At 43.1% G+C, this 72,089-nt stretch overlaps 1 long non-coding RNA gene and 3 other non-coding genes across 4 annotated transcripts; all 4 read left to right on the top strand.

The window, feature by feature from the left end:
• The first annotated feature begins 4,612 nt into the window (after nt 1–4,612).
• On the top strand, nt 4,613–4,777 carry LOC124260044. Its single transcript, XR_006893988.1, has one exon. It is a non-coding gene; the product is annotated as a U1 spliceosomal RNA (small nuclear RNA).
• Nucleotides 4,778–9,129: 4,352 nt separating this feature from the next.
• Nucleotides 9,130–9,294, top strand: LOC124260046. The gene has a single exon (XR_006893990.1). It is a non-coding gene; the product is annotated as a U1 spliceosomal RNA (small nuclear RNA).
• A 4,247-nt stretch (nt 9,295–13,541) lies between these two features.
• Nucleotides 13,542–13,706, top strand: LOC124260045. Its single transcript, XR_006893989.1, has one exon. It is a non-coding gene; the product is annotated as a U1 spliceosomal RNA (small nuclear RNA).
• Nucleotides 13,707–56,792: 43,086 nt separating this feature from the next.
• On the top strand, nt 56,793–58,869 carry LOC124260040. Its single transcript, XR_006893986.1, has 2 exons — nt 56,793–56,857; nt 58,657–58,869. It is a non-coding gene; the product is annotated as an uncharacterized LOC124260040 (long non-coding RNA).
• Nucleotides 58,870–72,089: the final 13,220 nt, after the last annotated feature.

Raw genomic sequence — 72,089 nt, forward strand, 5'->3', positions numbered from 1 at the left:
AGTAAATCTTGCATTTATGACACTATGGTAGTCTCTTTTTGCTCTATCTGTATCGTATTTTGGATCCAACTCTTCTTTTTTTACCAAAGTATTCCCTCTCTTTTAGAAGGTCTCTTTCAAAATTATACCAGAAGCTCTCTACTGATTATTAATACTCTTTCTTATAAATAGAGTGCAGTGGTAAGGCGTCTGCCTATCACGCTGAAGGCCCAGGTTCGATCCCTGGTGGCAGCATCTAGGTTTGGTCCTGACGTAGGCACATTTGCGTAGTATTCTTGGACAAGGTACTTAAATCCTCATTGTCTCAATTCACCCAGCTGTGAAATGGTACCCGTGAGGATGTGCTGGCAATGTGAGTGTTTAGTTCATTGCGCCTAACAGGCAGAATGGCTGTATTGTCCTCAGGGAGTTGAAAAAAGTGACGAAAAGTACGATAAGTGTCCTATGACCGGGGATAGTAATGTACGTAGCGCTGTGAGCAGGCAATGTACCTGGATATGAGGGCCATATAAACAGACCATTACTATTACTACATGTATTACTAAATTGAATATTTTTATGATCAAATTAACAATGTCATCCTCTTCTTTTATATATATTTTATTATAACTTCCAGATAAAAATTTGGTAAATTTAACTTCAGTTTTTTAAGTTCAAACTCATATTGTAATAATGAGTGAGTGAGTTTAGTTTTACACCGCACTCAGCGATATTCCAGCTATATGGCGGCAGTGTGTAAATAATCGAGTCTGGACCAGACAATCCAGTGATCAACAGCATGAGCATCGATTCGCGCAATTGGGAACCGATGACATGTGTCAACCAAGTTAGCGAGCCTGACCACCCGATCCGTTAGTCACCTCTTACAACAAGCATGGGCTACTGAAGGTTCATTCTAGCCCAGACCTTCACGGGTCCATATTGTAATAGAAAAGCTACCGTAACTTGTTTGTAAAACTCAGAAACAATGGCTTCCCAAAACTGACCTGTTTAATGAAATCTGATATCCAAACAAGTTTAAGAACTTCACTTATGTCCACCACCGTGAAATTATATAAAAATTGCTAAAAACAGTGTTAAACCATACTCACTCACACTAACTCTTTTTCCTTGACCTCTTCTCAGTTTGACTCTTCTACATATACTTATTGATTGTTCTGCCGATCTGTTTCAGATTTACAATGGCTACTGGAAAACATCTATGAGGAAGAACTAATCATGAAATTGCTGCAGAATTTGTAAGCAAATATCTACCATAAATAGTAACATTTGATAAGCTATCTAATCATTTCACCAAAATGTCTACTATAATGTTTGCTTAAAAGCCATACTAAATATTTGTATTTGTCAACCTTCTTTAAATGACATAGAAGTCTGTGTTGCACTATTGTGATTCAAATTCAAGATTTAATGACATTTATATTCAGACCTGTATATTTGTTGATTTTTGTCATATGCAATTGTGTTTAAAGCAGATTTTTCTGTTTTAAGAATTGGTGCAGAATCATCAGCAACATATACCTTTGAGTTTTTTCTTATTTATGATTACACCTTCTATTTTACCTAGCAATGGAACTTAATGTTTATTATCTCAACATATCATAAATATATGTGTGTACTGTTAAGGGAACCCTCATTTCGCTTCCCTGCACTAATGATAATAATTGGTGACTTGCTCATCGATTATTACACATGAATCCACGTCTTTGAGGCATAAAAGTATGAGATCAATAAACTAATCGGGAAACCCAAACTTATTCAAAGCCAAATGGATAAACTGCCGTTCTACTGATACAAATGTCTTTTCATAATCCCAAAACATTACATATGCTTTTTCATCATAAATTTCAATTAGATCCATAAAAAATCTGAATCAGTTCATAAATGACTCTTTTCTTTAAAAACCCCCAAACATTGAGTGTTTCATCAATTAGATAATCTATAATGAACCTTATGACAATCTGAAAAATGCTACAGCCAAATTTGTAATCAAGATTGTATAAAGTGAATCTACAGTAGTTCTCGTGTGGGATCATGCGAGCAAATCTTCCTTTGTAGAGAAGGTTAGTGTTCATGTGTAATGGTGTTTTATTTGTTCCCACAATAGTTTTTGTGGTTCCCATGGCCAACCATCTCTCCCTGGTGATGTATTACTCACCATGCTTCCCAGAGCTAATCTCAACTCTTTCTCAGTTACATCCTTCCTAACAAGATCTTTATCATGATCACTCACTTGGGGCACTGCTTGATTGAAATATTCAGTTGTGTCCTTTCCAGAGTGTGATGTGTTTATTGTGTATTTGTTCATATTTTCAAAATGGAAAAATATTCAAGAATTCTTATCAAAACACACAGACAGACAGACAGACACAGACAGTTTTTATTCAGTAATGGGGCCTTTGGCCCATAATACAGGCAAATGACATAAATATTGTATTTAATGAGAGTGCGCAGTTTGACTCTGCAGCTCTACATCCTGGAAATAATCAATTTCTTCACATGATACAAGTATAAGTGAACATTGTATATGACATCATGCTTATCGTGTCCTCTGTAAGTACATCATCTGGCCTTTTCAGTGAGGTTATAGCACTCTTTACCTGTCTCATTCCAGATTATAGAACATATGCATCCCAACCTTTTCCTGTATAGTCCTTCCAATTTGTCAACCAACTCATTTTGTATACTTATATTTTCTTCAGTTGGATTTTCTATATTATTTGCAATGGATAGAGAAAAAAAATCTGTTTAGACTGAGTTTAAATATATTTCTTCTCCATGTATATTCAATTTTATTTCAATTTAAAATTCTCCAAGCATCACAAATAAGGACAAAACTTTATGGATGTACAACTTGTTTATTCAGTGACATGTACAGAGCAGGAGAGGTGGGACATGTTTATACAAGACACACAGCAGTTAGGGTTGGTTGATGAGTTCGTCGTATGCTGAGGGGATGAAATAACCTTGATCTCTGTTGATCAGGGGTCGTTTAATGTGGATGGCTTCGGTTAATTTCCGTTTGGTGAAGTCAGGTTGGTTGGTTGCCAGTATTGTGTATTCATTCCAGTTGATTTGGTGATTGGTATGGATATGTTTTCTTGCTGTGGTTAATGTTGTTAACATATTGATACAATGAAAAATATTGAGGTTGCAATATTTCACTCCATGTGTATGTAGCAGGGCATGGAGTCATCCCACAGATGACATTCTTTACCTCTTTGGTCATGTGGACAAGGCGTCTGACTTCGGATCAGAAGGTCCGTGGTTCGAAACCAGCACGGACTCGGAAATTGTGTACATGTCGACCGTGGTGAGAAAAGATATTATTTCAAAACATTGAAGAGTAACAGTAAGATGGTAGGAGTAACTAACTGTATACACAATTCAGGAACACATCATGCATCCATAATCATGCATGGTCTATGTAATACAACTTAATTTCCAATTTGATGAAAACCGTTGACATTATAAATAGAATCTATATATAAAATGAAATATGGTATGAAGGCTAAGCCCTCCAGAAACAAAATGGGTTTAAAGTTATTTAAAGATGATTTTTATGTCATTTGGGGTTAGTGTATAAGCCAAAGGCCAAACATTTAAGTTTAAATATAACAAAATATTTCATAATTTTCTTATAATCCGGACAATTCGGTTTTATAACAATGTTCTCTCATTATAATAGCTGTTACATTGTTAAAAAGTATGTTTTTTAATTTTCAATAATGAGTGAGTTTAGAGAGGTAATGCGTGACACTGAGGTAAAATGCGCGAGTCTCGCGCAGGATGAGTGAGAGTTGACAGGTATGTATATACTACTGTAAGGTAAGTTCAACACACAGAAACAAAGACTGCGTGGTTATCACTCAAGCTCCTACACATCGCGTGCCACCTTCGCCAGCCTCTGGTATCATCACAACCTCACTGTGCAAGCGGCCATTACAAAATCTTGAAATTTGCCCGCTAACTGAATCAGAATGTAGTTACGTTTATATTTTTGTGTATAACATTTGGAATACCATTATAGTCAATCTGAAACGTTCTACGACTGACTTTCTATTTCCCAGATTGATACACAGAGTTTGCAGACTAACGAGGGGAAAACACTCAACTCGCCCTTGCATTCAGATTTTCAAAGGGCGAAGGGTATTCGGCGTCACGACAATCACAAAACGTGTTTGTTAACACGCTGACAGAGACCATAAAATAACGATATACTGCTCTAACAACACTTCGTTAGCCACCCGCACCCTTGCATTGGTTGCTGGTGCCTATTGGTGACTGGAAGGAGCCGAACGGGCTGTTGCTCTGAGGAGTTTTGTTATCGCGCTGTGAAGTGCCGCCTACTGGACCCAGTATGGAGCTTTACAAAGGGAACAACGCGGCTATTGCCTGTACCACGTTTTTATCATAAATATCACGATGTTACAGAGTTTTTGAAAATGTCATGTAGTATCACAATTAACATGAAATATCACTGAATTGTGCATATCAAGAAACCAGTTTTATGCTATTGTGTGAGTATTTCCGCGAAGCCTTCTTGATCGAGGACACCAGAGTGAAAGCTATGGACTGGTTGTGTAAAAGGTGATTGGACCTTGAAACAAGCATACTTACCTGGTACGGGAGGTCACCATGATCCGCAAGGCGGTCCTCCCAGGGCGAGGCCTTTCCATTGCACCTCGGTTTGGCTGACCCCTGCGATCACCCCAAATGCGGGTGACTCGAGTACGTAATTTATAAGTGTGGGGGTCTGCGTCCGCGCTAACCCCTGATAAACAATCAAAAGTTAGAACTCTTCAGCCCTTCTTTCATGTACCCCCAAAGATGGACACGTCTTGCTGTGTATATAGCCCTTGTTCTGACGCACTCTTGCTGTGCATATCAGCAAGTCAATTATCAGGTAAATAAAACTCGAATACGTCGGTCACTTTGAAGTGTGAACTTACTTTTATAAATGTTTGTGTTAAACAACAAATATGTTACACGTGTGCTATGGTGTCTAGTGGGAACGGATGGATGTGGCCCCGCCTGATTTTCTTGTAATAGTGTAGCTACTAGAATGACAAATACACTGTGTGATCCAGTGTTAGAGAATTCAGAACAGTGTCTGGTTTTACTAGATGCTACTGTATATTCCTATACTATATGTGAAAGCATGTTGTTTTATGCCATGGATTGTCTGATTCCAACTATCACTGTTGGCAGTGGATGAGAAGCAGAGGATCAGAAAAAACCCCAGTGACTTAACCAATGTACCAGGACCCACGCCAAACGTTAAGCCATCCGTTGCTTATCTTTGTAAATTACACAGACGGGAATGGAGGAAGGAAAGTTAACTTTTTTTGTGTATCAACACCAACTTTGGACACCTTGCTATTGTCCTTTATTTTCTTGCCCAATTTTGCCAACCGTATATTACCAGTGGAATGCTTCATGGATTAAATTCCAACGCCTGACTCACTCACTTTTAGAGTTGAGAATTTATGGACATAAGTACATACAAGTCAGCATGACATTTGCTGTACCAAATCATATGCAGGTTGAGGTGGTAAGTTGTTAATGAGAGTATGTAAATGGGACATTCCTGAGTTGGGCATATCAGTGCAAAATACCTGTATTTACAAGTTACTTTGTTCAATGGCTTTTAATTGATTTGATTGTTGCACAGCATACTTTGCCAACATCGCCCTTTGTTCCAATGTCAGTAGTTGTGTGTGAAACGCACCTGTCATATACTTTTGACGGGAAACATGTGTACCTCTCTATAACATGCTACTTATTCTTCCCTGGCCAGGACATACGAAACAGTACGTTACCTGGTTATGTAAATATCTAGTGACCGTCAGCTTCATCCCCTCATAGTCAGGTATCACTCATTCGGGAAATGTACAATGCTACACACATACTACTCAACTGCACATATACTGCTCAGTCTGGTCACGTGGTTTCTTTACTTCGAGTGACTGAAGTATGCAGCTTGCAACTTGACGATGTGATGTGGTAAATACAAAAGTTATGTATGCTGTGTTTCTCAGTGTTATCTTCCGGCACATTGTGTGCACTCTATTCGAAGACCCCGGATGTATGCAGGAGCCTTTTCATCTGTCGACGATGCATCAGCTATGCCAAACATATGCAGCAAGGTTTATAGGAACAGAAGCATGTGGGGCAAGCTTGGACCACTGAATGGTCTATCTTCGCCCACAAAACAAGTCCTTGGATGCAGTTATCTCCCTTAGACCGTAACATGGCCTCTGGTCGCGGTAACACTCACTGGTCTTATTGGCATCATCTGATATTAAAGCCGAAATTGAGATCGTTAAGAGGAAAAAGTTCGGATTTTCACGAACAGGGAAACTTACCGCCACAAAAACCATATTGTTCTGAAATGTTTTGGTTTGTTAAGTATATCTTTCAGCTCGTAGTTTTAATCAGAAACTATCTGGGTTTTCCTGCAGATGTAGATGGTTCAGTGCGAGTTACGTGAACATGAATACAAGACGACCGATCTGTCAAAATGCAGTAGCCGGATACTGACAATACCATGCAGTAACGGATGGATGTGGTACATAGTATGATAAGTTATTTCCACCTGATCTTCTTGTAATAGTGTACTTACTAGACTGACAAATACACTGTGGGATCTAGTTTGATACACGGAAGAACAGTGTTGGGTTTTACTAGATGTTATTCAAAGGTTAGTGTATGTCTACTATACGTGAAATCATGTTGTTTTACGCCGTGGGTTGTCTGATTCCATCTGTATCACGGGTGACTGTGGACGAGGGAGTCCGGAACAGGAACACCGTGACTCTCAGCATGGACCAGGACCCACGCCAAACAATCCATGGCTTATCTTTGTAAATTACGCAGACAGGAACGGAGGAAGGAAAGTTTTTTCTACATCAATTTTGATCAGTGTGCTAACCGTTACGACATTATACAAAATGGAATATCGTATGACCTTATTCCTAAGAATAATGATAATGTAGAATAATGCGGAAAATAATGTCCCGATGGAGCAATCTTGAAGGAGCGTCCGTTTCAGAGTTCTTCAGGGTGACGGAAAGTTTCATTTCCAACCTTAACAATTATGTTTGTTTGTTTGTGTGTTTGAACATATTTTATTCAATGTTGAAATGGATTGGGCACAAGTTATGTAACTTATTACCGCCCGCTCCCATCAGAAACATGAACAATAATGAATGGACGTAATGAATGGACATAATAATATTAAGACATTTTATTTATTAATCGAAGCGCTTACTTCGCACAATGTATTTATGCGCATGTCTAAAGATATTTTCATTAATAGTATTTGGCAGAGCAAGGTTGCCGTAAAGAATGGTATCAATGTCTAAGTGAACTTTTGATAGTTCAAAGTCTTGCTTCAGATCAAAACGGCAGCTGACAAATTTTGGACATTTTAAAAAGAAATGGTTAGCTTCTTCCACCGGAGCACCACAATTGCAAGCTCTACTCTCTGATAGATTAACACGAAACAGATCTGCATCTAATGAACTACACGAATGTCTTAACTTCGTGTGTAGTATATTTGTCTTTCTTTCACCAAATAGAAACTATTTTGGAACTTTTTCTTTTTTCCCAGATAACTTTGATTTAAACGTTGATAATGAATTTGTACATTTTGTTGTAGAGGAGAGAGCATTCCATAAACTTGCAGAATCATAAATAAATGACTTTTGTAGAATTGAGGTGCGAAATGTAGGAACCTCCAAATCTGATTTGTTACGCAAGTTGTATCCGCAAATGGTTTCAGTAAAAGGTGGAAGTAAATCTATCAGGTAATCAGGAGCTTGCATATTAACAATTTTGTAGAATGTACCGAGTTTTCTTTGTGTTCGTCTAACTTTCAATGGTAACCAACCAGTTTCACTGTATAAACTATATCTTGAAGCGAATTTGGGCAAACGGTTACAATTCTTGCTGCTTCAGTTGTAACTTTTCCAGTTTATCACAAATAAAGCTAGGGCAATTATCCCAGACCTCAGATTCATATTTTAAAATAAGCCGAATATATATTTCATACATACTAGAAAGGATATGTCTTGGTAGTATGTACTTTAGCGTCCGTAATGAGGAAACAATTTTTGAGGCCTTTTCTATTTCAGCAGACACATGATGAGACCATTTTGTATTATCTGAAAAGATGACACCGAGGTGTTTTTGTTGATGTACACGTTCCAAATGTTCATTATTGAAAATCAAGTCAGGAACTTGTGGACAAGTTCCAAGTTTAAACACCATGAATTTTGTCTTATTCGGGTTAACCTTAAGTAACCATTTGAATTAATGACTTTCCTTAAAGTCATTTCTGGGCTCAGGTTGACATGGAGATACGATTTCAAATTGAAAATAGTCATATTATTAAGTGCACATCATCGCGTTGTTTGTTCCTACTGCAGTAACGTCGGTTTAACGATCGCAGAAACAAAGAGTGGTTATCGCACAGCTCCTACACAGCGCATGACACCTTCCTTATCGTTCTGGTCTCTCGCATTGGTTGTGGATGCGTATTAAACAGTTGCAAGCAGTGATTACTGGAAGCAGCCGAACGGGCTGTCGCTGTGAGGAGTTTTGTTAGAGGCTGTGAATTGCCGACGAGTTTTGAGTTTGCAGACAAACGAGGGTAAAACACCCACCAACCCCTTACATTCAGATTTACAAAGGAAAGAAATAATTTCGCTGGTTGAAGGGTATTCGGCGTCACAACAATCACAAAACGTGTTTGTAAACATGCTGACAGAGACCATATACCGATACTGTTCTCGTAACACGTAGTCCCGTGAAGCGAGATGTCGCTGTGAGGAGTTTTGTTATCGCTGTGAAGTGCCGCCTACTGGACCCAGTATGGAGCTTTACAAAGGGAACAACGCGGCTATTGTCTGTACCACGTTTTGATCATAAATATCACGATGTTACAGAGTTTTTGAAAATGTCATGTAGTATCACAAATAATGTGAAATATCACTGAATTGTGCATATCAACAAACCAGTTTTATGCTATTGTGTGAGTATTTCCGCGAAGCCTTCTTGATCGAGGACACCAGAGTGAAAGCTATGGACTGGTTGTGTAAAAGGTGATTGGACCTTGAAACAAGCATACTTACCTGGTACGGGAGGTCACCATGATCCGCAAGGCGGTCCTCCCAGGGCGAGGCCTTTCCATTGCACCTCGGTTTGGCTGACCCCTGCGATCACCCCAAATGCGGGTGACTCGAGTACGCAATTTATAAGTGTGGGGGTCTGCGTCCGCGCTAACCCCTGATAAACAATCAAAAGTTAGAACCCTTCATCCTTCTTTCATGTACCCCCCCCAAAGATGGACACGTCTTGCTGTGTATATAGCCCTTGTTCTGACGCACTCTTGCTGTGCATATCAGCAAGTCAAGTATCAGGTAAATAAAACTCGAATACGTCGGTCACTTTGAAGTGTGAACTTACTTTTATAAATGTTTGTGTTAAACAACAAATATGTTACACGTGTGCTATGGTGTCTAGTGGGAACGGATGGATGTGGCCCCGCCTGATTTTCTTGTAATAGTGTAGCTACTAGAATGACAAATACACTGTGTGATCCAGTGTTAGAGAATTCAGAACAGTGTCTGGTTTTACTAGATGCTATTGTATATTCCTATACTATATGTGAAAGCATGTTGTTTTATGCCATAGATTGTCTGATTCCAACTATCACTGTTGGCAGTGGGTGAGAAGCAGAGGATCAGAAAAAACCCCAGTGACTTAACCAATGTACCAGGACCCACGCCAAACGTTAAGCCATCCGTTGCTTATCTTTGTAAATTACACAGACGGGAATGGAGGAAGGAAAGTTAACTTTTTTGTGTATCAACACCAACTTTGGACACCTTGCTATTGTCCTTTATTTTCTTGCCCAATTTGACAAACGTATATTATCAGTGGAATGCTTCATGGATTAAATTCCAACGCCTGACTCACTCACTTTTAGAGTTGAGAATTTATGGACATAAGTACATACAAGTCAGCATGACATTTGCTGTACCAGATCATATGCAGGTTGAGGTGGTAAGTTGTTAATGAGAGTATGTAAATGGGACATTCCTGAGTTGGGCATATCAGTGCAAAATACCTGTATTTACAAGTTACTTTGTTCAATGGCTTTTAATTGATTTGATTTTTGCAGAGCATACTTTGCCAACTTCGCCCTTTGTTCCAATGTCAGTAGTTGTGTGTGAAACGCACCTGTCATATACTTTTGACGGGAAACATGTGTACCTCTCTATAACATGCTACTTATTCTTCCCTGGCCAGGACATACGAAACAGTACGTTACCTGGTTATGTAAATATCTAGTGACCGTCAGCTTCATCCCCTCATAGTCAGGTATCACTCATTAGGGAAATGTACAATGCTACACACATACTACTCAACTGCACATATATTGCTCAGTCTGGTCACGTGGTTTCTTTACTTCGAGTGACTGAAGTATGCAGCTTGCAACTTGACGATGTGATGTGGTAAATACAAAAGTTATGTATGTTGTGTTTCTCAGTGTTATCTTCCGGCACATTGTGTGCACTGTATTCGAAGACCCCGGATGTATGCAGGAGCCTTTTCATCTGTCGACGATGCATCAGCTATGCCAAACATATGCAGCAAGGTTCATAGGAACAGAAGCATGTGGGGCAAGCTTGGACCACTGAATGGTCTATCTTCGCCCACAAAACAAGTCCTTGGATGCAGTTATCTCCCTTAGACCGTAACATGGCCTCTGGTCGCGGTAACACTCACTGGTCTTATTGGCATCATCTGATATTAAAGCCGAAATTGAGATTGTTAAGAGGAAAAAGTTCGGATTTTCACGAACAGGGAAACTTACCGCCACAAAAAATTATTGTTCTGAAATGTTTTGGTTTGTTAAGTATATCTTTCAGCTCGTAGTTTTAATCAGAAACTATCTGGGTTTTCCTGCAGATGTAGATGGTTCAGTGCGAGTTACTGCTGTGAACATGAATACAAGACGACCGATCTGTCAAAATGCAGTAGCCGGATACTGACAATACCATGCAGTAACGGATGGATGTGGTACATAGTATGATAAGTTATTTCCACCTGATCTTCTTGTAATAGTGTACTTACTAGACTGACAAATACACTGTGGGATCTAGTTTGGTACACGGAAGAACAGGGTTTTACTAGATGTTATTCAAAGGTTAGTGTATGTCTACTATACGTGAAATCATGTTGTTTTACGCCGTGGGTTGTCTGATTCCATCTGTATCACGGGTGACTGTGGACGAGGGAGTCCGGAACAGGAACACCGTGACTCTCAGCATGGACCAGGACCCACGCCAAACAATCCATGGCTTATCTTTGTAAATTACGCAGACAGGAACGGAGGAAGGAAAGTTTTTTCTACATCAACTTTGATCAGTGTGTCAACCGTTAAGACATTATACAAAATGGAATATAGTATGACCTTATTCCTAAAAAAAAAGATAATGTAGAATAATGCGGAAATAATGTCCCGATGGAGCAATCTTGAAGGAGCGTCCGTTTCAGAGTTCTTCAGGGTGATGGAAAGTTTCATTTCCAACCTTAACAATTATGTTTGTTTGTTTGTTTGTTTGTTTGAACATATTTTATTCAATGTTGAAATGGATTGGGCACAAGTTATGTAACTTATTACCGCCCGCTCCCATCAGAAACATGAACAATAATGAATGGACGTAATGAATGGACATAATAACATTAAGACATTTTATTTATTAATCGAAGCGCTTACTTCGCACAATGTATTTATGCGCATGTCTAAAGATATTTTCATTAATAGTATTTGGCAGAGCAAGGTTGCCGTAAAGAATGGTATCAATGTCTAAGTGAACTTTTGATAGTTCAAAGTCTGGCTTCAGATCAAAACGGCAGCTGACAAATTTTGGACATTTTGAAAGAAATGGTTAGCATCTTCCACCGGAGCACCACAATTGCAAGCTCTACTCTCTGATAGATTAACACGAAACAGATCTGCATGTAATGAACTACAAGAATGTCTTAACTTCGTGTGTAGTATATTTGTCTTTCTTTCACCAAATACAAAATATTTTGGAAATTTGTCTTTTTTCCAGATAACTTTGATTTAAACGTTGATAATGAATATGTACATTTTGTTGTAGAGGAGAGAGCATTCCATAAACTTGCAGAATCATAAATAAATGACTTTTGTAGAATTGAGGTACGAAATTTAGGAACTGCCAAATCTGATTTGTTACGCAAGTTGTACCCGCAAATGGTTTCAGTAAAAGGTGGAAGTAAATCTATCAGGTAAGCAGGAGCTTGCATATTAACAATTTTGTAGAATGTACCGAGTTTTCTTTGTGTTCGTCTAACTTTCAGTGGTAACCAACCAGTTTCACTGTATAAACTATATCTTGAAGCGAATTTGGGCAATCCGGTTACAATTCTTGCTGCTTCAGTTGTAACTTTTCAAGTTTATCACAAATAAAGCTAGGGCAATTATCCCAGACCTCAGATGCATATTTTAAAATAGGCCGAATATACATTTCATACATACTAGAAAGGATATGTCTAGGTAGTACGTACTTTAGCGTCCGTAATGAGGAAACAATTTTTGAGGCCTTTTCTATTTCAGCAGATACATGGTGAGACCATTTTGTATTATCTGAAAAGATGACACCGAGGTGTTTTTGTTGATGTACACGTTCCAAATGTTCATTGTTGAAAATCAAGTCAGGAACTTGTGGACAATTTCCATTTTTAAAAACCATGAATTTTGTCTTATTCGGGTTAATCTTAAGTAACCATTTGAAATTATGTCTTTCCTAAAGTCATTTCTGGGCTCAGGTTGACATGGAGATATTATTTCAAATTGAAAATAGTCATATTATTAAATGCACATCATCGCGTTGTTTGTTCCTACTGCAGTGACGTCGGTTTAACGATCGCAGAAACAAAGAGTGGTTATCGCACAGCTCCTACACAGCGCATGACACCTTCCTTAGTTAACCAGTTGCTAGCTGTGATGACTAACGGGCTGTCGCTGTGAGGAGTTCGACGAGTTTTGTGTTTGCAGACTAACGAGGGTAAAACACCCACCAACCCCTTACATTCAGATTTACAAAGGAAAGAAATAATTTCGCTGGTTGAAGGGTATTCGGCGTCACAACAATCACATATACTGTTCTCATAAACCATAGTCCCTTGACGCGAGATGTCGCTGCGAGGAGTTTTGTTATCGCGCTGTGAAGTGCCGCCTACTGGACCGAGTATGGAGCTATAAAGGGAACAACGCGGCTATTGTCTGTACCACGTTTTTATCATAAATATCACGATGTTACAGAGTTTTTGAAAATGTCATGTAGTATCACAATTAACATGAAATATCACTGAATTGTGCATATCAACAAACCAGTTTTATGCTATTGTGTGAGTATTTCCGCGAAGCCTTCTTGATCGAGGACACCAGAGTGAAAGCTATGGACTGGTTGTGTAAAAGGTGATTGGACCTTGAAACAAGCATACTTACCTGGTACGGGAGGTCACCATGATCCGCAAGGCGGTCCTCCCAGGGCGAGGCCTTTCCATTGCACCTCGGTTTGGCTGACCCCTGCGATCACCCCAAATGCGGGTGACTCGAGTACGTAATTTATAAGTGTGGGGGTCTGCGTCCGCGCTAACCCCTGATAAACAATCAAAAGTTAGAACCCTTCAGCCTTCTCTCATGTATCCCCCAAAGTTGGACACGTCTTGCTGTGTATATAGCCCTTGTTCTGACGCACTCTTGCTGTGCATATCAGCAAGTCAAGTATCAGGTAAATAAAACTCGAATACGTGGGTCACTTTGAAGTGTGAACTTACTTTTATAAATGTTTGTGTTAAACAACAAATATGTTACACGTGTGCTATGGTGTCTAGTAGGAACGGATGGATGTGGCACCGCCTGATGTTCTTGTAATAGTGTAGCTACTAGAATGACAAATACACTGTGTGATCTAGTGTGATACAATGAACACGGTGTGGTTTGGTAGATGTCATAATGTATTCCTACTAAACGTGGAAGCATGTTTTATGCCATGGGTTGTCGGATTCCAACTGTATCATAGATGGCAGTGGATCAGAAACCCCAGTGACCTAAACAATGGGCCAGGACCCACGCCAAACGTTAAGCCATCCATGACGTATCTTTGTAAATTACGCAGACAAGAATGGAGCCAGGAAAATTGTTGTTTTATATCTACACCAACTGTGCTTAGTGTGCAAACCCTAAAGACATTATATGAAATGAAATATAGGAAGTATGACTTTATTCCTCAGAATGATGACACTGTAGGATAATGTGCTCGATAATGTCACAGTGGAACAATCTTCGTAGAAGTCCCCGTTTGTCAATACTTCAGGGTTATGAACAGTTTTAGTTCTTCTTTAACAATTACGTCTTTACTTGAACTCAAATATAATATTAGACCTCAAATGATCCAGTAACATCAGAAAACATTTTCCTTTTGCTATTTCTTGCTCTGTCTCTTAAGAAAATATTGTTTCACCCAAGGTGAAAATCTGGACCCCATACTATTGGTCTTGCCCATTTTCTTCTTCAATACAAGTCGTGGCAGTGGAATACCTGATGGATTAAACCTCCAACAGGGGACTCACTTACTTTTAGAAGTGACAGTGGTACTTACAGGTCGGCATGAGATATGCTGTCAACTTTCTCTGGTGGTAAGTTATCGATGCGAGTATGGAAATGGGGCATCCCTGAGTTGGGCATTTCAGTACAAAATACATTTGCAAAAGTAACTATGTCCACTGGTTTTAATTGGTTGGATCTTCGCCCTTTGTCCTACATTAGCTGATGTGTTGGTCTACTCCCATTTGTGAGAACTCCCAGTTGTGAGACTCCCAGTTGTGAGACAGTGGAGTAGGTAATTAGCAAGGAAAACACACCTTACTCCCCTATCTGATAGAATGGATTAACCCCTGCTAATTATGGATAAGCTATTTAACTGAATCTTGTGGAGGTAACTTAATGAAACTCTAAAAGATAAAGTAATTAACCTACTCAGATAAACGGCTTTAAAAAATAAACACTTTGTGTAGGTAACTTCGTGATCATTTGAAAGAGAAATTAATTTACCTACTCAGATTTACGTGTTTGAAAAATCTAGTAATAACTGTTGTAACTATAATTAATCCAAATGTATTAATTAACCTTTGACTGCTCTTTCCGATCACTATTATGGCAGGCCTTCAACAAGTAGAATATATCACCAGTTCACGATAATCTTTTTCAGTATTTCAGTATCTATTGAAAACAATAAATGCTCTTCAACGAACAATGTCTTCTGTGTTGATTAACTCATTAATGAACTATGCCTCCTGCGGGTACTCTTCAGCAACAGGGCTGTTCCCACTTTCATCGTAGGGATGGGGAAGCACCACCTGTGTGCACTGAACCATTAATTAATGTGTCTCACAACCGGGAGTTCTCACAAATGGGAGGACACCGATGTGTTTGGTGTTTGACGCTCCTGTGTATAATGTGCTTTGTCGTCTTACTATTGAGTATTGACAGGTAACATGTGCAACTCTCTGTAACATGCTACTCAGTACTCTTTGGGGAGGATAGTACTTAATTTACCTGGTATCTAAATATTTAGTTACCGTCAGCTTCATCCCCTCATAGCCAAGTATCACTCATTCGGAAAATATACAACGTTACACATATCATAAAAATGGAAGTGTTTTTATTAATGTCCCAACTACTCAACGTATCAATGTTCTGATAAATATTTCTTTCAGTAAATCATTCTCGTCCTACGCGTGTGTCGAGGTCGTAATTAAAGTTTTGTGGTTTCTAATAAGAAACAGCCTTGCTCATTTAGTCCGGTCTTTTATCTTGTGTACAACACTGAAGCGGAAGACAAATCATCTATCCCTACCCGTCCTCACGTGACCTCCACGTATCTGTAGGTTGTCTCCCAAAACCACTACATATAAGCTGGAGGGGTTATGGGCTGGAGGGGTTTTGGGAGGTTACCTATCTGTAGCACACAGCTGCGCCGGCCGGTGGCAACATTGATACAAAGTTGTATACAAAAACATCACAACATGTTTGTTTCATTGTCAGCATTTTTGCCTCATAATTTCTGAAGATTCAAATCACCCTCGAGTTATATTTTCAAATATCCCAGTCAAATTCAAGTTAGTTAGGACCTTTATTACACAAAAATAACTAAAGTATGTTGTTTCACTTCAGCTTACGCAGCGACGTCTGGTATCTATACCAGGAATACAGCCTCTGATTGAAGACAAAACGTGAGGTTTCTTAGACTGGGGAAAAAAGCAACAGAGACTAATCTTATAAAAACACTCTTGTCCTAGTAACATACAGCCGCTGTAACCAAACACTTAACATTATGTTTGAAAGATTCCACTTAACCATCATCATGGGAGATACTGCCCCAGAGAACAAAGAACAGCTTGTATGTCAATGAAACCTGAACAAATTAGAAACAGGACCAGCACATTCTGACATGGGGCATACATGAGTTTCTCCGCAAACGCATAACTGGGCATGCAGAGCAGAGCTTGGTTTGTTTCCCCTATTATTCAGAGTAATTAAATCCATTGTTCAATTCTAGTCATATTTTACAATCTCCAAAAACCATTTTAAAACATGCTTTTAATGAATCAATAAAGATTGCCAAACACAAAATTGGATGGTACTATAAACTCAGTTGCCTCTTGGATACGTTTAACATCAAGGAAAGTAATTTTACTTCCTCTTCTGTACTGAAGGACCTCCAATTGAAATTTACAGACATGTTCCACTCATCTGTTCAAGATAATCCAAACACATTAAATTCAAGGAACAAACTTAGAACATATAGAAAATTTAAATCTGAAATCAACTTTGAACCATACCTGTAACACTGCAAGATAAAAAAAACCACCGTATCCACTTCACAAAACTAAGACTGAGTGATCACGGGCTAAAAATTGAACTGGGTAGACGAACAAGACCACCTACACCTTTGGAGGACCGTCTCTGTGATAAATGCTCTGTCCTTGAGGATGAAGAACACCATTTCATGTGTTGTACGAAATATTCAGATGCAAGAAAGGCCTTATTTAATTCCCTTTCCTCTAAAATTAATAACTTTCTCAGCCTTACTACCACTGAAAAATTTAACCTCCTTTTTAGAAATAATGATCCAAATAGTATAGAAATTATTTGCTACCACATATACAACTTTAAACAAATATAGAAGATCTGATTGTCCTAGGCCATTATTATTATTATTATACACACTTGTATTATTATATGTGTTGTTACTCATTATATATATATATGATTCATTATATATCTTTTTTATATAGTTTATAGAATATTGTCACTGTTTCTGTATGGAACGTTTGCACAATAAATATTTTCTCTCTTGATCTTTATCATGGGCCGTTAAGTGGAGTTGTCCCCCCTTGACCACAAGTCGTGCGCATGCCTACCACGTCTGACCAACAATTTACATTAACATCAGTTGTCTCAAAGTTCTAATTAGTACAGTTGCGATGTATCTGTTCAGTATGCTCAAATACCGCTCTTTTCTTTGTCATAGAAAGCGAAATACGTAATGTTTATAACCGACGTATTGTAAGCGAAAACATGGGCCTCGGTTACATTGGAACAGGCCACGTAAAGCGGCAGTATTGATGCTTTGGCTCCCCGTGTCACAGTTTGCAGAAATATATCGGAGTGGGTTTGTCTTGCCAGCCAGGACCATACTATGAAGTATCATTTTTGCAACGCCAAGTGTCCCCCAACACCACCTCACCCCATTACAATGTAACAAGCAAACAGTGGAAACGTCAGTGCAGCTTCCCGTGGACATCAGACGCTTTCTCTGCGACTCGTTCACGACCAGAGCATGTAATTTGCAGTTTTATCAAAACATAACAGATCTCGTAACACGCTGTTACAATAACCATTTTTTATTAAATTTTCAGAACAAATGGACACGACGAACAATCTAATTTATTTGTTTTAAAAGACATAAATAAACGTTACGACGGGTTTCAAATTCTAAACCGCCTCTCTGCCAGTGTAATGAGGCTAGGGGTTCCACGAAGGCTGTTTTTTATGGCCACAGTGAGAGACGAGTCAACATTCGACTATCATTATACACCATTAAAAACACTGTCCGCGCAGATTCCTTCGGCTAATTGGGCAGTTTGTTTACTTTTCCAAGTTTTACAATTTAACGAAGCGTTTAAAGTGGCAGATTTGAACTTCACTGGTCTCTGCGTGAGGTTATCAAAACTACAAGCTCCTAATTCCGCGTGCATCACGTGCTGGGCGAGATAACAGGACAGAGATACAACAGCTTGGGCTGCTATTGACATTATCAGTTCGCGTTCGTGACGTGATGACAATGTATTGTAAATACACAGTTGTTTACCAGTTTGAGACAGATCAGACACTTCGAGAGACACCATCGGCCATTCAAACGATTTAGGTTCATCAAAAAGGATTTAAAGTGCAAATGCCACCTTCATCGCAAACATCATTTCTGCTAAGCTGTCAACTCCATAACAATATATGTCTTAAAGCCTGAAGTTATGGCTTGTCTTCGTAAGCTCTGAATACACAAGTGTGTAATGTATGAGAATCTCAATCAGTGTTTGAATGCTCGGTGTTATAACTGGTTAATCTGTATATCTTCGTGTATTGTGCATATACAACGAACTTTGAACAGTTAAAAATGTTTTGTGACGATGCACTTGATTATTAGGTGTACATGGAAAAGAAAGCTTAAAGTGATGCAGGTTTTCGGATCCTGGTACGACTAAGCGACATAACTGTATAAGCATTTGATCAATACTTATCAATATTAATTTTTCAGGGATACATCATCTCGACGGGCGAGGATACTGCTGAAAGTATTCATACATGTCTCGTATGTATGTGACAGTCTCATGATTTCATGTAATCGGAGCTTTTTTCTTTCATATTAATATGTTTAAAGTTTTTCTTTTAAAATTTAGGAAAAGTTGCAGATTTGCCCCATTCGCCCAGCATCAATAAGTGAGGAAACGTGTGATATGTATATGTTCTATACATCAGCTTCTACACATTGGATCTCAGGGATGTGACAGAACATATGATCCATATATATGGGTCTTTCAGCTATATCTTATGTGTAACTCACATTTTGTCTTCGATCCGATAAATGCATGATCTATATTTCAGCCATACCTTACGTCTTGTGTTGGCTGTGATAGACCGCACGATGCACGCCGTCATCACGTCTTACTTGGCTGTGATAGACCGCACGATGCACGCCGTCATCACGTCTTGTGTTGACTGTGATAGACCGCATGATGCACGCCGCCATCACGTCTTACTTGGCTGTGATAGACCGCACGATGCACGCCGTCATGACGTCTTGTGTTGGCTGTGATAGACCGCATGATGCACGCCGTCATCACGTCTTGTGTTGGCTGTGATAGACCGCACGATGCACGCCGTCATGACGTCTTGTGTTGGCTGTGATAGACCGCACGATGCACGCCGTCATCACGTCTTGTGTTGACTGTGATAGACCGCATGATGCACGCCGTCATGACGTCTTGTGTTGACTGTGATAGACCGCACGATGCACGCCGTCATGACGTCTTGTGTTGGCTGTGATAGACCGCACGATGCACGCCGTCATCACGTCTTGTGTTGACTGTGATAGACCGCACGATGCACGCCGTCATCACGTCTTGTGTTGGCTGTGATAGACCGCACGATGCACGCCGTCATCACGTCTTGTGTTGGCTGTGATCAGAGACCATAGACCGCATGATGCACGCCGTCATCACGTCTTGTGTTGGCTGTGATAGACCGCACGATGCACGCCGTCATCACGTCTTGTGTTGACTGTGATAGACCGCATGATGCACGCCGTCATCACGACTTGTGTTGGCTGTGATAGACCGCATGATGCACGCCGTCATCACGTCTTGTGTTGTCTGTGATAGACCGCACGATGCACGCCGTCATCACGTCTTGTGTTGTCTGTGATAGACCGCATGATGCACGCCGTCATCACGTCTTGTGTTGGCTGTGATAGACCGCACGATGCAAGCCGCCATCACGTCTTGTGTTGACTGTGATAGACCGCATGATGCACGCCGTCATCACGTCTTGTGTTGTCTGTGATAGACCGCATGATGCATGCCGTCATGACGTCTTGTGTTGTCTGTGATAGACCGCATGATGCACGCCGTCATCACGTCTTGTGTTGGCTGTGATAGACCGCACGATACACGCCGTCATCACGTCTTGTGTTGGCTGTGATCAGAGACCATAGACCGCATGATGCACGCCGTCATCACGTCTTGTGTTGGCTGTGATAGACCGCACGATGCACGCCGTCATCACGTCTTGTGTTGACTGTGATAGACCGCACGATGCACGCCGTCATCACGTCTTGTGTTGGCTGTGATAGACCGCATGATGCACGCCGTCATCACGTCTTGTGTTGACTGTGATAGACCGCATGATGCACGCCGTCATCACGTCTTGTGTTGACTGTGATAGACCGCATGATGCACGCCGTCATCACGACTTGTGTTGGCTGTGATAGACCGCATGATGCACGCCGTCATCACGTCTTGTGTTGTCTGTGATAGCCCGCACGATGCACGCCGTCATCACGTCTTGTGTTGGCTGTGATAGACCGCATGATGCACGCCGTCATCACGTCTTGTGTTGGCTGTGATAGACCGCACGATGCACGCCGCCATCACGTCTTGTGTTGGCTGTGATAGACCGCACGATGCACGCCGCCATCACGTCTTGTGTTGACTGTGATAGACCGCACGATGCACGCCGTCATCGCGTGTACTGTATCCTGACATCGCGTGTTTGTTGCCCATATAGCATTATAGCATTTTAAGCGTTTGTTGTGATACCAGTAATCCGCCATGTACTGGCCCTGTAATACGGTGTACTGCTGCATGTGTTGGACGTTGGAATCGCCTCCTGTATGCGTACCACTGCGTCACGCCAGTCATCGCTGCAAGTGATTGTAATAGTTATCTACGGTAAGGTCTTACTTTCGGTTACTACATACGAGTTGTACTGTCTCACACGGAATCATTCTCAGCACGTTCTTATTTTATGTATTTCAATTATTGTTTATTATACAGAACCATTACTAAACTGTGTAATCTTAACCGTATCAGTTGTAGCATGCTTGTGTTTTGAATGCGATCGGCACGGGTGTTCACGTTGTGCAGAGTTGCGTCCCTTTGGTGGATGTGTTACTTGTGGGCTTGACATTATTAAGTGTGTGAGTGAGGGAGTTTAGTTTTACGCCGCACAAGTGAGTTTAGTTTTTCCAGCTATAAGGCCGCGGTCAGTAAATAATCAAGTCTGGACTAGACAATCCAGTGATGAATATCATGAGCATCAATTCTCGCAACTAGGGTACGATGACGTGTGTCAAGCAAGTCAGCGAGCCTGACCACCCGATCCCGTTGGTCGCCTCTTACGACAAGCATGGGTTACTGAAGATCAACTCTAACCCGGATCTTCACGGGTACATTATTAAGTTGGGAAGATACTCAACATATTGTTGTTCACTTCCGCTTTCGGGCGAGATGTAATCGGTGGCATAAAATATCTGGAACGTTGTCCCCATTAAGGTTATTATTAATTGATTGATGTGAATTGTAAGATCGATCTATGGTTCGAGACCGAGTCTAACATTTAGTCCACGGAATCTTGATTCCCTCTGAACTGCTCTGTATATTTCTTTTTCTTATGGAATAAAAACATCATTCCATTTCAACCAACAATAGCCTTATCCAAAACACTGCATTACCAGACTTGCTTGACTGGAATACTCACTGCAGATATTCACAATAGTGGTGTTCCAATTAATTGAAATAATCGAAGATTGGTTGCAGTGACCAAACGACCAAGCAATGGATCACATTTTCTCATAATCGAACATAAAGTATTTTGGAACTACTGTTCTTGTCTTTGCAACACTTGACAATGGAACACATCTTAGAAGTTGTCAGGGCCTGAAAACGTGTTTAATTCTTAGAAAACTCACTTTACTAACTGAAAAGTCATGACTGAATATTTCTCTAAGACTCCAGGAAATTTATGTTTATGATATATTAGTCATCACTTTAAAGTAGCAAGTTGCACCATGTGATACATATCAGCAATAACAACCTGGAGAGGAAAATCTGAAAATGACACTAACCAAATTTTTTCGATGATTGTTCGTTGGTAATGAAGCAAGCTTCAATTGTGAGATTTCAGCTAATTCACAATCGTGGTGACGTTCTACGACCTCAGTCTGTCTTGGGTGCCGTTGTACAATGTGATCTCAGCACCAAGGCGACTTTACGCCGACGCTTTAACATATACTCACCGCAGTCTTAACGTTCAGCTGATCGTAACTACCACACTTTAACATATACTTACGACAGTCTTAGCGTAAAGGTAATCGTAACTCCCACACTTTAACATATACTTACGACAGTCTTGGCGTTCAGGTGATCGTAACTCCCACACTTTAACATATACTAACGGCAGTCTTAGCGTTCAGCTGATCGTAAGTCTCACACTCCACACTTTAACATATACTTACGACAGTCTTAGCGTTCAGGTGATCGTAACTCCCACACTTTAACATATACTTACGGCAGTCTTAGCGTTCAGCTGATCGTAACTCTCACACTTAAACATACACTTACGGCAGTCTTAGCGTTCAGGTGATCGTAACTCTCACACTTTAACATATACTTACGGCAGTCTTAGCGTTCAGGTGATCGTAACTCCCACACTTTAACATATACTTACGGCAGTCTTAGCGTTCAGGTGATCGTAACTCCCACACTTTAACATATACTTACGGCAGTCTTAGCGTAAAGGTAATCGTAACTCCCACACTTTAACATATACTTACGACAGTCTTGACGTTCAGCTGATCGTAACTCCCACACTTTAATATATACTTACGGCAGTCTTAGCGTTCAGCTGATCGTAAGTCTCACACTTGAGCATACACTTACGGCAGTCTTAGCGTTCAGGTGATCGTAACTCCCACACTTTAACATATACTTACAGTCTAAAGGTAATAGCGTACAGGTCTTAGCGTAAAGACGTTCAGCTGATCGTAACTCCCACACTTTAACATATACTTACGGCAGTCTTAGCGTTCAGCTGATCGTAAGTCTCACACTTAAGCATACACTTACGGCAGTCTTAGCGTTCAGGTGATCGTAACTCCCACACTTTAACATACACTTACGACAGTCTTAGCGTTCAGGTAATCGTAACTCCCACACTTTAGCATATACTTACGGCAGTCTTAGCGTTAATGTTGTTTTGTACAACGGCACCATCGAGTGTATTCCGTCTTTACATGATTTAGAACTCCAAGGATCTATCACAACGCAACTTTGGACTGAAATGTATATAACTACATATACACATCAACAGATTAAGCGACCTTTCTAAAGGCCAGGTAGCATGCCCACTTTATTTGGAATCCTGCAGTCGCCAGTTTAGAGAGCTACGAGCAAGAGGCGCACATGAATCAGTGTCATGGCCCCCGTATTGCCAGGTGTTCCCTAACCTCTCCTGGCCCCTCGGCTACCCGCCACGTGCACAGCGGAGGGGGTGGCAGCGGCAATACCAGACATTCTACACACACGTGACCTTTAACACCCGAATCACCGTCAGTTGGAGTATGCTAAACACAAGGAAAGTTACAGAGCTCGACTGGGAAGTACAGCATGTAAGGGTTCAGGTGAGGTCTTGCACATCTCGCGGTCTCCAGATTCGACCAATATCATCATGAAGTAAGGTTAGAATCGGCAGAATATTACGATGCTGGGCTCCGTTTCACAAAGCTCTACGATTATCTTAAAGTCAATGTTACAGTATAGGAGGTAGGAATGCTACGAGGAAAGTTACCAGATATTAGGCTTTCGAGAGCTTTGTGAAACATGTAGACGTGGTGACGTCATGCTCATTCCAACGCAGGATTTGGAGACAGGATTAACCTCACGGGGCAGTTATTGCAGACTACGTCTCATAGTCTGTCTCACAGTCCCTGAACCATATTATTTTCCCTACAGCCTAGCCCTCTCTGCAATGTTAAAGCTCTAAATGAAGCAAGTCTAGTTCTGAATTTCTGCTCTCCTTGGGCCTCTTCAATTTAAATGGGTTTATTTGTTCCTATCAGAGACTAAGCGTTAGTCTATACGTCTCCGTGTGTGACGACTTCGGGGATCTAGATGTAGCTGAAGCAGTGAGTCGGTAATATTACAGCTTGAACGTATCGGTTTGCAGATATATACCTGGCACAAAGGCAGCGATCCCACAAAACCACGCAAGCATAAACTACCGATCAAATAATGTAAACACCTGGAAACAGGGTTATGCCAAAATATTACTTCTGTTAGTGAAGGTTAACAGGCTGAAAACAATCGCCGAAACGCTGAAAACTTACGTTCCAAAACACAACCATGCATGTCCCAGACACAACCATGCATGTCCCAGACACAACCATGCATGTCCCAGACACAACCACGCATGTCCCAGACACAACCACGCATGTCCCAGACACAACCACGCATGTCCCAGACACAACCACGCATGTCCCAGACACAACCACGCATGTCCCAAACACAACCACGCATGTCCCAAACACAACCACGCATGTCCCAAACACAACCACGCATGTCCCAGACACAACCACGCATGTCCCAGACACAACCACGCATGTCCCAGACACAACCACGCATGTCCCAGACACAACCACGCATGTCCCAGACACAACCACGCATGTCCCAGACACAACCACGCATGTCCCAGACACAACCATGCATGTCCCAAATACACCAGCATGGACTAACGTCTTCCTTGTTTATGTTCACATACCTTTCTTTGTGTGGCCATCAGCTGAGGGGAAAAAAGGTTACTGATAAAGCAATATTCCGTTGCTCTACATTCATCTTCGTCAGCGCGCTCACGAACTGTGACATCCGGTCAGTCCGGGCGGTGGTGTCGCTGAACACAGTATTAACTGTTACTTCGTGGACATGATTCGATAATCCGTTCATGTAATATTACGGATGAAATAACCTTGTACCATGTTGACCGGATGAAGAGGTTTCCGTGCACCGTGAACTCGATTTGACGTATGTAACTAAAAGCGGTAGAATCAATTTCATCAACCCTGCAAATACGACCGATTACGCGGGGAAAAAGAATAGGGACTTAACTGTATGGAACGTGATTAGTTAATGTGTCACTAGAGTGAATCTTGTGCAGAGTTACCGAATATGTTTTAATCCGTTCGTTTAAGTCCGAAGGTGCCGTCCTTAGGCTGTCATGTATTTCAGAAAAGTGGTATAAACACCTGGTTGTTTGAGGCTGAAACGCAGAGATTCTATGGGATATTATTCAAAGCGGAGTGAAGTCACTCACACATAATGTATCTGTTTATTCATTCACGCCATCGTAGCATCGACAACCACCAATGGAAACCAGATGGGGAGCTCCGAACACTGAGACTGCCCGTTTTATATACCTGTGCGATGGCCGCACGCTCACGTTAATCTGTTTTACAGAGCCGTGTGGGTTGTGCGCTCGCTAACACACGTCGCTGACTGTGATACGATCGCCAGAATACCGCAGCACACGTGCGCGTTGCTTTGAATTACGCATACACGTGCTTGCCCAAGCAGACTTTCGCTTTTGAAAGATTAAAAATGAAATTTTGAACAATCAGTAATGAAAGGGATACCTACCGATTGTGACACACTGTCACGCGAGAAGCATCGTCGACATATGTTTTACTGGTGAAAGAAAACTACTGGTACAGCAACTAATTACAAAAACGTCAAAACGTCGGGAGACGTGCTGTGACATTGGTAATTCCACTCCTAATTATGACGTATCGGTGTTGTATTATTATTATGTGACGTGTGCACAATGTGAGTTGCTGATGAGTTCCGATTATGTTTGGGCAAGCTTAAATCAAGTTAGTCAGTTTCTTCCATTGTTGTGGGATTTCAGACTGGTCGCGTTCTAGATTATCTAACACTTATAGAGCTACTATATCACTTATAGCTACTATTGCACATATGAGTCTTATAGCTACTATAGCAAGATTATAGCACTTATAGCTACTATAACAAGATTATAGCACTTATAGCTACTATAACAAGATTATAGCACTTATAGCTACTATAACAAGATTACAGCACTTATAGCTACTATAACAAGATTATAGCACTTATAGCTACTATAACAAGATTATAGCACTTATAGCTACTATAACAAGATTATAGCACTTATAGCTACTATAACAAGATTATAGCACTTATAGCTACTATAACAAGATTATAGCACTTATAGCTACTATAACAAGATTATAGCACTTATAGCTACTATAACAAGATTATAGCTACTTATAGCTACTATAGCACTTATAGCTACTATAACAAGATTATAGCACTTATAGCTACTATAACAAGATTATAGCACTTATAGCTACTATAACAAGATTATAGCACTTATAGCTACTATAACAAGATTACAGCACTTACAGCTACTATATAGCACTACTATAACAAGATTATAGCACTTATAGCTACTATAACAAGATTATAGCACTTATAGCTACTATAACAAGATTATAGCAAGATTTAGCACTTATAGCTACTATAACAAGATTATAGCACTTACAGCTACTATAACAAGATTATAGCACTTATAGCTACTATAACAAGATTATAGCACTTATAGCTACTATAACAAGATTATAGCACTTATAGCTACTATAACAAGATTATAGCACTTATAGCTACTATAACAAGATTATAGCACTTATAGCTACTATAACAAGATTATAGCACTTATAGCTACTATAACAAGATTATAGCACTTATAGCTACTATAACAAGATTATAGCACTTATAGCTACTATAACAAGATTATAGCACTTATAGCTACTATAACAAGATTATAGCACTTATAGCTACTATAACAAGATTATAGCACTTATAGCTACTATAACAAGATTATAGCACTTATAGCTACTATAACAAGATTATAGCACTTATAGCTACTATAACAAGATTATAGCACTTATAGCTACTATAACAAGATTAAGACTTATAGCTACTATAACAAGATTATAGCACTTATAGCTACTATAACAAGATTATAGCACTTACAAGCTACTATAACAAGATTATAGCACTTATAGCTACTATAACAAGATTATAGCACTTATAGCTACTATAACAAGATTATAGCACTTATAGCTACTATAACAAGATTATAGCACTTATAGCTACTATAGCACCAATAGCTACTATAACAAGATTATAGCACTTATAGCTACTATAACAAGATTATAGCACTTATAGCTACTATAACAAGATTATAGCACTTATAGCTACTATAACAAGATTATAGCTACTATAACAAGATTATAGCACTATAACAATAGCTACTATAACAAGATTATAGCACTTATAGCTACTATAACAAGCTACTATAACAAGATTATAGCACTTATAGCTACTATAACAAGATTATAGCACTTATAGCTACTATAACAAGATTATAGCACTTATAGCTACTATAACAAGATTATAGCACTTATAGCTACTATAACAAGATTATAGCACTTATAGCTACTATAACAAGATTATAGCACTTATAGCTACTATAACAAGATTATAGCACTTATAGCTACTATAACAAACTTATTATAGCACTAATAGCTACTATAACAAGATTATAGCACTTATAGCTACTATAACAAGATTATAGCACTTATAGCTACTATAACAAGATTATAGCACTTATAGCTACTATAACAAGATTATTATAGCACAAGATTATAGCACTTATAGCTACTATAACAAGATTATAGCACTTATAGCTACTATAACAAGCACTTATAGCTATTAGATTAGCACTTATAGCTACTATAACAAGATTATAGCACTTATAGCTACTATAACAAGCTACTATAACAATAGCACTTATAGCTACTATAACAAGATTATAGCACTTATAGCTACTATAACAAGATTATAGCACTATAGCTATAGCTAGCACTTATAAGCTAAGATTATAGCACTTATAGCTACTATAAAGCAAGATTATAGCACTTATAGCTACTATACAAAGATTATAGCACTATAGCTACTATAAGAAGATTATAGCACTTATGGCTACTATAGCACATATGGCTACTATAAGAAGATTATAGTCCTTATAGCTATTATAACATTTATAAACTCTTGTGTAATATATTAAATACAAATAATGAGGATAATTTACGAGCACTCGCCATTTTCCTTAAAAATGTATTTCTATTGAGATGTAAATGGAAATAGAAATATTGCTGCATTGTTCACCACGTGACATGTGTTCTATCAAATACAATTGTATTCTAGGCTTTGAGGCCGAAATACTGAATAAATATATATCATGTCATATAACACTTATAGCTACTATAGCACCAATAGCTACTATAACAAGATTATAGCACTTATAGCTACTATAACAAGATTATAGCACTATAGCTACTATAACAAGATTATAGCACTATAGTTATTATAGCACTTATAGCTACTATAGCTTCTATAACAAGATTATAGCACTATAGCTACTATAACAAGATTATAGCACTTATAGCTACTATAACAAGATTATAGCACTATAGTTACTATAACAAGATTATAGCACTATAGCTACTATAACAAGATTATAGCACTATAGCTACTATAACAAGATTATAGCACTATAGCTATACTATAGCTACTATAACAAGATTATGGCACTATAGCTATAGCTATAACAAGTGTAATATATTAAATTATAGGCAGCACTATAGCTCCTTAAAAATGTATTTCTATTGAGATGTAAATGGAAATAGAAATATTGCTGCATACGTGACATGTGTTCTATCAAATATATGAGGCACTATAGTTACTATAACAAGATTATAGCACTATAGTTACTATAACAAGATTATAGCACTATAGTTAATATAACACTTATAGCTACTATAGCTTCTATAACAAGATTATAGCACTATAGCTTCTATAACAAGATTATAGCACTTATAGCTACTATAACAAGCTTATAGCACTATAGTTACTATAACAAGATTATAGCACTTATAGCTACTATATGACAATATATGCTCAATGCGTATTGTAACTATGTTATGTTCTGTGTGATATTACAGATAGCAGCTGAGCATCCAATAGACACCCAACCCAGTGTTTGGTCGAACGCTCCACTCAGCAATATTTCATTTATTCGACGAAGATCAGTAATAGTTGAGTCTGTACCAGACAATCAAGTGATTGACATCACGAGCGATCAGTATACACAGATTACGACGACATGCATCAACTGTCAGCGACTCTGATCACTCTAGTCTGTTTCCCAGACCCAAGTAAATAGGAGTCCTAACCAAGTGTAGAATGATATGGCAAGTCTAGTTTGTACTCTAGGAAAAGTAATGAAGGGCAGTTCTGAGCTCCATTTGAATTTGGTTTGTATATAAATATATTATTATGATATATTTTTAAATATGAAAACTGTATTTCTGGGACTAAATGGCAGTCTAGATAAGCTGATACCTCCTTCTAACGGAAGCATGGGTAGATGCCTGGGTTCACACCTGGATGTTCACGGGGACCATTCACGTACGTTACTTATTGTTTTCATTGGATATTATTGTCAAAAATGTTGGCATTAATCTGTATGTAATACCAATAACATATATGGTATGCTATGACGGAGTGACCTGGGTCAGATGACCTCCAGGTCGTGTGGGCGGCACCCATGACGGTCGGGATATGGTGTCCCAACTCCAACATCGCAGCCCACGTGTTGACGAGGGTGAGGAGAGGTGAGCTGGGGTTCCGGGAAGGAGGTTGGTGAAATGGGGATCACCTCATTATCTGCCGGAGGAAAAACACAAAGGAGATCAAGTTATTAACAGGCTGCGACTATCTAAATAAAATGGTAGAGGTAGAATTTACAAAAAATCCAAATTAGGCGTCAGAGAAACGTAACCGAAACCGCCATGACTCAGTCAAGAAAAAACAACAATAGAAGCGCGGTGAGGCCCCAGGGAGATAGGGGTAGTTTTACGGGATAAAAACTGTTTGAATTGCATGGCCTCTAGGGGCATTCCGGCCCCTATGATGTGGATGGGACATTGATTACCAGGAAACGAGAAACACGTTGCAATCGTGATGCCAGCGAAAATACTTCGCTCGTTAAGTACAAGCGACAAGCATGTGGGAATCTCCACTGAGTAATGACCATAGTGTAAAATAATGAATTGTGACCTCCACCCTGGCTCTTAAAGACAAAAAGGCGATTTTCGTAACATGTTTTGTTCTAATTTTGTAACTGATATTGACGACTCGATCACGGCGTTAATGGTAAGAGGTTTGCTCCTTCTAGCAGGTCCCGCGACGGTGCGTCTTGGGGTTTCTTCTAGCGGTTCACTACAGTGTGTACACCATTCACACGCCAATCATCCCAGTTCCTGCTTCGCCATCACCAATTTGCAGGTCAGGTCAGGGACTGGGGACACGGGGAGGGCTCACTCATGACCTCTGGTTGTGGTGGGAAAACCTCCCGTTATGGATGGGATAATAGAGATAGATATTAAAATCTGTTAACCTGATACTTGGTAAAGTAATACATTCATCTTGAGGCAACTATCAGTAAGATGTAATCTTGGTCCGGTTAACAAACGTGTGGAGCGGCAGATCCGAGGGAAGTATTCGCCTTCTATTCCCCTTCACTTTTACAAATAAATCAAAATAATGGATGACCCAATGGAAACAAATACTCGCTTTATGAAGTACCCAAGACGCCCTTCAAAACACACTCAGTCACAATTTCACCACCCCATTCACAAACCATGCCCACTCTGATGTTCCTTTAAGCAAATATCCATAGGCTCAGTCGAGGCTTGTTAGGAATGTAGGGTAGTCTAGTGGTTGGTGCGCTCGTTCGTTACGCGAAATGCCCTGGTTCGTTTCTTCACACGGATACAATAAGTAAAGCCTATTCTCGCAGTCACATTCACGTGAATGCACTAACAGAGCTATACTCCATTTACTTTATTCAAAGCTAATACAAAAAATACGACATCAACATTTTCCCGACCTGTTTGGCTCTGTCACACATGCCTGATATATTCAAGTTCTTTCCGTCGGGCGAAACACAGAGTCGTCACCGTGCGCAGATTGTGGGACGATTCAGCCCATATGTGTTATAAACATGTCACTTCAAAGATAACAAAACAATCACGGAGCATGCAAAACGGCCCTGAAGTCCTACTTGTCACGTGATACACATTACGTGCACGACATCCACATGCATGACGGGTAATTTGCGCAGATAATGTGTTGATGGGTGGTAGCTGAGAGTCGGCATGTTTTCGACCATATTGTTGACACGATGCTGGTTCACGAATCTGTAGCGTTCTGTCACGAACGAGGCATGTTTGTCAAGTGTTGTGATTCTATCATGAATCGTAGAGAATACAGGTACGGTGATCAAAGAAGCGTCTATGAATCCACAACTTTCTGATCCTCCATTTCCAGTAGGCCAGTACTTGGCTGGCCACCCCGCTAGATAAGCTTTCCTTTTCATTCCAGAAAAAGGCATATTTAACTGCATCAAGAGAATGGTATTCCCTCCTTTACAAATAGTTTATTGTCATTGCCCGTGTTTTGTATCAATACATGTTTCTGTCTATTAATTTTCATGTCGAAAATGGAACAAAGCTGTTTTTTAGTTTTCTTCTCAGTCCCAAAACATGTAATTTGTAGGACAGGGTCCGAGGAAGATAAACATGTTACACACCGACTCACCTGTCCTAGTTACGCTGCGGCACCGAACATTGTCAGAAGGTTTTTGATTGGTTACAATATTGAACAAGAGTCTCTTTGACACATCCATAGAAGCAATTAAGACAATGGGTGATTGAGTATGGTTTTACGCCGCTTTTAGCAATATTCCAGCAATATCACGGCGGGGGACACCAGAAATTGGCTTCACGCATTGTACCCATGTGGGGAATCGAACCCGGGTCTCCGGCGTGACGAGCGGACGCTTCAACCACAAGGCTACCCCACCGCCCCTGAGACAATGATATATGAGCAATATATATATGAGCGATGCAATGTATGTATTGCAGTATGAGCAATGGGGAAGTGCGCTGGAATATTAGTTGTAATAGCCACAATGGATGGTTTCAAACACGAGCCTAGTTTTACATACTTGATGTTAAGTTCTCTCTCCTTTGTTGAACCCCATAGCTTTAAGTGATACTGCGGTAAGTCTTCAGTCATTATCCGTCGCGTGACTATAGGCATGAACGCAGAACGGGGAATAATCATTGGCTGTCAAATGCTGACAAAGTGTCTGCTGAAGTTATTCAAGTGTTTGAAAAGGTACAAATTACATACCGAGATATGTACACATCTAATGGTGACCCACCCAGGTGATATCGTAACACTGCCATGATGCATGATCAGTTTCCTGTACCCGTCCCCTTGTCAGTGTTTATCAACTACAATCTATCTTATATATCTAAGACTATGTGAACTCACATTTCAGGAAAGGTTTTCAAACACGATTATCTCACATCCGTGCAGCTTCCAAAACATGTTCGGCATTTCCCAGGAGACATGAGTAGGGTACAGCAGCTAGCACGTGCATTTTAGATGCATCTAGTGCCGTTCTCTGCAACAGCTTCAACATTGGTGATACTGCCTAAACAGCCTTAGCAAAATCTACTTTGAATACTATAAATAACGTTTGTTGAAAAGGTGTACCAACCCCAAGGTCACGATATATATTTGGTATCCTTTAAGCTGTAATTGTTTGATTTGATTAGGAACGGAACAGATTAAATTATTCAGCCCAAAGAATATTATTTACTAATTGTCACTTGTTCAGAAACAGAACTAAAAAAATACACTTCACTATAAACACAGTAACACACTGACATGATGAACAAATGTGAAATGTTCCAAGTTTCTCTTCACGTTTGAACCATTTAATGTTTTAGGCAGCACCACAGGGCGTGTCACGCTTAGAAACAGAGTTAGAAAGACATATATGTATATAGACCCTACCCTAGTACTACATAAAAGGAAAGGGATGTAACGACGGAACCAACCCTCCACAATCAAAGTTAGATTTCACCACGTACACTATTTTTAAGACCCCGTCGAGGCCTACGGATCGAAAGCGAGATGATTTCCCTACAAAATGAGCTATAAATGGTCACAATCGGATCATTACTTCAATCATGCTCACTTGTCGGTCATAGATGGCCTTGACATTCAAGTGATCTGAGCAGATCCGCAGAAACTGAATTGGGCCATCCGATTGGTGGAAAATATAATATACTGTAAGATTTTGACTCACTCTCCTACCCAGAGTTCCATGCGGCCAGCCAGCATAGTATTTGCTAAGTCATCACTGCGCCGGAGTGTGATTTTGACTGTTTAATGGGCTCGAAATATGCACTTTGCAATATTCCTTCTATTTTGGATGATGTACGGAACAGTAAATTGTTGAGAATAATTTTAGAGGTTGTAAAAATGCATTCGATATTGATTCATTTTAGGAAATTATATTTATAAATATTTAACCTCTAAAATTATTCTTACCAATTTACTGCTCAGGTCACTTAAATGTCAAGGCCATCTTTGGCCGACAGGTGAGTATGATTGCCGATGGTTTTGGAGAAAATGCCTGCTTACTGTCGAGGAAATGATTTGTAGATGTTGCAATGTTTTTAGACCCGTGGTATGCCGCTGCCGATCAAATCTAGCCCTACATAGGTTCTGTCAACGTGGCTGGAATTAATAAACGAATTTGAAAGGTGAGTTTTCGCTGTCTTGGGTGATCCATGATTTTGGCTTGGAATTGCGGAGGAAGCTGTTTTCGGTGAGTCGTGGCGTACAACTTTTGAAGTAATGATCCGATTGTGACCATTTATAGCTCATTTTTGTAGGGAAATCATCTGGCTTTCTATCCGTAGGCCTCGACGGGTCTTAAAAATAGTGTACATGGTGAAATCTAACTTTGATTGTGGAGGGGTTGGTTCCGTCGTTACATCCCTTTCCTTTTATATAGTACTAGGGTAGGGTCTATATACATATATGTCTTTCTAACGCTGATTCTAAGCGTGACACGTCCCTGTGGGCAGCACAAGGTCTCAAGTACGTATGTTATATTTCTCACGTAACTTTGTTTTACTCGCTGTTTCTGTGATACAACGAAATATAAGAGCTGTTAAATGATATTCATGACATAATACGTGAAGGTGTAAAATGTCATTACAATTTTGTGAACAATCGACCTACTCCTATGTACACGTTCCGCGCATACTAGTGTCACGTGACTGTGCCCCACCCTGCGCGGACGTGACAGAAGACAACACTGTGCTCCACAGAAGGCCTGATGCACGTCTTAGCCGTCCCTGTTTGACAGGGGAATTATAACACTCGTGGTTTAATGCGAACTTTGACGGATGATGGGCTTATTGTTGGCTAGATATGTACCGCGAGTGCCATTCAGTCTGTGAAATATTAAACATATGTTATGGATACTTCACTAAACAGTCTTATTTATCGTTAAGAGAAACACATACATTTCCTGATGAATCTGTTTGCGGTCAGTAAATAGCTTGGGCATCACGACATATCATCTTCTGATCGTTACCAGCCACTTAGATTCTGTGCGTGTGCGCTATTACTGCTGACATTACTGATTACATTATTAATCCAGGCAAGTGTGTGGATCTTGAACTACACTGACTGACAAAAGAAAATTCCAAACTTTACCAAAAAATGATTTTTTTTTAAAATGTCAACATATGATGTATTTTTTAATCACCTAAGCAGCCAACACGAGTGTTTCTCTGGTCACAGGATCTCGCGCAAAATTAGTTTAACCGTGCAGGCGTAATGGACCAGCTACCCGATATTACATTGAGTGATTGTTTGTTTAACGCCGCACTCAGCAGTATTCCAGCTATATGGCGGCGGTCTGTAAATAATCGAGTCTGGACCAGACAATCCAGTGATCAACATCATGAGTATCGAGCTACGCAATTGGGATACGATATTACATGAGTCAACCAAGTCAGCGAGTCTGACCACCCGATCCCGTTCGTCCCTTTTTACGAAAAGCATGGGTTACTGAAGACCAATTCTTACCCGGACCTTCATGGGTCACACGATATTACATGATATTAAAGCAGTGTAATGTAACTCTGTGGCACAACATCAACGTACAAACACAACGACCATACCACGGCTATCGACAGAAGGGACAGGTCTTCTACAGGAGCTACACATGACTGGCCAAGTTTCGTTGTACCCGCACTTCAACCACTCGGAAGTTGCACTTTGGCCATACAGGACAGGCCCAGCAGTGGCTGACCATCCATCGAGATACTGGTACCTATCCCTCATACCCCCTGGTGCCTTCAGACCCTGCCGCGGACAACACTTGACGCCTCATCGCATACGTCAAAACTTGACGTACTCACGGACCGTCAGTCAATGGCGAGTAAGACAGTGAGTATGGTTTTGACGCCGTTTTAAGCAATTTTCCAGAAATACCACGGCGGGGGCATCAGAATTTGGACCCATTGGGGAATCGGCTAGACGAGCGAACGCTTTAACCACTTGGCCACCCACCGAACCTTCGTCAGTGGCGGAAAAGAAGAAAAAAAAGGGCACTCTTTTTCTTACGAAACTCAATTCTATAGTTTTTCAGGCAGAGTGTGCATTCACCGTGAGATGGACCAGCACGTTGCTGCCTTCAGAAGGCCGAGATATTACGGGTCTCGTAGTTCTGAACGTCACTATGACGTCACAATGCCAGCTGGATGAGGTAATTCCACCTGTTGTGTAATAATAATGTTCAGCATCATAATCATAAGTATTTTATTGATGTAATTAATAATTGATAATAACTTATCACCTTTACTTTGAATAATTTTCTATGTTTATGCAAAACGACATATTTGGCAATTAAAACTGCATATATAATTTCTCAACGGCCTTAAATTGTCTCATCTTTCCATGATCGTATATCTTGCTTAGTACATATAGTTCTATGCATGTGTTGGTTAAAGGCGCTTTAAACACAACATGTGCACGTGGCTTTTTCCTGCAGTTCGTGCTGGCAATGAACGTACACTATACCTGCGGCTAAATACTGCCGTTAGGAGTCACATGACTGCCGACTCAAACCCGGTACTCGGATTGTGACACGTGATCTAAACGCAAGGAAGTTTATTCCTGACAAACTGTATGTTTCTTGAAAATCGCAATTTGCATTTTGTTGTAATGATTGTAAAGAATACTATTATCTGCGGAATGATTTATTTTCAATTTCAAAGTTTTAGAGCCCATGCTCGTTGATTAAAATATTCGTGATTCTGTTTCAACGGGCGAGGGCCAAAGGTGTTACACAGTCCATGCATCTGTGCCAAACTCTGACAGGATTAAAGCAAGACAAATTAGGAACATTTCTTCAACTATGACAGCACTCGAAAAGTCTGTCCATGTATATAAACTGCTCCGTCCATACCTACTTAGGCTGTCCTGAGAGCTGATGATATATTGACAAATCTTTTCCCGTAATCCCCTTGTTCGCGACACCTACCACCTGATGGAGACACAAAGGTGACCGCGAAACCCCTGTGAGTGACAACCCTGATTTCTTGTGTCATAAAAACTAATTGTAGCCTTAGCAATTATTACCATATACAAAACATACGGGGACATGGAGACAGAAATATCCCTCTGCCCAACATTTGAGTTTTTAAGGTGCTCAACATTAAATGTTTGTTGACACATCAGGAAAGGTTTTTATGTAAAAAGTTACAGTTACGTTGTGCCACCTATAATGTATTGTTTTTGTAATTCTATTTCATTGTTTCTGTTAATATTTAGAAAAGTTTTTTAACTTTGTGTGTACCCATTATAAGATAGAATGAATGCATTACGATCTATTTTAACGGTGGTGTGGACGTTGCTATATTTAGATGCTTTGGGAGTCAAGTGAAATGTTGAATCTTCCAGAACAACCAAAGACTCTCTCTCATTGTATGGAACTTTCTACAAAGTATACTATTGACGAAAAGAAAGGCATATTCAACAAGAAGACAAAGTCATCAATATCCCCCGCAATGGCAAAATACTCTTCATGATTATGTCTACGAGTTATGATTATGTCAAATATTTAGGTGTGTATATAGAAATGTGGAAGGAGAGTATTGAAAGGTTTTTAAAGTTCTGCTCCAGAAAGGAGCACTATCACCAATTTCAGTCTATGTCAAACTTGTTGCCACGGAAATGCCAAAAATATTTTATTCAGAAATCCAAAACTACCAAAAGGCACCAGTACACCACCAGATCTATCTATGTGCCAAATTTGATAAAAAAATAGTGAACGGTTTTAGAGTTCTGCTCCGGAAAAGAGCACAACCATCAATTTCAGGCTAAGTCAAACTTGTTGCCATGGAAACGCCAAAAATATTTTATTCAGAATTCCAAAACTACCAAAAGGCACCAGTACACCACCAGACCAATCTATGTGCCAAGTTTGGTGAAGAAATAGTAAACGGTTTTAGAGTTCTGCTCTGGAAAAGAGCACAACCATCAATTTCAGGCTAAGTCAAACTTGTTGCCATGGAAATGCCAAAACTATTTTATTCAGAATTCCAAAACTACCAAAAGGCACCAGTACACCACCAGACCAATCTATGTGCCAAGTTTGGTGAAGAAATAGTAAACGGTTTTAGAAATCTGCTCTGGAAAAGAGCACAACCATCAATTTCAGGCTAAGTCAAACTTGTTGCCATGGAAATGCCAAAACTATTTTATTCAGAATTCCAAAACTACCAAAAGGCACCAGTACACCACCAGACCAATCTATGTGCCAAGTTTGGTGAAGAAATAGTAAACGGTTTTAGAGTTCAGCTCTGGAAAAGAGCACAACCATCAATTTCAGGCTAAGTCAAACTTGTTGCCATGGAAATGCCAAAACTATTTTATTCAGAATTCCAAAACTACCAAAAGGCACCAGTACACCACCAGATCTATCTATGTGCCAAGTTTAGTGAAGAAATAGTAAACGGTTTTAGAGTTCTGCTCTGGAAAAGAGCACAACCATCAATTTCAGGCAAAGTCAAACTTGTTGCCATGGAAATGCCGAAACTATTTTATTCAGAATTCCAAAACTACCAAAAGGCACCAGTACACCACCAGATCTATCTATGTGCCAAGTTTAGTGAAGAAATAGTGAACGGGTTTAGAGTTCTGCTCCGGAAAAGACAAATGTGCACGGACAGACGGACGCACGGACGGAGTCCATTTTCATACCCCCCGCAAAACGCGTTGCGGGGGATAATAAACAGGTGTCCCAACTATTGATATTTTATTTCTTTAATGAAATAAATAGTTTAATAGTGTAACAGGAACATCTAACTGAGATTTGCATTAGTCGTTGAACGTCAGAAGACCGTAGATTTAGTTAGATGATTGGCCAATGCGTATCATGTTGAAACTCATTAATATCGGCCCTTGGTCGAAAGGTTTCTATGGTCTAAATTTGTGAATATATGGCTGAAATATTGCCGATGTGACGTTAAATATTAACTCATTCATTAATATCAATCCGCCTCTATTCCCAATACAATCCCGGAATCGACGGGGGTATACTTGTAATTGTGACAGCTTGTTTCATTCCATCCCATTCTCCCCGCAGGGAGCGCCAAGGTCGTTGAGAGTGGTTGACAGTGACGTACTCTGTCCAAGGCTATCCTTGAGTGACACGTCTGTACTGAGTGTTAGTCATGGTAATGAGGTTGTGTTTTTCCTGTTAGTAGTCAGTAACAATACGCTCTCGTGCTCTTGTCTTGCCATCCTGAAACACTAAACGACGGCCATGTCCAGGATGTTGTGACTGCAGTACTGCCCAGTGCCACGTCTGTAATACCCTGTTAAGATGTCCTGCCAGTCACGGCGATTCCTTGTCACACCAGGACTGAGCTACCCACAAAGCGTCAACGGCATGGATACGCTCATTCTGTCTACGTCACTCTGTTTTGCGCCTGTGAAGGAAGTTCAAAGTGAAAATTGTTTCATCCGAAAACAACGTGTGCCCAGTGACGACTGGCATAGTGCTGCTGCTCTGGACTCCAAGGATGTCCTGTAGCAATGCGACGGTCCGTCACACGTGGGATAACATGTGGACATCGGACATGCAGTGTCCACCTGTATAGCCGATTACTAATCTTCTGTCCACTCACTCTAACACCTGTTGCTGTGTATAACGCATCTCAATATCTGAGAGGCCCTTTGAACTCAGTATCGAAACACACACGTTCTGATGAAACGATCTTGTGCGCCAGTTGTCGCCCTTGACAAACATGATCATGTCACCAACGTCATATTTCTGCCAATATCGTGATTGTAACCTGCTAATTGTTCCAACTTCCCACTTGCCAATTGCACGACGGCGTCCCTGAAGGCGTCCGTGACGTGACAGACGCTGCATGTCAGCCTGGTGTTTATCACCGACATGTTCAACAACACACTGACACGTTTCGCTGTAAATTTCGAATTTTACCCCGACCATGTTCGCGTGCATGTCATGAAAACCGCTTCCACGAAACTGGCGTGTTTGCCCGGAATACGTAACACGTCTTGAATGGAATTATCATTTTTAATATACACAATCATACAATTTGGTTCCCAAATAATATCAGCACCAAATATCCCCTACATTTTTAAACAGTATATTATGACCCATATATGTGTTCAAGCGATTCCAGCCTGTCATCTCAGATTACACCAAAACCACATGATCAAGTTTTCATCTGGCTATCCAGTTCCGGCCTGTTCTGAGAGTTTTGACCGGTGTTGCTGTCAGGAGCAAATTATTACCACTGTCTTTGCTATTGCCACCGCTCCTGTATTGCAAACTGCAACTGTAATTGTTCTGCCACTCATGCGTCTGCTGCCATAGTAAATAGCTTGCAGTATTTTGTATCGATTTCCAAACCAAGTTCTTTCTTAATTGTTGATTTAACTTATTGTTCCAATTTGAAAGTCGACTCGTAGCACACTCCACTGTAGTGATTATGTTACCCCACCCCCATTCAATTTTGTTATATTTTGTTGGCTATGTCACCTTCGTCTTGTTGGCTATGTCACCTCCGTCTTGTTGGCTATGTCACCTCCGTCTTGTTGGCTATGTCACCTCCGTTTTGTTGGCTATACGACCTTCGTCTTGTTGGCTATGTCACCTCCGTTTTGTTGGCTATGTCACCTCCGTCTTGTTGGCTATACGACCTCCGTCTTGTTGGCTATGTCACCTCCGTCTTGTTGGCTATACGTCACCTCCGTCTTGTTGGCTACGACCTGTCACCTCCGTCTTGTTGGCTATGTCACCTCCGTCTTGTTGGCTATGTCACCTCCGTCTTGTTGGCTGCGTCACCTGTCTGATTGGCTATACGACCTCCGTCTTGTTGGCTATGTCACCTCCGTCTCCGTCTTGTTGGCTATGTCACGACCTCCGTCTTGTTGGCTATGTCACCCGTCTTGTTGGCTATGTCACCCGTCTTGTTGGCTATGTCACCTCCGTCTTGTTGGCTATGTCACCTCCGTCTTGTTGGCTAAACGACTTGTTGGATGTCACTCTCGTCTTGTTGGCTATGTTGGCTATCACCTCGGGTCTTGTTGGCTGGTGTGTCTTTGGCGTCACCTGTTTTGTTGGCTATACGACTCGTCTTGTTGGCTATTGGCTATACGACTCCGTCTTGCTGGCTGCGTCACCTGTCTTGTTGGCTATGTCACCTCCGTCTTGTTGGCTATGTCACAAATGACACTTCCCGTTCTTGTCTTGTTGGCTATGTCACCTCCGTCTTGTTGGCTATGTCACCTCCGTCTTGTTGGCTATGTCACCTCCGTCTTGTTGGCTATGTGACCTCCGTCTTGTTGGCTATACGACACCTCCGTCTTGTTGGCTATACGACCTCCGTCTTGTTGGCTATGTCACCCGTCTTGTTGCCTCTATGTCACCCGTCTTGTTGGCTATGTCACCTCCGTCTTGTTGGCTATGTCACCTCCGTCTTGTTGGCTATGTCACCTCCGTCTTGTTGGTCTTGTTGGCATATGACACCTCCGTCTTGTTGGCTATACGACCTCCGTCTTGTTGGCTATGTCACTTGTTGGACTCCGTCTTGTTGGCTATACGACCTCCGTCTTGTTGGCTATACGACCTCCGTCTTGTTGGCTATGTCACCCGTCTTGTTGGCTATGTCACCCGTCGTGTTTGTTGGCTATGTCACCTCCGTCTTGTTGGCTATACGACCTCCGTCTTGTTGGCTACATGTCACCTGTCTTGTTGGCTGTGTCACCTCCGTCTTGTTGGCTATGTCACCTCCGTCTTGTTGGCTATGCTTTCTGGTACCTCCGTCGCTATACACCTCCGTCACTGTTGGCTATGTCACCTCCGTCTTGTTGGCTTGTCACTCCGTCTTGCTGGCTATGTCACCTCCAAGGTCTTGTTGGCTATGTCACCTGTCTTGGCTATACGACCTCCGTCTTGCTTGTTGGCTCTACGATGTTCATGTCACCTCCGTTTTGTTGGCTATACGACTCCTCCGTCCTCTGTCTCGTTCTATTGTTGGCTATGTCACCTCCGTCTTGTTGGTACACCTGTCACCTGTTTTGTTGGCTGGGTGTCACCTGTTTTGTTGGCTGTTACCTCCGTCTTGTTGGCTATGACACTCCTCTTGCTGGCAATGACACCCGTCTTGTTGGCTATGTACGACTCGTCTTGTTTGCTCACCTCCGCTATTATGTCACCTCCGTCTTGTTGGCTATGTCACCTCCGTCTTGTTGGCTATGTCACCTGTCCTGTGTCGTCTTGTTGGCTATGCCACTCCTGTCTTGTTGGCTATACGACGTCCGTCTTGTTGGCTATACGACCTCCGTCCTGCTGGGCGTCACTCTGTCTTGCTGGCTGTCACCCGTCATGTCACTTCCTGTCTTGTTGGCTAATGTCACCTCCGTCTTGTTGGCTGGTGTCACCTCCGTCTTGTTGGCTATGTCACTCCGTCTTGTTGGCTATACGACTCTCGTCTTCCGTCTCTGCTGGCTATACGACCTCCGTCTTGTTGGCTATGTCACCTCCGTCTTGTTGGCTATGTCACTCCGTCTTGTTGGCTATGTCACCTCCGTTTTGTTGGCTATGTCACCTCGTCTTGTTGGCTATGTCACCTCGTCTTGTTGGCTATGTCACCTCCGTCTTGCTGGCTATACGACCTCCGTCTTGTTGGCTATGTGACCTCCCTCTGGCTATGTCACCTGTCTTGTTGGCTAATGCCACCTCCGTCTTGTTGGCTATGATCACCTCCTTTGTTTGTTACCTCCGTCTTGCTGGCTATGTCACCTCCGTCTTGTTGGCAATGACACCTCCGTCTTGTTGGCTAAACGACCTCCGTCTTGTTGGCTATACACCTCCGTCTTGTTGGCTATGTCACCTCCGTCTTGTTGGCTATGTCACCTCCGTCTTGTTGGCTATGTCACCTCCGTCTTGTTGGCTATAAGACCTCGTCTGTCTTGTTGGCTAAGTGTCACCTCCGTCTTGTTGGCTAAGTACGATCTCCCTGTCTTGTTGGCTAATACGACCTCCGTCTTGTTGGCTATGTCACCTCCGTCTTGTTGGCTATGTCACCTCCGTCTTGTTGGCTATACGACCTCCGTCTCTGGCTATGTCACCTGGCTGTTGGTCACCTCCGTCTTGTTGGCTTGTGACTTCCGTCTTGTTGGCTGTCACCTCCGTCTTGTTGGCTATGTCACCTCCGTCTTGTTGGCTATACGACCTCCGTCTTGTTGGCTATGTCACCTCCGTTTTGTTGGCTATGTCACCTCCGTCTTGTTGGCTATGTCACCTCCGTCTGATTGGCTATACGACCTCCGTCTTGTTGGCTATACGACCTCCGTCTTGTTGGCTATGTCACCTCCGTCTTGTTGGCTATGTCACCTCCGTCTTGTTGGCTATGTCACCTCCGTCTTGTTGGCTATGTCACCTCCGTCTTGTTGGCTATACGACCTCCGTCTTGTTGGCTATGTCACCCGTCTTGTTGGCTATGTCACCTCCGTCTTGTTGGCTATGTCACCTCCGTCTTGTTGGCTATGTGACCTCCGTCTTGTTGGCTATGTCACCTCCGTCTTGTTGGCTATGACACCTCCGTCTTGTTGGCTATACGACCTCCGTCTTGTTGGCTATACACCTCCGTCTTGTTGGCTATGTCACCTCCGTCTTGTTGGCTATGTCACCTCCGTCTTGTTGGCTATATGTCACCTCCGTCTTGTTGGCTATGTCACCTCCGTCTTGTTGGCTATGTCACCTCCGTCTTGTTGGCTATGTCACCTCCGTCTTGTTGGCTATGCCACTCCGTCTTGTTGGCTATGTCACCTGTCTTGTTGGCTATGACACCTCCGTCTTGTTGGCTATGTCACCCGTCTTGCTGGCTATGTCACCTCCGTCTTGTTGGCTATGTCACCTCCGTCTTGTTGGCAATGTCACCTCCGTCTTGTTGGCTATGCCACCTCCGTCTTGTTGGCTATACGACCTCCGTCTTGTTGGCTATGTCACCTCCGTCTTGTTGGCTATGTCACCGCCGTCTTGTTGGCTATGTCACCTGTCTTGTTGGCTGGGTGTCACCTCCGTCTTGTTGGCTATACGACCTTCGTCTTGTTGGCTATGTCACCTCCGTCTTGTTGCTCTATGTCCACCTGTCTGGGTCTTGTTGGCTATGTCACCTCCGTCTTGTTGGCTGTGTCTTGATTGGCATACGACCTCCGTCTTGTTGGCTATGTCACCTCCGTCTTGTTGGCTATGACACCTCCGTCTTGTTGGCTATGTTACCCGTCTTGTTGGCTATGTCACCTGTCTTGTTGGCTATACGACATCCGTCTTGTTGGCTATGTCACCCGTCTTGTTGGCTATGTCACCTCCGTCTTGTTGGCTATGACACCTCCGTCTTGTTGGCTATGTCACCTCCGTCTTGTTGGCTATGTCACCTCCGTCTTGTTGGCTATGTCACCTCCGTCTTGTTGGCTGGTGTCACCTGTCTTGTTGGCTATGACCTCCGTCTTGTTGGCTATGCCCACCTCCTACGTCTTGTTGGCTATACGACCTCCGTCTTGTTGGCTATGTCACCTCCGTTTTGTTGGCTATGTCACCTCCGTCTTGTTGGCTTTGTCACCTCCGTCTTGTTGGCTATGTCACCTCCGTCTTGTTGGCTATGTCACCTCCGTCTTGTTGGCTGTGTCACCTCCGTCTTGTTGGCTATACGACCTCCGTCTTGTTGGCTATACGACCTCCGTCTTGTTGGCTATACACCTCCGTCTTGTTGGCTATGTCTTGTCTGTCACCTGTCTTGTCTTGCTGGCATGACACTCCGTCTTGTTGGCTATACGACCTCCGTCTTGTTGGCTATGTCACCTCCGTCTTGTTGGCTATACGACCTCCGTCTTGTTGGCTATGTCACCTCCGTCTTGTTGGCTATGTCACCTCCGTCTTGTTGGCTATGTCACCTCCGTCTTGTTGGCTATGTCACCTCCGTCTTGTTGGCTATACGACCTCCGTCTTGTTGGCTATACGACCTCCGTCTTGTTGGCTATGTCACCTCCGTCTTGTTGTCTATGTCACCTCCGTCTTGTTGGCTATGTCACCTCCGTCTTGTTGGCTATACACCTCCGTCTTGTTGGCTATGTCACCTCCGTCTTGTTGGCTATGTCACCTCCGTCTTGTTGGCTATGTCACCTCCGTCTTGTTGGCTATGTCACCTCCGTCTTGTTGGCTATGTCACCTCCGTCTTGTTGGCTATGTCACCTCCGTCTTGTTGGCTATGTCACCTCCGTCTTGTTGGCTATGACACCTCCGTCTTGTTGGCTATACGACCTCCGTCTTGTTGGCTATGTCACCTCCGTCTTGTTGGCTATGTCACCTCCGTCTTGTTGGCTATGTCACCTCCGTCTTGTTGGCTATTACACCTCCGTCTTGTTGGCTGGTGTTACCTCCGTCTTGTTGGCTAATGTCACCTCCGTCTTGTTGGCTATGTCACCTCCGTCTTGTTGGCTATGTCACCTCCGTCTTGTTGGCTATGTCACCTCCGTCTTGTTGGCTATGTCACCTCCGTCTTGTTGGCTATACGACCTCCGTCTTGTTGGCTATACGACTTCCGTCTTGTTGGCTATGTTGACCTCCGTCTTGTTGGCTATGGCTACGACCTCCGTCTTGTTGGCTATGTCACCTCCGTCTTGTTGGCTATGTCACCGTCCGTTCTTGTTGGCTATGTCACCTCCGTCTTGTTGGCTATACGACCTCCGTCTTGTTGCTGGCTATCGTCTTGTTGGCTCCGTCTTGTTGGCTAAGTGTCACCTCCGTCTTGTTGGCTATGTCACCTCCGTCTTGTTGCTTGTCACCTCCGTCTTGTTGGCTATGTCACCTCCGTCTTGTTGGCTATGTCATCTCCATCTTGTCTTGCCTTGTGCTGGCTATGTCACCTCCGTCTTGTTGGCTATGTCACCTCCGTCTTGTTGGCTATACGACGTCCGTCTTGTTGGCTATCGACCTCCGTCTTGTTGGCTATGTCATCTCCGTCTTGTTGGCTATGTCACCTCCTGTCTTGTCTTGTTCCGTCTTGTTGGCAATGTCACCTGTCTTGTTGGCTGTGTCACCTCCGTCTTGTTGGCTATGTCACCTCCGTCTTGTTGGCTATTACCTCCGTCTTGTGTATACCTGTCTGTTGTCTATGTCACCTCCGTCTTGTTGGCTATGTCACCTCTCCCATCTTGTGCTTGTTGGCTCACCTCCGTCTTGTTGGCTATGTCACCTCCGTCTTGTTGCTATGTCACCTGGCCTTGTTGCTATATCACCTCCGTCTTGTTGGCTATGTCACCTCCTTGTGCTATATTCTTGCCTTGTGGTTATGTCACCTCCGTCTTGTTGGCTATGTCACCCCTATCTTGTTGGCTTGTATGACCTCCGTCTTGTTGGCTATATCACTCCGTCTTGTTGGCTATGTCACCTCCTATCTTGTTGGTATATCACCTCCGTCTTGTTGGCTATGTCATCTCATCTTGTGCGTACCTATGCCTTGTGCTATATCACCTCCGTCTTGTTGGCTATGTCACCTCTATCTTGTGCTATATTACCTATGCCTTGTTGGTATATATCACCTCCGTCTTGTTGTGCTATGTCATCTCTATCTTGTGCTATATTACCTATGCCTTGTGTTATATCACCTCCGTCTTGTTGTGCTATGTCATCTCTATCTTGTGCTATATTACCCTATGCCTTGTGTTATATCACCTCCGTCTTCTTGTTGGCTATGTCATCTCATCTTGTGCTATATTACCTATGCCTTGTGTTATATCACCTCCGTCTTGTTGTGCTATGTCACCTCTATCTTGTGCTATATTACCTATGCCTTGTGTTATATCACTCCGTCTTGTTGTGCTATGTCATCTCCTATCTTGTGCTATATCACCTCCGTCTTGTTGGCTATGTCATCTTGCTATATTACCTATGCCTTGTGTTATATCACCTCCGTCTTGTGTTATATTACCTGCCTTGTGCTATGTCACATCTCCATCTTGTTGCTATATTACCTATGTCTTATACTATATCACTCCGTCTTGTTGTGCTTATGTCACCTCTATCTTGTCTTGTGTGTGTTATATCACCTCCGTCTTGTTGCTATGTCACCTCTTATCTTGTGCTATATTACCTATGCCTTGTTGTTATATCACCTCCGTCTTGTTGTGCTATGTCATCTCTATCTTGTGTTATATTACCTATGCCTTGTGTTATATCACCTCCGTCTTGTTGTGCTATGTCATCTCTATCTTGTGCTATATTACCTATGCCTTGTGTTATATCACCTCCGTCTTGTTGTGCTATGTCATCTCTATCTTGTGCTATATTACCTATGCCTTGTGTTATATCACCTCCGTCTTGTTGTGCTATGTCATCTCTATCTTGTGCTATATTACCTATGCCTTGTGTTATATCACCTCCGTCTTGTTGTGCTATGTCATCTCTATCTTGTGCTATATTACCTATGCCTTGTGTTATATCACCTCCGTCTTGTTGTGCTATGTCATCTCTATCTTGTGCTATATTACCTATGCCTTGTGTTATATCACCTCCGTCTTGTTGTGCTATGTCATCTCTATCTTGTGCTATATTACCTATGCCTTGTGTTATATCACCTCCGTCTTGTTGTGCTATGTCATCTCTATCTTGTGCTATATTACCTATGCCTTGTGTTATATCACCTCCGTCTTGTTGTGCTATGTCATCTCTATCTTGTGCTATATTACCTATGCCTTGTGTTATATCACCTCCGTCTTGTTGTGCTATGTCATCTCTATCTTGTGCTATATTACCTATGTCTTGTGTTATATAACCTCCGTCTTGTTGTGCTATGTCATCTCTATCTTGTGCTATATTACCTATGCCTTGTGTTATATCACCTCCGTCTTGTTGTGCTATGTCATCTCTATCTTGTGCTATATTACCTATGCCTTGTGTTATATCACCTCCGTCTTGTTGTGCTATGCCATCTCTATCTTGTGCTATATTACCTATGCCTTGTGTTATATCACCTGCGTCTTGTGTTATGCCACGGCCATCTAGTTTCGTCATCACACCTCCTAGTCAGCACGAGCCCATTTGAGAAAATGACTAGATTATTTATAGTGCAAAGGATATATATTCTTGGATAAGCTGGGGTAAAATATGTTCTACAACCTAAACTTCCCCAACTTTCCCCATGCATAAGACACCGATGTGCGCGTGTTTGTTATATCAACACCCATGTAGTTAAAGGGTGTGTTACATCCACGTGTTATATGACCTGATACATCATGTATATGTATTACCTGCTTTATCACATGCATATATTATCTGAAACATCACGCACATCAATCACCTGTTTTGGTACATACGCGCAAAAGTTGTTAAATTGTACATCTTTCTATGATACAGCTTACGTATACATAGTTTGGGCCCTTGTAAACACCAAATTACTTGTATGGAGACTGTGCATCTATATAAGATATCTGGTGCTGCACTTCCTTGAAGTTGATGTGCACGGTCGTCTCAGGTTCGATATGAAAACATCTCCGTTTATCATACAAAATGTTCCCCAACTCTTCCGGAAGCACACATACCGTCCAAAAGAATGCCACCGCGTAAAGAAGTGTTGAAAGTGATCGTTAGATGTCGGACTCGGATTCGCTGTAGAACTTGGTAAGTAAACTGTGTACATGTGTAACGGTATATTCGGGGACCACAAGGTGCCACTGGGATATCCGTTCAACGAAAAACTCCTCACTTCCGGTCCCCACTGATTCAGAAATAATACTAATGATCAGACAGGACCGCCATGTTTCCAGCATCTCACTATGCGGATGGCGCCGACCGAGCCCCCTGTTACCCCTCTCTCGCCATTTTGACTCGCGTTAGTGATAATTTGTTCCTCTGCCGATCCTGTTCCGTTTCCGATAATCCAACTTTTGCCCTTAGCTTTACGCCCAAACCGGTGTAAATTTCGACGCGTTCCTCTCAAGTCGATTTTACGACAATTTAATATTTGATATACGATTCTATAATTGATTTTAATTCAAAGAAGCAGAATGAGGGGCGATATTTACAGCGTCGCTCCGAGTGCACAGACTGCTGATGGAAAACACGATCGCTACACGTCTGCAGACACATATTTGAAATCCTCGAAGAAACGGACAGGATTTATTTCCTTGGCAGTTAGGCTACACCGATTCATTATGATGATCATGGAGTTTTTCTCTGATCTGGAACTGTTCTTTATTGTCATGGGGAATTCGGGACTATGTATGTGCCACATCCCATTTGACGGTCAGAGTGAGTGAGTGTGTGTATGGTTTAACGCCGCTTTTAGCAATATTCCATTCCTATGACGGCGGGGGAAATCAGAAATGTTGACGGTATGGTAGTCTAGTGACTGCCAGCTTGTCAACACAAACACACATTATTGGTTTTTTACATCAAAGTGTGCGTGAGTGAGTGTGGTTTTAGTGATACTTGTGCCCATGCTGGGAATCGAACCCGGTTTTTTGCGTGACGAGCGAACGCTTAATCAACTAGGCTACCCCACTGCCCCGTCTGTAACTGGCAAAACATGTTGAAGACATGAAACCAAATTCCTTTACACCAACACAACCGAAACATACCTCCAATATTATGAAATAGATACCTGACAACCAGTATGGTGCGCACATTCCAGGAACACGGGTATGGTGTGGACATTCCAGGAACACGGGTATGGTGCGGACATTCCAGGAACACGGGTATGGTGTGGACAATCCAGGAACACGGGTATGGTGCGGACATTCCAGGAACACGGGTATGGTGCGGACATTCCAGGAACATGGGTATGGTGCGGACATTCCAGGAACACGGGTAGAGTGTGGACAATCCAGGAACACAATCAAGGTTCAGTGGTCGATTTATTTCACTTGCTATAACATGGGGTCAAATTATTTCTTAAAGGAGCGTCGCACTTATGATCGAGTCAGCGTTGTTGAGCATTGCATTAAGCGGTATGTTATCTCTATGACGGCGATCTGTATATTACTCGAGTTTTGATCAGGCATAACTCACTGAAAACAGAGACGATTGAGTGCGCAAATACCTGATCCCGTTCAGTTGGCACTTGGGGCAAGTATGACGTACTGCAGCTCTGTGACCATGCAATGGTGCTGTATGACAATGCTATAACTACATCTGTTGAGATTCAGTCCAGGGCAGTGTTGTTAGATTTAGACGCCTTCTGGTTGTTAAAAGGGAATGGTAAAACGTATTGTTTCAGGAGTCGACAGTGGGTACCTATTTTTTCATACAATCCCCGAAATTACAAGAGAGAGAGAGAGAGAGAGAGAGAGAGAGAGAGAGAGAGAGAGAGAGAGAGAGAGAGAGAGAGAGAGAGAGAGAGAGAGAGAGAGAGAGAGAGAGAGAGAGAGAGAGAGAGAGAGAGAGAGAGAGAGAGAGACAGGGTGTACATACAATATTATATAGTCCAAGTGTATAATATCACACATAACACTTTCAACTCCTTATCGAAATGTAGCAGTCGACTTGTTCGCCGTTATTCGCCGTGCAGAGTTGCGTCCCTTTATCATGGAAGTATCCAATAATCATGCGTAAGTCGATTATACACCTGTGGGTGGCAGCACTATATACCGATGTTCGTGGGTTTTATCGCTGGTAAACATCTACAACCTGCGCCACGTTTGGTATCCTTCCAAATGAACTGACACGCGGTGATGTAACAAAAGTACTGTCCACAGCCGCGTTTAACCAAATATAGTGGCCCGCTCGACTAAATACTGCCTATTTTAAACAAACCGCAAAATGTATCCGGTAATTTGTCAATTATGTATTTTTCTGACTGTAAACAACACGGTGTCTAGGCAGCCCTTTATCACTGGTAAATAACATCCCCGGATCGTTTTACAATGGGTGCAACAGTGGGTCCGCACACATTCGTTTGAGCCAACAATAATCATGATGTACGGTGAAAGAAGTGACCCCGTCGCCATGGTAGGGCATGGGGCTCTCGCGTATAGTGATAATCACCTAAGTCGACTTGAGGCTAAGGCAAGCACACTGAAACTGTTACCACCAGGAGGCTAAAGGTTAATTGTGACACAAGCATGCTGGGAAATTCTGTGTTTATGAAGTCAGAGCGTTTCTCAAGTCTCCTGCTCCAAATGCCGGCAAATCTGGCGCCATCCATGCCTCCAAGTTTAGCCCTTCGTCCTGACTTCCGCGCGAGAACCGCTTCGTATTTTGACAAACGAACGTGAGTCCGTCAGTCTTTGCGAGGCACTCGTTTCCATGTAAACAAATAAACAGCTTGGCGGAAGGTCATTCGCACCTCTACGGTAAACACTGGAGGCTCCTTCCCTTTGAATAAACATATAGTGAGGTATGAGGCAAGCTCACATCAAAGCTATGATAAACATATAGTGAGGTATGAGGCTAGCTCACATCAAAGCTATGATAAACATATATGACATGTGAGGTATGAGGCTAGCTCACATCAAAGCTATGATAAACATATAGTGAGGTATGAGGCTAGCTCACATCAAAGCTATGATAAACATATAGTGAGGTATGAGGCTAGCTCACATCAAAGCTATGATAAACATATAGTGAGGTATGAGGCAAGCTCACATCAAAGCTATGATAAACATATAGTGAGGTATGAGGCTAGCTCACATCAAAGCTATGATAAACATATAGTGAGGTATGAGGCTAAGCTAGCTCACATCAAAGCTATGATAAACATATAGTGAGGTATGAGGCTAGCTCTCACATCAAAGCTATGATGATAAACATATAGCTATGATAAACATATAGTGAGGTATGAGGCTAGCTCACATCAAAGCTATGATAAACATATAGTGAGGTATGAGGCTAGCTCACATCAAAGCTATGATAAACATATAGTGAGGTATGAGGCTAGCTCACATCAAAGCTATGATAAACATATAGTGAGGTATGAGGCTGAGGCTATCACATCAAAGCTATGATAAACATATAGTGAGGTATGAGGCTAGCTCACATCAAAGCTATGATAAACATATAGTGAGGTATGAGGAGGCTATGATAAACATATAGTGAAGCTCACATCAGCTACATGATAAACATATAGTGAGGTATGAGGCAAGCTCACATCAAAGCTATGATAAACATATAGTGAGGTATGAGGCAAGCTCAGCTCACATCAAAGCTATGATAAACATATAGTGAGGTATGAGGCAAGCTCACATCAAAGCTATGATAAACATATAGTGAGGTATGAGGCAAGCTCACATCAAAGCTATGATAAACATATAGTGAGGTATGAGGCAAGCTCACATCAAAGCTATGATAAACATATAGTGAGGTATGAGGCAAGCTCACATCAAAGCTATGATAAACATATAGTGAGGTATGAGGCAAGCTCACATCAAAGCTATGATAAACATATAGTGAGGTATGAGGCTAGCTCACATCAAAGCTGTGGTCGTACACACGGCAGAAAACTTTAGTATTACATCATTTTCGCACTGAAGCTTACACAAACCCTATTTCACGAAATTATATTATATTTCTGTAACATGGGTATTGACTTATGGGACCCACGTTTTGAATTTCGGTCGAAGCAATTAATGTCCAGCTTATACGTTTATTTCACAGAGAGAACCAAATTACCGTCCCATTAATCATCCTCACATCTTACTTATCTTACTACTGTTGAAAATATGAACAAATGTCGCCTTCCAATCCCATAAGACATAGTCATATTGAAACTAGATTCAGTTGTATTCAATATATAAATATCATTACACTGAAATAATTTAAAATTGATTTGAAACATTCACCGTAAACAACCCACCTGAGCACAACAATAGTCTTGTTTCAAGTTTCAGGTGTTGGCAACTTTCGAGCCAGGATTAAATCTTTCTTGAACAATGTTTTGACCGGAATTCTTGTTCCTATACATTTTAACACTCATACACTAAATACAATGTTGAACAATTGAAAAAGTGAATCCAAGTTTGTACACGAGTTAAAATCAATAACTCGTGTAGGACTGTCCAACTATTTATTTGTAAGAAATTCACACACTTTGTCTGACCAGTAGGAGACCCAGACCGCCTTGGTCTCCCTTGTAAACCATATTTCTTGTCTCGATGTAATGGCACAACTCGATCCATCTTCTTTTTGTCTCCCATGATATTTGTTCTGACATAGTTCCTTGATATTCTGACGTACATTCTAGACGGTGAGAGTTAGAGTCTTTTACGACGAAAAGCGTGAAGTATTCGTCAAACAACCATAAGATGTTGCGCTGTGTACATTGTAGCAAGGACGGTTTATTTAGGGACTCACTGTTATCAGTGATTATCATATCATTAGCAGATAACCATTTAATTTCTTGTCAGTGTACTGTGCAACAGGTTTACACAGAATGCTTGCCGATAGGTGTTCATAAACTGGTAATGCTAACTTTTATATTGTTACACTTTGCAAGTGACAAGTGGCGATTTCAACGTCGGATCCGACCTACTGCACTGTTGCATCTGACGTACTACACTGTGGCATCTGACGTACTGCGCTGTTGCATCTGACGTACTACACTGTGACATGTGACGTACTACGCTGTGGCATCTGACGTACTACACTGTGACATGTGACGTACTACGCTGTTGCATCTGACGTACTACACTGTGGCATCTGACGTACTACACTGTGGCATCTGACGTACCGCACTGTGGCATCTGACGTACTGCACTGTGGCATCTGACGTCCTGCACTGTGGCATCTGACGCACTATGCTGTGGCATCTGACGTACTGCACTGTGGCATCTGACGTACTGCACTGTGACATGTGACGTACTACGCTGTGGCATCTGACGTACTGCGCTGTGGCATCTGACGTACTGCACTGTGGCATCTGACGTACTGCACTGTGGCATATGACGTACTGCACTGTGGCATCTGACGTACTGCACTGTGACATCTGACGTACTGCATTGTGGCATCTGACGTACTACGCTGTGGCATCTGAAGGACTACGCTGTGGCATCTGACGTACTACCCCGTGGCATATGACGTACTCCACTGTGGCATCTGACGTACTACACTGAGGCAACTGACCCACTATACTGTGGCATCTGACGTACTACACTGGCATCTGACGTACTACACTGTGGCATCTGACGTACTACACTGTGGCATATGACGTACTACACTGAGGCAACTGACCCACTATACTGTGACATATGACGTACTACGCTGTGGCATCTGACGTACTAGACTGTGGCATCTGACGTATCTACGCACTGAGGGTGGCATATGACGTACTGCACTGTGGCATCTGACGTACTGCACTGTGGCATATGACGTACTGCACTGTGGCATCTGACGTACTGCACTGTGGCATCTGACGTACTGCACTGTGGCATCTGACGTACTACGCTGTGGCATCTGACGTACTACACTGTGGCATCTGACGTACTGCACTGTGGCATATGACGTACTGCACTGTGGCATCTGACGTACTACACTGAGGCAACTGACCCACTTTACTGTGGCATCTGACGTATTACACTTTGGCAACTGACCCACTATACTGTGGCATCTGACGTACTACACTGGCATATGACGTACTACACTGCGGCATATGACGTACTACACTGTGGCAACTGACCCACTATACTGTGGCATATGACGTACTACGCTGTAGCATCTGACGTACTACACTGAGGCAACTGACCCACTATACTGTGGCATATGACGTACTACACTGAGGCATCTGACGTACATATGACGTACTGAGGCATCTGACGTACTACACTGTGGCATCTGACGTACTACACTGTGGCATCTGACGTACTACACTGTGGCATCTGACGTACTACACTGTGGCATCTGACGTACTACACTGTGGCATCTGACGTACTACACTGTGGCATCTGACGTACTACACTGTGGCATCTGACGTACTGAACTGTGGCATCTGACGTACTGCACTGAGGCAACTGACCCACTATACTGTGGCATATGACGTACTACACTGTGGCATCTGACGTACTACACTGTGGCATCTGACGTACTACACTGTGGCATCTGACGTACTACACTGTGGCATCTGACGTACTACGCTGTGGCATATGACGCACTACACTGTGGCATCTGACGTACTACACTGTGGCATCTGACGTACTACACTGTGGCATCTGACGTACTACACTGTGGCATCTGACGTACTACACTGTGGCATCTGACCCACTACACTGAGGCATCTGACCCACTACACTGTGGCATCTGACGTACTACACTGTGGCATCTGACGTACTACACTGTGGCATCTGACGCACTACACTGTGGCATCTGACGTACTACACTGTGGCATCTGACGTACTACACTGTGGCATCTGACGTACTACACTGTGGCATCTGACGCACTATACTGTGGCATCTGACGTACTACACTGTGGCATCTGACGTACTATACTGTGGCATCTGACGTACTACACTGTGGCATCTGACGTACTACACTGTGGCACTGACGTGGCATCTGACGTACTACACTGTGACATCTGACGTACTACACTGTGGCATCTGACGTATGTACTACACTGTGGCATCTGACGTACTACTGTGGCATCTGACGTACTACACTGTGACGTACTACACTGTGGCATCTGACGTATGTACTACACTGTGGCATCTGACGCACTACGCTGTGGCATCTGACGTACTACACTGTGGCATCTGACGTACTACACTACACGCTGTGGCATCTGACGGGCTACACTGTGGCATCTGACGTACTACACTGTAGCATCTGACGGGCTGTACTGACGCACTATACTGTGGCATCTGACGTACTGCACTGTGGCATCTGACGTACTACTGTGGCATCTGACGCACTACACTGTGGCTGATCTGACGTACTGACGCACTACACTGTGGCATCTGACGTACTACACTGTGAGCATCTGACGCACTACACTGTGGCATCTGACGTACTACACTTTTGCAACTGACCCACTACACAGATGCAACTGACCCACTATACTGTGGCATCTGGCGTACTACACTGTGGCATCTGACGTACTACGCTGTGGCATCTGACGCACTACACTGTGGCATATGACGTACTACACTGTGACATCTGACGTACTACGCCGTGGCATCTGACGTACTACGCTGTGGCATCTGACGATCTATACTGTGGCATCTGACGTACTGCACTGTGGCATCTGACGTACTATACTGTGGCATCTGACGTACAGCACTGTGGCATCTGACGTACTGAACTGTGGCATCTGACGTACTGAACTGCGGCATCGGGCGTCCTGCACTGTGGCTTCTGCCTACTGCTCTGGCGAACAGCTCGGCATCATCCGGGAAACCATTTCCGGGGACAAGGCCCCGATGTATCACGACGGCCCGTATAGATCCGGGTCAGCTACCCTATGCTTGTCGTAATATTGATCAGGCTCGCTGACTTGGTTGACACATGCCATCGTAACCTAATTGCGGAGATCGATGCTCATGCTGTTGATCACTGGACGGTGCAGACTCGATTATTTACGGACCGCCGCCATATAGTTGGAATATTGCTGAGTGCGGGGTTAAACAACGAACATTGTACATAGTCTTTCAAGATGCCTTAGCCGAATATACATTCTTAAACACATTCTTGCCAAGATAAAGACGAAAACACCACTCATTACACGATTCCTCATCAACACAAACATACTGAATACAACCGAATTTAAATATATTACACCTATGGGCATTCTTGTGTATTTCCTGAAATGTCCACAGTGCAGAGCCTGCATGACGTCACTGCCGTATTTGTCGCATGGTCTCGGTCGCACCCGACGTTCGACCTCACGAGGACAAGCTCGTTGCTGCAGCTGCACGGGAACTGCGTGGATCTGTCAGCGATGTTTATCTTTCCGAAGTGTCAGACCCACCTGGGAACAAGCGGTCACTGCAGGTGCGCTATCTGTTGATGAAAGCGCGGCGAGGGCGGGCACATCAAAGGCCTTGGGTGTTGATTTTCGCGCACGTCTGCTATATTGCGCTGAGGTGAGAAATAGCGGTAAACAGACAAACAAACTTCATGCAAGAGGTGTAAACGCCCGACGGATAAACCAATCTAGCTTTGTGGTCGTCGTGACCTGTAATGTAGTGTACTTCAAGAGACATGTTGACGGACGAATCTCCTGATCAGGTCAAGACAGCGTTGGTATGACGTCCTTTGTAATATGCATCTTATCTGTTCAAAAGCATTGTACAGGTGTTAGACATGTTTCATCCTTCCTGGAAACGACACACCCCACACAGATCGGGCATCTCGAGCACTTAAGCGAAGGGGGAAAGATTGTGCACAAACAGAGCATGAATCCTGCATGCACTGAAAACAGTAAACTGTTCTGCGTAATCAAGTTACTTTATCATATATTATATTTGGGATTACACTTTCTTAGTAAAGTACAGATTTTTGTTGGGTTGAGTCCCATCCGGGATTCGAACCCACACCCTCAGGGTCAGGCACCTACTCGCCAGTACACAAAGTCAGACGCCTAGACCGCTCAGCCATCGCTACTTCCACAAATATGGAAGTCGGACAACTGGTAGTCTAGACTGCGGACTTTGTGTACCCCTCTGATAAGTGTCAATTGGCACGGCTCCCACGGCCGAAAGCTTTGAAATACACAATGCCATATAGAAAGTGCCACTTTCTTAATAGCATTGTGTATTTCAAAGTTACTTTAATAACGGAACTCCCACATTTTATACTCAAGCAATAATGTTATTAATTCTTGTTCACATTCCCTGAAAATAATTGTTGAAACACATTGGTTCAAATCAATATAATTTGTTTGTTGGATAACGCCGCACTCAGCAATATGGTGGCAGTCTGTAAAAAGTCGGGGCGGTGGGGTAGATTAGTGGTTAAAGCGTTCGCTCGTCACGCCGAAGACCCAGGTTCGATTCCCCACATGGGTACAATATGTGAAGCCCATTTCTGGTGTCCCCCGCCGTGATATTGTTGGAATATTGTTAAAAGCGGCGTAAAATTCAACTCACTCACTCATGTAAAAGTCGAATCTGGACTAGACAATCCAGTGATCAACAGCATGAGCATCGATCTACGCAATAAGGATACAGTTCAAATAAACTTGAGCTAATTGGAAGCCCTATCAGTCGTACTGGGGATGAAACGTTTTCGATAAATGAATAAAGCTTACCTTGAGAAGATGCCGTGTTGCCACTGTTGTGTGTTGCCACTGTTGTGTGTTGCCACTGTTGTGTGTTGCGGCAAGATATGTTCATAGGTGCATTTAATGCTGTATTTGGATAAATGGTCTCGACATAGATATATATGGGTTATACTTCTAAACAAGATATTCCAAGGAATAACGATTTGTAATTTGTCATGATTGTATTTTCAAATCGTAAACATTTAAAGCGATTAGAGATATTTTGTAACAAGTTTACTCAAGGCAAGCAAGTCAGCGATTTTCCAAGTCAAATATTCAAATTACAAAAAATATACAAACATTTTTGTCTGAAGTTCCCCAAATACAGTGTTTCCGTAACACCGGTTTGTTTCTGATTTCTGCAAACAAGATGATATAGAAACGTAACATTTATCAAGGCATGATTTAACAAACGCGGACGCTAGTTTCATTCTCTGAAATAACGTGCATTCTCTCCCTTTGGCCCCTTTCGGTCATAGGGGGCGCTTGAAAATTCGCCATGCGGATGTGACAGCTTAGAGACAGAACTGCAGCAAACTGTCAGCCCCAAACTCACGGAGGGCTGATCAGTGATCATAGTGAAACCAAACTCTAATCTGTATGAGAAATGTTGTCCTTCAGGCAATGGCCGCCCAGAACAGATGTTGTGTAAACGTCCACGTGTCGACGCTTCACGTCAGGGCTGTTGTCAAAGAGATGTGCACTTGATGAGCTCAGCGGTGGATTCACGTCCGAGACGCACAATCTGGGTAAATCTGTCAAATTCTGGACACGAACTATATAATGAAACGCCCGGACCAAGGTCTCTGTTATGTAATACACTGTCTAAATGTTGTGAGGTGTTTTGTGAGAATCAACACTATCCACTGCTTTTCTGTTAATCCGAATGTTTGCATCCTGTTGCTCATAGATATCCCAAAATGGGTACAAGTTGTTAAGCACACTCCCGTTGACCAGCGTAAAACTATACTCACTCACTCACTCACTCACTCAGTGAATACCCGTGAAGATCCGGGTTTGAATTGAGATCTTCAGCAACCTGTGTTTGTCGTAAAAGGCGATTAACGGGATCGGGTGGTCAGACTCGCTGACGTGGTTGATACATGTCATCGTATCCCTATTGCGTAGATCGATGCTCATGATGTTGATCACTAGATTGTCTAGTCCCAGACTCGATTATGTACAAACCGCCGCCATATAGCTGGACAATTGCTGAGTGCGGCAACAAACCAACCAACCACTCACTGAAGATCCGTGGAAAGACAATTGCTGACATATTAACCAGTGTACGCCCTGCAACAGGGAGTAAATGATGTTCGAATTGATTATGGCGATCATCAGTTCAGAAAACGGTTATGAAAAGGTTATGAAAGCGTTATCCGACTGACCATTATGGAATCCGAGTCGTTTAGTGGTCATGCAACTTATACAGACGTTCCTAACGCTAATTGGAGCGAGGAATTTACGCGTTCACTGTAGCTGTACGTAGTGACTTCCTAAGTATTTCCGTCAAGAAAACAAAACTTGCACGTTGGTTGGTATATGTTCATAGGGTGAGATTAAGGTATTTTCAGATTTTCACCTGTAGTGTTAACAGTTTGCAAACACGAAGTGTTTTCCAGTGTAGTTGTATTTGAATAGTTTTGTAAATATCGGAGTTTTCTAATGTACAAATGGACTTGTTTGCTGATAACACGCGGCGTGACTCGTTACGTGCTGTCGATGGGGATGACGTTGAGGTTGACGTCAACGTGTGCTGCCCACGTGAAGGTTCACACGATAAGTAACCAAGACTGTCGGAGGGGACACAGCACAAAGATGTGCTTCCCAGCATCACGATCCAGCTTCCTCCAGTGGAGGAGAAGCTTGTATGCGTGCATCACTTGGTTACAGCGCTTGTCACGACGAAAGCCCGGGTTCGACTCCCCATACAGGTACACTGAGTGAAGCCTATTTCTGGTGACCCTTGTTGTGGTGTTTGCTGGGAATTTGCTAAATGATGCGTTAAAACATGCTCACCCACTCACACACACTATAGATCACTGACTGTACAGCTAATCTCTTAGACACGTGCTCACCCACTCACACACACACTATAGATCACTGACTGTACAGCTAATCTCTTAGGCACGTGCTCACCCACTCACACACACACTATAGATCACTGACTGTACAGCTAATCTCTTAGACACGTGCTCACCCACTCACACACACTATAGATCACTGACTGTACAGCTAATCTCTTAGACACGTGCTCACTCACACACACACCATAGATCACTGACTGTACAGCTAATCTCTTAGACACGTGCTCACCCACTCTCACACACACACTATAGATCACTGACTGTACAGCTAATCTCTTAGACACGTGCTCACTCACTCACACACACACTATAGATCACTGACTGTACAGCTAATCTCTTTAGACACGTTTAGATGCTTTTGTGTGCTATGCTTACACAAATATCATGTAGTATTCTCTTTCTTTCTATAGAATAATGAATCGTAGGTTATGTGTTAATATTTTATGTTTTTGCCTTGGATACACTCTTAACTGTTCAAAGACTGGTCAATATCCAGACGACGAAGTGGTTAAATGGTTTTAGTACCAAAACGGAATCGAACTCTCCAGGCTCCCCTACGTCCCCCTCGAGAACACAGAACATGTATGGTGACACCTGTTTAAGTGGTGAAGAGTTCCACCAGATTTTCAAATCCCTGTTCTTCAGTGAATTGAGAAAGAGGCCAAAATCTGTCTCCAAAGACCGATGACGTGAAAAAATACATCTTGCACATAATCTGACTGGACATATACAGACTGGAACAGCGTATCCGATAACGCCTTCACTAGTCTCCTAGAAGACATAATCTGACTGGACATATACAGACTGGAACAGCGTATCCGATAACGCCTTCACTTGGCTCCTAGAAGACCGGGTTCGATTCCCCATATGTTAGCAATGTAGGATCATGTTCTTTATGCTCCCTTGGTGACGGGGATGGGATAGGACTGAACCAAGCACACCATACTCACTAACCCAGTTATTCAGTGTCAGAGGATATGTTATCACACGTTGTAACGAAACAACTGTCTGGGTATTTGCTGTTATGGTAAATTTGCAAGGTCACTCAATCTTGAACATAAAGAAAATGTTAACTTAACATATTTGCAATAGTACTTTACATACAAGTTTATAAGCCCAGATATTTAGGGTTCCCTCCCCCCCCCCTCACGCCCTGGACCTTGGCTCCCCGGGGACTTCAGGACACCCCACAAGTATTCTGTAGTCGCATCATGATATTGTGTAAAGTGAGACAAGCCTGCACTGGCGTGACCTCCAAAGGTTTATTTGTACTCTGGTTTTCTTTAAACATCTCTGGCTGCCATCACCATGCGAGCCGTACCCCCCGCCCCTCGTAGCTTCCCCACAACCCCCTCGCTTCACCCTCAGCCCCCATTGCTTCACCCTAGTCTTCACTCGTTTCACCCTTAGTTCCCCTGGCGTCACCCTAAGGTTCCCATCGCTTCACCCTCAGGTCCCCTTGTTTCACCCTCGGGTCCCTCGCTTCACTCTCAGTCCCATTCGCTTCACCCTCAGCTTCCCTCGCTTCATCCACAGTCATCCATTGTTTCACTCCTAAACCCCATTTGCTTCACCCCACACTCCGCCACAATTTCACCTCCAATCTCCCTCGCTTCACCCCTCGTTTCACCCCTCGTTTCACCCCTACTCCTCCCGTTGCTTCAGCTGAAGTCCCCTCACTTCACCCCAACTCCCCCATCACTTCACCCCCAAGTGCCCCCTTGCTTTATCCCTCGTCGTCGTCCTTGTTTCAACCTCACCTCTATTCAGCACCCTTCGTATGGCACGATTCCACAGTGCAAGTCATGCCAGGTGTTTTGTCCTACGAAGCAAAATATGCATGCTTTTGTCGATTTGTTTATTTTTGTGATTTAGATAATCAAGTTATGGTGTGACTTCAAGCACACTGTGGGTGTGAATGTGGACTCTCGTGAAAAAACAAGGTGTACCGCTTGAAGCCAGATGACGCTTCGAAAACAACCCGATATTGTTGTAGTCGGGGTGGATGTAAACGAACCCGGGTATGCGGGATGTTACAGCGACATGTGATCATAATGACGTGGAGACGGTGACAAATGCCCGGGCTCTCCTGGACGGGACAGATATTTTATCCGAGCTTGGAATCCTACGCTGCTCGGCAGGTTGTGATAATTATGTTACAAATGCACTAAGACATCTGCTCGTAAATTAGCTGTACTACGAGGAAATTTAGACCATAACCAACTGAATGGCAACGCATTCCACACCCGATACAATGTAGACCATAACCAACTGAATGGCATCCCACTCCACACCCGATACAATGTAGACCATAACCAACTGAATGGCATCCCGCTCCACACCCGATACAATGTAGACCATAACCAACTGAATGGCATCCCGCTCCACACCCGATACAATGTAGACCATAACCAACTGAATGGCATCCCGCTCCACACCCGATACAATGTAGACCATAACCAACTGAATGGCATCCCGCTCCACACCCGATACAATGTAGACCATAACCAACTGAATGGCATCCCGCTCCACACCCGATACAATGTAGACCATAACGAACTGAATGGCATCCCGCTCCACACCCGATACAATGTAGACCATAACCAACTGAATGGCATCCCACACCACACCCGATACAATGTAGACCATGACCAACTGAATGGCATCCCACTTGACATCCGATACAGTGTAGACCATAACCAACTGAATGGCATCCCACTTTGACATCCAATACAATGTAGACCACAACCAACTGAATGGCATCCCACTCGACACCCGGATACAGTGTAGACCATAACCAACTGAATGGCATCCCACTTGACACCCGATACAATTTAGACCATAACCAACTGAATGGCATCCCACTTTGACATCCGATACAATGTAGACCATAACCAACTGAATGGCATCCCGCTCCACACCCGATACAATGTAGACCACAACCAACTGAATGGCATCCCGCTCCACACCCGATACAATGTAGACCATAACCAACTGAATGGCATCCCACTCGACACCCGATACAGTGTAGACCATAACCAACTGAATGGCATCCCGTGGCATCCCACTCCACACCCGATACAGTGTAGACCATAACCAACTGAATGGCATCCCACCCACACCCGATACAGTGTAGACCATAACCAACTGAATGGCATCCCACTCCACACCCGATACAATGTAGACCATAACCAACTGAATGGCATCCCGCTCCACACCCGATACAATGTAGACCATAACCAACTGAATGGCATCCCACCACACCCGATACAATGTAGACCATAACCAACTGAATGGCATCCCATTCAACACCTGGATACAATGTAGACCATGACCAACTGAATGGCATCGACATCCGATACAGTGTGTACATAACCAACTGAATGGCATCCCGATCCACACCCGATACAGTGTAGACCATAACCAACTGAATGGCATCCCGCTCCACACCCGATACAATGTAGACCATCACGAACTGAATGGCATCCCGCTCCACACCCGATACAATGTAGACCATAACCAACTGAATGGCATCCCACACCACACCCGATACAATGTAGACCATGACCAAAATAAGAGCAGGGGCAAACCTATTTCCTTGAAGGGGTACAGGTACTCTATTTATAGTTGGAGCTCGGGTACTCGTGTTTCCGGGTGAGGCACTGTGACGCCTGTTTACTGATGGAGCTCGGGTATTCGTGTTTCTGGTTGAGGCACTGTGACGCCTGTTTACTGATGGAGCTCGGGTACTCGTGTTTCCGGGTGAGGCACTGTGACGCCTGTTTACTGATGGAGCTCGGGTATTCGTGTTTCCGGGTGAGGCACTGTGACGCCTGTTTACTGATGGAGCTCGGGTATTCGTGTTTCCGTGGTGTGACGCCCATTTACCGATGACGTACTGTTTACTGCCTGTTTACTGATGGAGCTCGGTACTGGTGTTTCCGTGAGGCCCTGTTTACTGATGGAGCTGTTTCGTGTTTCCGGGTGAGGCACTGTGACGCCTGTTTACCGATGGAGCTTCGGGTATTCGTGTTTCCGGGTGACTGTAGCCCAGGTGACGCCTGTTTACTGATCGAGCTCGGGTACTCGTGTTTCCGGGTGAGGCACTGTGGCGCCTGTTTACTGATGGAGCTCGGGTACTGAATCGGCATCCCGGTCTCCACACCCGATACAGTGTAGACCATAACCAACTGAATGGCATCCCGCTTCCACACCCGATACAATGTAGACCAACAACCAACTGAATGGCATCCCACATCCACACCCGATACAGATTGTAGACCATAACCAACTGAATGGCATCCCATTCAACACCCGATACAATGTAGACCATGACCAACTGAATGACATTACTTGACATCCGATACAGGTAGACTCATAACCAACTGAATGGCATCCCGATCCACACCCGATACAGTGTAGACCACAACCAACTGATTGGCATCCCTCCACACCCGATACAGTGCGTGTAGACCATAACCAACTGAATGGCATCCCACTCCACACCCGATGCAGTGTAGACCATAACCAACTGAATGGCATCCCACACACCACAACCCTGATACAATGTAGACCATGACCAAAATAAGAGCAGTGGGCAAACCTAATTCGTGTTTCCGGGTGATACAGGTACGCCTATTTATAGTTGGAGCTCGGGTAGTTCGTGCGATACGGGAGCTCCATCAGTAAACAGGCGTCACAGTGCCTCACCCGGAAACACGAATACCCGAGCTCCATCGGTAAATTGGGCGTCAAGTGCCTCACTCCGGAAACACGAGTACCCGAGTGCTCATCAGTAAACAGGCGTCACAGTGCCTCACCCGGAAACACGAATACCCGAGCTCAATCAGTAAACAGGCGTCTGAGGAGGTGCCTCACCCGGAAACAGCGTCGAGTACCCGAGCTCCATCAGTAAACAGGCGTCACAGTGCCTCACCCGGAAACACAGTACCCGAGCTCCATCAGTACACATGCGTCACAGTGCCTCACCCGGAAACACGAATGCCCGAGCAGTGCCCAACGGTAAACAGGCGTCAGCAGTGCCTCACCCGTCTGTCAACATTTAAGGAATAAAGGAAAACACCACAAATCATGTTACTATCTTTTTGCATTAAAAAAATGGCATAACATCAAATAATACACAGCTACTTTATTCCAGTTGCACAAACTGTGGTTTGATAAAACTTACTCGTCCATCGTCCCTCAAATTTGTCCCAATCAATCTCACTTACCCCTTATTCCTATTCCTGAGCCAAGAAGACATTAACCATTTTAGTTACTCTTTCCACCCATGGCACCATTGCACCATAGTGCCCTATCCGTTGTCCTTTGTCCGTACACATCTTTCAAGGGAATGACTGCATTCATCCACTGAAACAGAGAACACTTTGATCATCTGGCTCATTACAGTCAAATGGCATTTAACATCATTACAATAAAATATACAAAGATACAGCTGAAAACCATACCTTCCGTTATGTATAATTTGCGACGTGACAAACGTTGTAAGACAGTTGCCGTTGGTTGGGCGTTTATTATGATGCATTGCCTGCCGTGGAAAGCGACCAGGCGCCATCTTGATAGCACAGAGGAAGAGGGATTGTTTCTTTAACGCTGCTTATATGTCAGTTTGACAGTTACTTTGATAGAAAAATTATTCCCAATATTGATTGATGTTTGTTGACTTTCGATGGTTCACGTAAATCACGCTCAATTGGACTTGTGGTATACACATCGCTCAATCAGCAGTGGTGAGACTACTATAGTCTGACTAGTGATGTGGCCAACTTCCACTTTAGGAAACCGTTATCACAGCGGAAAGAAGGGGACGTATATAACAATAGATTAGTACAGTAGATGTTGGCAATAGCATCATAGAACGTTTCGATGATTACAGTGTTCTAAATGTACAATACACCATAACTTTAAGGCACATAACTTTGTCTTGCTAAATTCTGATAGAAATAAAAGTTGCAATACGGTCACTCAGCGCGACACCGGCACAGGGACGGTAGCAACACTGTACGCTGCAGTCATCGCCTTCAAACACCAGTGAGTCTGTGACATGGTGCATTGTCCGTGACAGAACCAGCTGAAGAGATGAGACTTTGTTAGGATGCCCAAGGACTGACATCTTTTCAAATGTGGATACAAAAGAGATGGTAAACTTTCTTTGGTAAAACATGGCCTAAGACTGTGAGTGATTTCTACAAGGGGCATACGGTGTCCAGTGCCCTCGTCACCTAGCGGTTCTTGTGGCCCAGTACCCTCGTCACCTGGCATCTCTGGTAGCCCAGTACCCTCGTCACCTTGCGGCTCTGGTGGCCAAATTCCCTCGTCACCTAGCGACTCTGGTGGCCCCAGTTCCCTCGTCACCTGGCGGCTCTGGTGGCCCAGTTCCCTCGTCACTGGTGGACCACTACTCTCTTCACTTGGCTGATCTGGTGGCCATGTTCCCTCGTCACCTGGCAGCTCTGGTGGCCATGTACGTTCCCTCGTCACCTGGCAGCTCTGGTGCCCCAGTTCCCTCGTCACCTAGCGGCTCTGGTGGCCCAATACTCTCTTCACCTGACGGCTCTGGTGGCCATGTTCCCTCGTCACCTGGCAGCTCTGGTGGCCCAGTTCCCTCGTCACTTGGCGGCTTCCGTGGCCCAGTTCCCTCATCACCTAGCTGCTCTGGTGGCCCAGTTCCCTCATCACCTAGCTGCTCTGGTGGCCCAGTTCCCTCGACACCTAGCTGCTCTGGTGGCCCAGTTCCATCGTCACCTAGCTGCTCTGGTGGCCCAGTTCCCTCGTCACCTAGCGGCTCTGGTGGCCCAGTTCCCTCATCACCTAGCTGCTCTGGTGGCCCAGTTCCCTCGACACCTAGCTGCTCTGGTGGCCCAGTTCCATCGTCACCTAGCTGCTCTTGTGGCCCAGTTCCCTTGTCACCTGGCGGCTCTGGAGGCCAAGTTCCCTTGTCACCTGGCGGCTCTGGTGGCCAAGTTCCCTTGTCACCTGGCGGCTCTGGAGGCCAAGTTCCCTTGTCACCTGGCGGCACTGGTGGCCAAGTTCCCTCGTCACCTGGCGGCTTTGGAGGCCAAGTTCCCTCGTCACCTGGCGGCTCTTGTGGACTAGTTACTCTCTTCACCTGGCTGATCTGGTGGCCAAGTTCCCTCGTCACCTGGCGGCTCTGGTGGCCCAGTTCCATCGTCACCTGGCGGCTCTGGTGGCAAAGTTCCCTCGTCACCTAGCGGCTCTGGTGGCCAAGTTCCCTCGTCACCTGGCGGCTCTGGTGGCCCAGTTCCCTCGTCACCTGGCGGCTCTGGAGGCCCAGTTCCCTCGTCACCTAGCGGCTCTGGTGGCCCAGTTCCCTCGTCACCTGGCGGCTCTGGTGGCCAAGTTCCCTTGTCACCTGGCGGCTTTGGAGGCCAAGTTCCCTCGTCACCTGGCGGCTTTGGAGGCCAAGTTCCCTCGTCACCTGGCGGCTCTGGTGACCAAGTTCCCTCGTCACCTGGCGGCTCTGGTGGCCCAGTTCCCTCGTCACCTGGCGGCTTTGGTGGCCAAGTTCCCTCGTCACCTGGCGGCTCTGGTGGACAAGCTAGTACTCTCTTCACTTGGCTGATCTGGTGGCCAAGTTCCTTTGTCACCTGGCGGCTCTGGTGGCCCCAGTTCCCTCGTCACCTGGCGGCTCTGGTGGCCCAGTTCCCTCGTCACCTGGCGGCTCTGGTGGCCCAGTTCCCTCGTCACCTGGCGGCTCTGGTGGCCCAGTTTCATCGTCACCTAGCGGCTCTGGTGGCCAGTTCCCTCGTCACCTAGCGGCTCTGGTGGCCAAGTTCCCTCGTCACCTAGCGGCTCTGGTGGCCAAGTTCCCTCGTCACCTGGCGGCTCTAGTGCCCCAGTTCCCTCGTCACCTGACGGCACTGGTGGTCCAGTCCCTCGTCACCTGGCGGCTCTGGTGGCCCCAGTTTCCTCGTCACCTGGCGGCTCTGGTGGCCAAGTTCCCTCGTCACCTGGCGGTTCTAGTGCCCCAGTTCCCTCGTCACCTGACGGCTCTGGTGGTCCAGTCCCTCGTCACCTGGCGGCTCTGGTGGCGTAGCTCCCTCGTCACCCGGGTGCAGGTTATTAAGCTTTCCCGTTAGCCAGGGCTATGGGTGGTTGAGTGGTCAAGGTAGCAACAATTAGCCGTGCAGAATTGCCTTTCTTAATCGGTTAGACAGGGTTCGCTGTTATGATTATTTGCCTACCAGCACCATGTTTATGTGCTCGCTGCTTTCCATCATTGAACTCGATTCATGTAACTGAAACACTGTTTAAAACATCGGTCGGTCTGTATTGTGTGCTCGATAGACGGAGTAGGTAGACAGAAGACAAAGTAGACTGTCGAGGAAGACATGCGTGCAGAGGCTGACGTCATATGTTATATTTGGGAGTACATTTCCTCTGTGACGTCATACTCACGCTCTGTGACAAGCCTCATCTCGCTGACAGTGCCTGTATTACACATTTGATTCAAAATCCCATATCCACTTCCGAAACCAATTCCAACCTGTGGAGATCCGTGTTATAATTAGTCTCGATTAAGCCATGATTGTCGTAAGAGGCGTCTAACATGATTGTGTGGCCTGGGCTGATGTATGTCATCTTATCCCAGCTGAGCCGTCATGTAGATGAAATATTGCTGAAACCAGCGTTAAACTACAATATACATGTACATAAAGAATGTCAGTAAGTCACTGCCTTTTATTGACAGATCAGGACAATATAATATTTAAGCAAGTGTATATGATGTTTTTAATACCTTGTTCGACAATTTAATCCAGCCTATTTTATTATATGGGTCAGCTATTTGGGGCACCCGGCAATTCAGCTGTATAAATGCCGTCAGAAACCGTGCCTGTAGGTTCTTTTTAGGTGTTAACAGTAAAACCCCAAATATTGCAGTCAGGGGTGAAATAGGCTGGTGTTCTGCCTTTACCAAACATAAAGTTGAAACTGTGAGATTTTGGCATAAGCTACATTTTAACAGTCATAGTACAATACTCAATGCCATTAACAGATGGTCTACTAAAATCAGAAAATCATGGTATAATAATGTACTGTCACTACTTAGTTCTTTACAGCTCCCAGTCACTGATGTATACAGCATGTCTCGTTCAGATCTCAAGTCTGTGCAGGAATGGCTCTTAACGTTAGACTATAGAGAATGGCTCTCAGAGCTGTGGAATGACAGGGGACAAGTGAATGGTAACAAATTACGCACATTTCGACTATTTAAGCAACATCTTTTTACAGAGAGCTACGTCAACACTATTTTGGACAGATCACAACGTAGTATATTTGCACAATTTCGTTGTGGTACATTATCTTTACAGGTCGAACTAGGCAGATGTAAACGACCTAAGACCCATTTGGAAGAACGCATTTACAGTAAATGCAACAGCAATGAAGTCGAGGATGAAATTCACTTCTTGGCATGTTGTGTTTTTTATTTGGATATCATACATGACTTATGGAACGCTGTCACGGCAGTATACCCTTCCTTTACCCAGTACACCCCTGTTGACCAGGTCACTCTCATTATGCAAGATAGCTAGTTTATTAAACAAGTAGCCGCTTTACTGCTACGCATGTTTAGGCGTCGTCAACTCGCAAGTTAACCTACCTCTTCACTATTTACCTTCATCTTGTCGTTCTCCTAACGTCGGGGACCAACTTAGCAATCCTAGCAACATTACACTATTTTAATACTACACTGTTCCACCAACTATAGCTGCTAGTAATGTATTATCAAATTTTAACTTCTGTTTTTAAAAGCAATATAGTGTCTCATAGGCCGTATTGGCCGGATGTTGTACTCTATTTTATGCCAATATTTTATGATGCTTTTTATGATGTACATCATGTGACACTTTAATAAACAATCTTCTTCTTCTTCTTCTTCTTCTTCTTCTTCTTCTGTATACAAAATACTGACGGAAAAAACACGTATATGCACGAAGCATGAACTATAATGAATACTTAAAGTTCATTTAATGTCTGAAATAAAACACAGTTGATGCTTAGATGTAAGGCAGGGACAATACAACACAACTGCCTTTATGTTATAACAGAAGATAACAATTGATTTTAACCCTCGCGTGTGGTGAAAACTAAAAAGAGCTATTTTGGCTGTAAAAGGGTTAGATTGTGCATTACTCAGACCAATGCCACGGTTTAAACACAAAACACGACACCGCCTCAGACAACGGTGTCCATCATGGCTGTGTCTCACGTGGTCAACAACATAAAAAATGTCTTTAAAACAAAAACACCGGCCCGTGGTGCTAACAACAACGCACATCTCTTCACAGGTGCAACTGTGTTGTGGAGGCAGACATGCCGCTCTGTGCAGACGACGGTCTGGCTTTTAAGCAAGAAACTGTTAAATTTCAGTGATGAATTTTTAATCGACCTCTAAATGCTAGCCACCGCTTGCTCAATTCCCTGGCATGTTTGACGCAAAATGTGAAATTACTCTAATAACATCAGGCGGTCATCTAGTGCACGGGGCTTAAAGACAAAGAAACAGCGCTCCAGTAATTACTCGTGACCGTCATGGGCCATTCCTGATGCTATGGTCGGCCAGGAAATTCTTGGAATGTTTTCATTAAATATAAGCTACTGGAGGATTGAACACTATCAACTTGACAATGTTCATGTTCGCGGGCCGTATGCTGAAGTGCTGAATAGGAAACAATTATTCCACAATTGTTCGCATTTCTAAGACAGAACTGAAAGAATTTGTCAGGTCCAAACTTGATGTCAGTTGATGAGTTCGCGCGTTCATTATCATTACGCTGGTTTTAATTACAACGTTTTTGATTGTTATTGATGCAGGGTGTGCGAGTCATGAATCTATTATGAAGGAACGGAACAGGTCTAACCATTATATCCTATTACCTTGATTGGGGTGGTGGCTTAGCCAAGTGGACAATGCTATCCCTCGTCATCCCGAATGCCCAGGTTAGATTTCTCACTGTGTCAAGTTTGGTGGTTTGATATTGCTGGAATATTGCTAAATGTGGCCTAAACTACACTCACTCACTAGCAGTCGGCTTGATGTTTGTGTAAAACACAACATTTATGAAACCCACGTGACATGTCATTGTGCTGAGTCATCACCCCGGTTATGGGAGCTTGTGACCACCATACCGCCAACGCTTCTTATTTCTCCCGCCGTAAAAATTATAATCAGGCGCTTACTTATTATGTTAATTATTATGTTTGCATAATCTGTAACATCCTTCTCCCCCTCCAAGGATGTGGTTGGATCACTTCGGAATCAAACTCGGTCTGTCAGGCCACAGCTGGCGACGACAAAAAAAAAACTGAAACCTTTAACTTGATAGTTCATAAACTCTGACAATCATCTGATCGTATCCATTTCTACCTGGCGGTTGGATGACATCCAGGTATGTCGCCTTGTTTTGACCATGTTATCATGCCAAGATAAGAGTTCAAACCAATCACAACTAAAGTTTACTGCATTTTAAATCGGACAGTGCCTCAGTAAGTACTTCATAAGTAATGAATATCGCGGGATCTGCCCAGTGGCTTCTATCGGGCGGTCACGTGACACGAGTGAAGAGGTCATCCTCCAACTAAATCGGAACCACATATTCATGAAATGACCACGCACCTGTCCTTGAAGTTGACCAGAGTGAACCTGACATAGATGTGTCCACAAGTGGATGAGATTGGCGTGTTATCGAGAAGACCTGGTTTTACTTGGGTTCCAGTTTTATTGCGGTGGAATAACCAAGGGTAAATCACAGTTTTAATGTTGTTCCCATACGTATCCCGTTACAGTGGAACAAACTAACACCATTTACGTCCCTGGATTAACACCTAGTTACCATGGTAATCTATGTTTCGCGAGTTTCTGGCAAAGCTTGCACATGTCATAGGTGGTGGGTTGGTTGAGATAGGTCATCTGAGTGGCCGCTG

This window comes from Haliotis rubra, unplaced genomic scaffold (genome assembly GCF_003918875.1).
Source record: "Haliotis rubra isolate DU_JTF1 unplaced genomic scaffold, ASM391887v1 Scf749, whole genome shotgun sequence".
NCBI lineage: Eukaryota > Metazoa > Mollusca > Gastropoda > Lepetellida > Haliotidae > Haliotis > Haliotis rubra.